The sequence below is a fragment of the Rhinopithecus roxellana genome, chromosome 6 (assembly GCF_007565055.1).
Source record: "Rhinopithecus roxellana isolate Shanxi Qingling chromosome 6, ASM756505v1, whole genome shotgun sequence".
Classification (NCBI taxonomy): Eukaryota; Metazoa; Chordata; class Mammalia; order Primates; family Cercopithecidae; genus Rhinopithecus; species Rhinopithecus roxellana.
Window position 1 is genome coordinate 12,232,040 of NC_044554.1, and position 72,089 is coordinate 12,304,128.

At 38.1% G+C, this 72,089-nt stretch overlaps 1 pseudogene across 1 annotated transcript; it reads right to left on the minus strand.

Moving 5' to 3' along the window:
- Window positions 1-25,353: 25,353 nt before the first annotated feature.
- On the minus strand, window positions 25,354-27,217 carry LOC104677401 (annotated as a pseudogene). Its single transcript, XR_004058093.1, has one exon. The product of XR_004058093.1 is annotated as a ubiquitin-conjugating enzyme E2 variant 1 pseudogene (transcript).
- Between the last annotated feature and the right edge of the window lie 44,872 nt (window positions 27,218-72,089).

The following is a 72,089-nucleotide window of genomic DNA, read 5'->3' on the forward strand; positions in this document are numbered from 1 at the left end:
GTTTCCAACTCATGGCTTCTAGTAGCAGGTATACATCAAAATCACCACTGTGAATATTTGAAATTTTTTAAAAGAATAGATGCCTTCTGTGAATAGCTCCAGAGTGGGGCTTGGGAGTGTGTCTTTCTAAAAAACAACAACAACAACAACAAAACCAAAACAAAACAAAAAACAAAAACCTACAGGGAAAACAGTTTGGAGATTTCTCAGAGAATTAAAAATTGAATTACCATTTGACCCAGTGATCTCGTTACTGAGTATGCACCCAAAGGAAAATAAATTATTTTCCCAAAAAGACACATGCACTCATATGTTCATGCAGCACTATTCACAGTAACAAAGTCACAGAATCAATCTATGCGTCCGTAAGCAGTGGATTGGATAAAGAAAATGTGGTATGTATATACCATGGAATACAACACAGCCATAAGGAAGAAAAAAATCGTGTCCTTTGCAGCAGCATGGATGCAGCCAGAGGCCATTATCCTAAGTGAATGAACACAGAAACAGAAAACCAAACATCACATATTCTCACTTATAAGTTGGAGCTAAATATTGGATACACACGGCCATAAAGATGGGCACAATTAACTCTGAGGTCTCCAAAAGCAGGAAGGGAGGGAGGGGGTCAGGGTTGAAAAATTACCTTTTGAGTACTGTGTTCTCTCTTTGGGTGACAGGATCAATAGAAGCCCAAGGCTTAGCATCATGCAATATACCCATGTAATGAACCTGTGCATGCGCCCCTGAATCTAAATAAAAAATTAATGAAAAACCCTCAGGGAATTCTGATGACATGTTTACAGTTGGGAATCAACTTGTTTGAAAGGAATCAGTTGTTGAAAGGACAATCCAACATTTGTCCTTTCCCTGACTTGGCCTTCAGAGCTACTCTGCTCCATTGACTCTCACCCTCTTAGAGTCTCTTAGAGCCGCTGCAATTACAGGGGCAGGTAGAAGAAGATAATATTTAGTTAAAATTAGGGATAGTATCTTTTCATCACATGACCCTTCCACCATTATAACTAGTCTCCGGAGCTGAGCACTAGTGACCCTGGGACAGGTGGGTCACAGAGAACAAAAGGCAGATTTGTGGCTCTCGATTTCTAAAATAGATGCTTGAAATTTATGCCACAGACAGTAGACTGGAAGGTCAAAGAATTCAATAGCAAGGGTCTGCCCTTTTGGGAGTCTATTCAGATCCATAAAGATAAGGACTCAGTTCATAAAGTTTATGCCATAAACAAAAGAGCTGGGAAAATTCCTTGATGAAGGAAGAGCCAGTGTTTCCACCTAAAAGGAGCTAACGTTAGTTCAGCAATAAGGGAAGGAGAAGATGTAGTCACTGCATCTTCAAGAAGGGATCTTGTACTGCATCCCTGACATAGCACAGCCACGGGAGGGGACCTAAGAGAAACCTGAGATAGGTTTAGGTCAATATCCCAGTGGGGCCAGGCTTCCCAGAGAAGCCCTCTGCTTCAGCAAGGTGCAGCAGCCTGTGAGCGAGGTGTGTCAACAAAGAGGACACACGCCAGTCTGAGTCTCCCTTAGACCCAGAGGGCAGAAGACTTCCCACACTTCCCCCATTCCTCCGGGAAGGTTGCAAAAGCAGCAGAAAGAGGGATGATGGAGAAGGGACTCTGAGGCCACAAGGAGAGGATGCTATCACAGGGAGTGGCCTGAGTGATACAGACTGGAGTTCACAGTTGGACACCTGGCCTCTGCAGCACAGCAGATGCTACTGACTAAAGATCAGGCAAGACCAGGCGCAGTGGCTCATGCCTGTAATCCCAGCACTTTGGGAGGCTGAGGTGGGCGGATCACTTGATGTTAAGAGTTCAAGACCAGCCTGGCCAACATGGAGAAACCCCATCTCTACTAAAAACACAAAAATTAGCCAGGCATGGTGGCACATGCCTGTAATCCCAGCTACTTGGGAGGCCAAAGCAGGAGAATTGCTTGAACCTGGGAGGTGGAGGTTTCATTGAGTTGAGATCATGCCACTGTACTCCAACCTGGGCACCAGAGTGAGACTCTGCCTCAGAAAAAAAAAAAAAAAAATTAAAGACGAGGAAGACAAATCACATCTCAGCAGAGACTGGAGTGGACAGAGAACCATAGGATGTGATGCCCCCTTCACACAGGTGCTTAGCTCCTTTCTTCACTCACCTCCTTATATGGGCAGAACTCCAGGGGGAAGAGGAAACATGGCTCCCTGGACTAACTGAGAAATATCTAAAGTAATTGAATCTGATTGGAAATGACGAGGTCACTTTTTTGCCATCAGCAGAAATGGGGGCTTGAGATAAGATTAAGTTTATTAATTGGGGGGTGGGTGGGAGTTATGGGCCTGAGATCGATGAACTGCAGTCATTCTTAGTTGATACACCAGAATCTAAAAGTAACAGTGAATCTCATACATGCATTAATGATGAGATGATTCTTAATTGTATACACCACACTATGATGGACCCCTTGGAGATGCCATGGTAAATGTGCTGACAGAGGTCGTCTGGGCAAGTCTAAGTCCCAAAGGAAGGTAAGAGCTGTTGCAAATTTATGTAAGTTTACAGAAGGCTGTCTTAGTAATAGAGAGAGCAACTTAATCAGGGATCCTAAGGTTTATTTCTGTGTGAAGCCCAGTCATGTACAGAGATGTAATTAGTGCTGATAGATTACTTTTTTCACTTTTTTATTGTATGTATTTAAGGTGTATAACATGATGTTTTGATGCACGTATACATAGTGAAATGATTACTACAGCCAAGCAAACTAACTTATCCATCACCTTTCATAGTTACTTTGTGTGCATGTTTGGGTGTGTGTGTGTGTGTGTGTGTGTGTGTGTAAGACCACCTAAACTCTACTGACAAAGCACATTTTCATTTCAAATACAATATTTTTAACTGTAGTCCTTATGCTGTCCATAGATCTCCAGACTTATTCATTCTACATAACTGCAAGCTTGTGCCCTTTGACCCATTTCTCCCTTTCACCATCCCTGGTAACCACCCGTCTAACTCTCTGTTTCTACATATTCAACATTTTTTTAAGATTCCACATACGAGATCATGTAGTATTTTTCTTTTTATGTCTGCCTTATTTCACTTAGCATAATGTCCTCTAGGTTCATCTATGTTGTTGCAAATGACATTGCCTTCTTTTTAAAGACTGAGCATATTTCTTTATAAATAGATTTAAAAAATTGTGGTATAAATAGAGCTATGCCACAGTTCTTTTTATCCATTCATCTGTCAATGGGCATTTAGGTTTTTCCCATATCTTGGCTCTCATGAATAGTACTGCAATGAACATGGCAGTACAGTTACATCTACAGCATGCTGATTTCATTTCCCTTGGGTATACAGGGGGACTGCTGAATCCTATGGCAGTTCTATCTGTAAGTTTTTCAGAAACTTTTGTACTGTTTTCCATGATGGCTGTACTAATTTACATTTCCACCAACAATTCATAGGGTTCCAATTTCCTCACATTCTCACCAACACTTGTTATTTTCTGTTTTTTAAAAACCAGCAATCCTAGTGGGTAAGAGATATCTCATTGTAGCTTTAATTTGCATTTCCTTAATGATTAGTGATATTGAGTACCTTTTCATATGTTTGGCCATTTGCATATCTTCTTTGGAGAAAAATCTATTCAAGACCTTTGCCCATTTTAAAATCAAGGTTTTGTTGTTGTTGTTGAGTTACATGAGTTTTAAAAACATATTCTGGATATTAATTCCTTATCAGACACATGATTTGTAAATATTTTCTCCTATTCTGTAGGTTACTTTTTCACTCTGTTGATTGTGTCCTTTGATGCACAGAAGTAAATTTTGAAATAGTCCAATTCATCTATTTCCACTTATATTGCCTGTGCTTTTGGTATCATAGCTAAGAAATCATTGCCAAATACAATGACATAGAGATTTTCTACTATGTTTTCTTCTAAGAATTTTAGAGTTTAACATATTATGTTTAGGTCTTTGATCCATTTTTGAGTATGATGTAAGGTTAGGGTCCCATTGCTTTCTTTTGGATATGAATATCCAATTTTCCCAGCACCATTTGTTGAAAGGGCTGTCCTTTCCCCATTGAATCATCTTGGCATCTTTGCCAAATATCAGTTAACTATATATATGAGGGTTCATATATGGATTTTAAAAACAGCTTTATTGGGATATAATTCATGTGCCATATGTCGAAAGACAAAATCATAACAAAGTTAGTTTGAAGATCTTCATTGCCTTTTATTTGTGACTCTAGAATTGGGCCAGAGCTTCTTGTATAAAATAGATTAAGTGTTCCAGTGAGCTGAGTAGAGGAGTTTGGCTTCATAGACAGAAAAGGGAGGAGGAAAGCAAAAGCAGAGAACAAAAAGTGTGTTGGTTGTTTCAAAGCTACTTTCCTTGTAAATGTTAAAGCAGAGGGGACTTCCTTCTCATGCCAGCTAAAAATAGTCTGTTTGGGGATTTGGCTATTATTTCTGTCTCTCTCTTGATTTTTTTTAAAGGTCAGATAAACAACTTAGTTTTGGCTCAGTTCAAACTAATGGCCTCCTATTTTTTTTTTTTTTTTTTTTTTTTTTGAGAGGAGATCCTGCTCTATCACCCAGATTGGAGTGCAGTAGTGCAGTGGTGCCCTCATAGCTCACTGTAACAACTGTTAACTCAAGGTTGGCCTAAAGCTGCCTCCTTACATATTTTAAGTTCACTCTAAAGGTTTCTCTGTACATCGTGAACTATAACCTCAATGGAACTGTAAACAGACTGTAGCCTACTCTTGTGCCAGTCACTGAGTTTTGGCCAATCAAAGGTGGCCAGCTGTTCAAACTGTGTTCAAATAAGGCAGATGCCAACCTGTAGCCAATCAAGCTGTTTCTGTTCCTCACATTCATTTTCTGTACGTCATTTTCCTTTTTCTGTCCATAAATCTTCTTCCACAATGTGGTTGCGCTGGAGTCTCTGAGCCTACTCTGACTCGGGAGGCTGCCTGAGGCTGCCTGATTCACAAGTCGAATTGTTCTTTGTTCAGTTAACGCTTTTAAATGGAATTCGGCTAAAGTTTTATTTTTAAAACCTTGAACTCCTAGGCTCAAGTGATCCTCCTGCCTCATGTTCCTGAGTTGTTGGGGTTACAAGCATGAGCCGCTGCACCCAGCCAAATTTTATTTAACACATATAATTGACCCATTTAAAGTGTGCAATTCAACGAGTTTTCAGTATATTCACAGATTTATGCATTCATTGCCACAATCAATTTTAGAATACTTGTATCACCCAAAAAGAAACCCCATACCCCTTAACTGTAAACTTCCCACTGCCTTCAACACCCTCTACCAGCCTTAGGCAAGCATAAATATACTTTCTGTTTCTACAGATTTATCTATCCTGGACATTTCGTAGAAATAGAATCATACAATAATGTGGCCCTTGTGACTGGCTTCTTTCATTTACCACAATGTTTTCAAGATTCACTCACACTGGAACATGTATTAGTACTTCATTCCCTTTTGTGGCTGAATAATATTCCATAATATGGATACATCACATTTTGTTTATCCATTCATCTGCTGATGGACATTTGGTTTGCTTTCACCTTTTGGCTATTGTGAATAACATTGCTATAAATATCTGTATAGTGTATCATTTTTTGTGTGGACAAACATTCTCATGATTATTGGGGTATACAGTGAAATTGCTGGGTCATATAGGAACTATGCTTCTTATGTGGATTTTGAATATGAGAACTGGTTTCCAGGAAAAGGAGAATAATCCGGTGAAGAAGAAAGAAAAATTTGGGTTTCAGAAGGTCAAAAATGACTGAAATTAAGTAGAACCACAAATTAGTAACTATTTTAAAATTTACATAAAATTATTCATAAACTATTTTAAAATTTACATCCACAAGTATTAGTTTATCAGGTTCACATTCCTTGGACATAGTATCAACAAAGAGTATAGGCTAGAGTTGATACAGTAGGAGAATTTCAGTAAGAAAAGAAATAACTGATGTGGTATATCCCATGATAAAAATAAGGGAATAAGTGAAAAGGAATTGGTCAGTGGCAGTCCTTTGATTTCCTTTAGAGTCAAGGATTGTAAACTCTCCAATCCTGAAGGTTTTACATAGTCAGAAGAAATAATAATTTAGAGGGGCCAGGTGTGGTGCTTCATGCCTGTATCCTAGTATTTTGGGAGGCTGAGGTGGGCGGATCGATTGAGCTCAGGAGTTTGAGACCAGCCTGTGCAATGTGGAGAAACCCCATCTCTACAAAAAATACAAAAAATTAACCAGGTGTGGTGGCACACCTGTAGCCCCAGCTGCTTGGGGGGCTGAGGTGGGAGGATCACTTGAGCCCAGGAAGTTGAGGCTGCAGTGAGCTGAGATCGTACCACTGCACTCCAGCCTGGACAAAGTGAGATCCTCTCTCTTAAAAAAAAAAAAAAAAAGAAAAAGAAAAAAGAATTTAGGTTGATTCACAAACTCAAATGCCCATGGGGTCAGGAAAGTAATAGGGAGTGGTGGGCAATGTGGTGGTCTGGGGACACATACTTATCTAAAACAATTGAACTTCAAACTTTTAAAAAATACTCTGAGAGCCAATCAAAACATGCCTGCAGGTGAACCCAGCCTTCAGAAACTAGTTGTAATCCCTAAAATAAAGGAGGGGAGGGATATGGCACAATTAGGAATGTTTTCCCTTTCTAGGCCAGGCCATTCTTGGAGTCTTATAAATATAATACAATATTTCAGGATATCAAGAGGGAGGAGCCAAAGGGGTCACTGTTCCCAGCAGCCAAGTGTGGCCAATAGGATGTGATCCTTAGTAACATGCAACTTTCGGGTTATGCCTTTCAAAGGAAGAATGTTCTCTCCCTTTCTTTCCCTTCTCTTTGGCTCACCAGACACAGTGGTGAGCTATTTTGGATGATGCAGACAAGAGTAACAGCCTAGGGATGTCACAGCAAAAAAATAGAAATGGCCTCAACTTTGTAGTGCAGACTAGCAGTACCCGCACAGGCATTTATTTTAGAGAGAAATAAAGTTCTAACTTTTTAAAGCTACTGCTATTTTGGGTCTAGCAGATGCAACCAATCCTATATCATAAGTAGAATATAATCACATGGCTAATTTCATTTATTATATTAGTTAAGGTTCAGTTACAGAGAACAGATTTAGGAAGATTATGACAAGGAATTAAATGGTTTGTAGGAATGTTGTGAAGAGCAGATGCTAGAGTGAGCTTTTGGAAATGACTCTGAAAACCACACCACAAAATGGTGTCACCATGGCAGCTGCTATGTCTTCCATGTCAGAAAGCCACTGCTACAGAAAAATGCGGGTCTGGCAAGGATGCCACAACAAACAGCGAAGTGTCATTACTGCTGTGGGCTCTAGAACCACAGCCTCTGCTATCATCTGCTCCTGGTGCCTTGTGCCTGTGCGTGACATCCACAAAACTAAAGAGTGCACCAGGACCTCTGCTAATTTAGCTGGAGAGAAATTAGTCACTTCCAACTGTGCCTGCCAGCAGAAGCAGCAGAAGCTCTGCCTCTGCCGTTTTTTTGGTCTTCCTAAAACTTGCAGGAATGCGTCTGATTGGATAAATCTAAATCTCCTTTAAAATTCTGTCTGCTTGGGAATCTGGGGAATGTAGTTTTCAACTTTCTAGGCTCTGCAGTTCAATAAGGCACACTAGAAAAGCAGAACAATGAATGTTACAGTACCAATCTACCATACATACACAGTATCCCCTCATAAGAATGGTGCCTGCCAGAACTTCTGAGATACACCAAGACTGTAGTCAAAGGAAAACTCATACCCTTATATGCTCTAATTAGTAACCAGAAAGAGAAAATAAATGAACTAAACATGTAACTCAAGGAGCAGGAAACAGAACAACAAGCTTAACTTAAAAAACACAGATACATTATTTTTAGATAAAATCTTAAACTATTTTTAAAGCAGAATAACTAGTAAATTAAAAGCCTGTTACAAACACAACAAAATGTCTCTAGAAGACTAATCTAGAAAAAAACAAAAACACACATAACATTCAGAATGGCAGAAGGGATAACCCATATATACAGAGGGAAAAGTTTTAGACATTTCAGTTTTTTTTTTTTTTTTTTTTTTTTGAGACAGAATCTCGCTCTGTCGCCCAGGCTGGAGTGCAGTGGTGTGATCTCTACTCACTGCAAGCTCCACCCCCCGGGTTCACGCCATGCTCCTCCCTCAGCCTCCCGAGTAGCTGGGACTACAGGCGCCCGCCACCACGCCCGGCTAATTTTTTTGTATTTTTGGTAGAGACGGGGTTTCACAATGTTAGCCAGGATGGTCTCGATCTCCTGACCTCGTGATTCACCTGCCTCGGCCTCCCAAAGTGCTGGGATTACAGGCGCGAGCCACTGTGCCCGGACTAGACATTTCAGTATTTAAAACAGGACGATGAACTCCTATGTACCCATCAGGCAACTTCAACAGTTATCAACACATTGCCGTTCTTGATATTTATCTTCTCTCCTTTCTCCCTCCCTCTTTCCCTAACTTTCCCCAACTTACTTTTCCCTTGGAGTATTTTAAGGAAATTCATACAATATAGTATTTTACTCACAAGTACTTCAGTATATATCACAAATTAGGACTTTAACAATTTGAACCTTAACCATAAAATAGCATTACACTGAACAAAAGTAATAGTAATTTCTTTATTTCATCTAATACTCAGTCTGTGTTCAGCTTTACCTGAAGGTCTCAAACTCTTTTAACAACTGTTTTGTTCAAATCCATGTGCAAACAAGGTCTACGCACTGCAGTTAGTTAATTTGTTATTCAGTCTTCAAGTCTAGAATAACTATCCTGCCCATTTTTCCCATAGGCCATTTTTTTGTTAAAGATACATAGTCATATACACTGAATTTTCTTCATTCTCAATTTGACTGATTGCATCCTTATAAAAAAAGATAATTTTTAAAGGACAGCTGGACGTGGGGACTCATGCCTATAATCCCAGCACTTTGGGAAGCTGAGATGGGAGGATTGCTTCAGCCCAGGAGTTAGTTCGAGACCAGCCTGTGTGACATAGTGAGACCTCGTCTCTATTAAAAAAAAAAAAAGAAAAAAAAAGGAGAGAGAGAGAAAATATTAGATATAATTCTATGATGATAAATTTAAGTACCTTAGGAAAATGAGGGATTTTCTAAGAAAATAAAAAGTTCCAAAATTTACGTAAAAACAGGTGGAAATAATAAATAAGGCATTGGAAAAAAAATTAAAGAATTATCAAAAAAAAGTCCCCATACCTAGAAGGTTTTATAGGTAAGTTCTTTCAAATATTCAAGGAGCAAATAATTTGTTTTTATTTTTAAGATCTTTAAGGCATGGAGAGAATATAGGAATCTTCCCAAATCATTTTACAAGATTACCCAGAAAATGATTCAAAAGTTTGAGGAAAACAGCATAAAGATGAAAACTACAAACTAATATCTTATAAATATATATATATATATTTGGAAAAGAGAATAATAGCAAAATATTAAAAGAACCATGCACTATAAGCAAATAAGTTTTATCCTAATGATTTAGAGATGATTCAGTATTAAGAAAATTTATTAAATAATTTAACACATTAATAGATTAAAGGAGAAAAACCACAAGAACATCAAAATAGAGGTTAAAATGGCATTTAATAGAATTGCACATTCATTTATCATGAAAAACAAGTTTGGCAGACTAGGCATGAAAATGTAATAACAAATTTCAATCTTAAATGAAAAGTTGATGCCATACTACTCTGAACCTGTGATCGTCACTATTATTTAACATTTTCCTTGGAGGGCTAGCAATTATAAAGCAAGAAAATGAAGTAAACTGTGTAAGCTTGAGAAAAATATAAAATTATTATGTTTATAGATAACACATTTATCTCCTTGAAAAAATACAAGAGAATCAACCAAGAACCATGTAGAACTAAGACAAAAGATTCATTTGTTTTCCTCTATATCATTTATCTCAGAAAGTGTAATAGAAAAAAAATCTCACACACAATAGCAAAAAATAATACAATGCAAGGGAACAAATATAGCAAGAAATATATGTGTCCCCAAATGAAGAACACTGCGAAACATTATGAAGTGTTTAAAAAGACAGTCATCGGGCACAATTGAAAAATTAGCCGGACATGATTGTGTACGCCTGCAGTCCCAGCTACATGGGAGGCTGAGGCAGGAGGATCACTTGAGCCCAGCAGGTTGAGACTGCAGTGAGCTGTATTTGTGCCACTGCCCTCTAGCCTGGGTTACAGAGAGAGACCCTGTCTAAATAAATAAATAAATAAAACGAATATATGGAGACATATTCATGTTCCTGAATCAGAAAATGATGTGGTAAAGATGCAACTTCTCCCTCAAAATAATCTGTCAGTTTTAGCAGAAGGATAAAGGACACAGACATTAGCAGAGGACATGGTATCCAAGCAAATTGAGCTGCAATTCATTTTTTTGTTTGTTTGCTTTTACCATCACTGCTTAAAACTTTTACATTAAATATTTTTAGATGGAGCATGCACTATTTTATTCTGGCATTTCCTTTTGTTTTAAATCCCATGGCTCCACACATTTAGGATACTTATGTGACTGCTGATTTAATGCCATCCCTACTCAAATCCAAGCATGGTATTTTCTGGATAATAACAGTATGATGCTTCACTTTTACTGAAAGAAGAAACAATACAGACTGGTCAGGGCTGGCTACACAATTTTCAGGGCCCAGTGCAGAATGAGATTGTGGAGCCCCTGGTACAGAAAGAAGAGAAAAAGTGCTGTTACAGTTATTAAAATACAAAACCCATTCCTTTCTTTTCTTCAATGGTCTCTTTCTCAACTAGTCATGATGTTTTAAATTGGCTATTTAATGTTGTTCTAGGTAAAGAAAATTGGAATTTTAAATTATTAGTATGAAATTTTCTGTTCATCTTTTTTTATGTTATGTTGTTATGTTATGTTATGTTATGTTATGTTATGTTATGTTATGTTATGTTATGTTACATTATTGAGACAGAGTCTGACTCTGTAGCCCAGGCTGGAGTGCAGTGCCATGATCTCGGCTCACTGCAATCCTCTGCCTCCTGGTTTCAAGTGATTCTAGTGCCTCAGCCTCCCGAGTAGCCTGGAATTACAGGTGCCTGCCACCGCACTCGGCTTTTTTTTTTTTTTTTTTCTTTCTTTTGTATTTTCAGTGGAGACAGGGTTTCGCCATGTTGGCCAGGCTGGTATCGAACTCCTGACCTCAAGCGATCCACCCACCTCGGCCTCCCACAGTGCTGGAATTACAGGTGTGAGTCACTGTGCCCAGCCTTCTGTTCATCTTTATATTATGCAATGCCAATTTTAAATGCAAATGTAATAGTATTTTACTCATATGTGGCATCACCAAAAATACACAATTTATATTTTGTAACTTGCACATGCATGTTTTAACTGTTACACAGCAGTTGAAATGCTGCGTAAAACATATTTAATTCTTTTTATTTCACCTCTTTATATCACTTCATGAACATTCTACCAACACACTGTACCCTCAGCTTACTGATGAGTAAAGAAGGACTGAAAGGACATAGAACGTGGGTTGCCCTATCTTTCTGTTTCCTTCAATGTCATCATTTTTAGCATAAGTGACTAGCTAATACAGGAAAATAATATAAGTAAGAAAGGATACGAGAGAGTTACTTGGTTATTTGCATTATTAGAATGCCTTCTTTCCGCATTTGAAGAATGAAAAGCATTACCTCCTGTAACACATCTACTTTGTACTTGCTTTGAGTCTCACTGAACTACTATGTATCATGGTCCCACCAGAATTCTGTGCTCGTGGGGAACTGTGAATGTTATATACAAATGGGACAGCAAGGAATGATGGGCATATGCATGTGAATATCTTTTCAGCTCACATGCATGCACTTTTGTCCCATTGGACTTCACTTATAAAACAAAGTAGAAAAATAAATTTATTAAGAATGTCAAGGCTGGGTGTAGTGGCTCACACATGTAACCTCAGCATTTTAGGGGGCCAAGGCTAGAGGATCACTTGAAGCCACAAGTTTGAGACCGCAGTGAGCTATGATTGTGCCATTGCACTGTAGCTTAGGTGACAGAGAGAGACCTTGTCTCTAAAAATTAAAGAAAAAAACATAATAAAAATAAATAGATAAAAGAATTTCAAGACAGTGACAGCAGAGCATTAAAAACCACTGATGGGGCCCGTATGAGCCCTGTGCCCTGTTAGACTGCATAGATCACATGCCCATGAAGCAGGGTCTGAAACTAGCTCACCATTTTTAGGAAGGAAGAGTAATGATAGAAGGGACTTGCTTTACATAATTTTAAATAATGCTATGTAGTAAAGGATTTGGTTCTACCGAAGTGAGGTCTGGCCTTTGCCCTTGGCTTCTAGGAGGTAGTCTATGACAAAAGTGTCTTTGTTTTTAGGGTGCGAACTGACCACTCCTAATTTTAGAGTGGGGCTGGCCATGCCAGAAAGATCAACCATGTGATTTAGGGTGGAGGCCTTGGTCACCTGGTATCGGTCCACCTTGAGACTGAGTTCAACCACATGGGGAATCAATCAGTCAATCATACCTATATAACAAAGACCCAATAAAAATTTTAGACATTGAAGGTTGGATGATCTTTCCCCGTTGGCAATACTCCATGCATACTGTCACACATTGATGCCAGGAGGGTCATGTGTCCTGACTCCACAGTGAGGACAATGGAAATTTTCCTATTGGAACACTCAGATTCTACCCTGTGTCTCTCTTCCATTGTCTAATTTTAATCTGTATTCTTTCTGTGTAATAAACTATAACTGTGAATATAATAGCTTTCAGTGAGTTCTGTAAATAACTCTAGAGAATTATTAAATTTTAGGGTCATTTTCCAAACCCTTCAAATTTGCAGTCAGTGTCAGAGGTGAGGGTAGTTTTGGAGACTGTGCCGTTAAACTTAGCAGTTTGGCTGACTCCAGGTAAATACTATAGAGCAAAAATAATGAAAATGGTACACTGTTGGTGCAAGAGTAAATGAATGAATAGCATAATGCAGAAAATGCAGAAACATTCAACCCTACATAAAAAATTAGTAGATGATGAAATAGCATTTATTTTTAATTTTTTTACATGAATAAGTTCTTTAACAGTGATTTCTGAGATTCTGGTTCACCCATCACCCGAGTGGTGTACACTGTACCCAATGTGTAGTCTTTTATCCCTCACCCTCCTCCCCCACAAAGTCCCAAAAGTCCATTGTGTCATTCTTATGCCTTTGCATCCTCATAGCTTAGCTCCCACTTATGTGTAAGAACGTACGATGTTTGGTTTTCCATCCCTGAGTTACTTCACTAAGAATAGTGGTCTCCAATTCCATCCAGATTGCTGCAAATGCCATTATTTTGTTCCTTTTTATGGCTGAGTATATAATATTTTCAGTATTCCATGTATACACCATATTTTCTTTATCTGCTCATTCACTGATGGGCATTTGGGCTGGTTCTGTATTTTTGCAATTATGACAAAGTAGCATTTTAAATCCATGAGGACAGGAAGGGACTTTCAATAAATGATGCTGTAACAATTGGCTTATAATTTATAAAAGTTTTCTGCTTTAGAACATGCAACTCCACATGAATTAAGAATATAAATGTGAACAATAAAAATATAGAAAAGATATCATCTGTGTAAAGAAGTTACTTCTATGCTTAATGGCAAAATTTAAAAAAAATGAGAGATTTGATGATTTAAAATGAAAGCATTTCTGATCAGCAGATAATCTACACAAACAAAATAAAAAGTCAAATGAAAAACTGGAATAATACATTTGGAATACATAATACAGAAGAAGGATTAATATATTCTATACACACACAAACATTTTATGTGTATATATTATATATATATATATATATATAGAGAGAGAGAGAGAGAGAGAGAGAGAGAGAGACAGGGTCTCACTCTGTCACCCAGGCTGAAGTGCAGTGGCACAATCTCGGCTCCCTGCAGCCTTGACCTCCTGGGCTCAAGTGATCCACCTTGGTCTCCCAAAGTGTTGGCATTACAGGCATGAGCCACCACACCTAGTATATTCAATATATTCTTTAAGGCCCTTAAAAATCAACAATGTAAAAAAACTTGAAGGGAAACTGAGGGAATTCACCCATACAAATAAACATAAATATCCAGTAAACACTCACAAATGAATTCAACCTTAAATGACAAAAAAATACAAATTAAAACAATTAGAAGATATGAAATTTTTACTTATAGCAAATATTGTTTAAATGATAATACCCAGTTTTGATAAATATTCAGAGAAATAAAACTTTCTCACTGGACCAATGGGGTGGATATTAGTGCAGCTTTTTTGGAGGACAGTGTGATAATGTGTATCAAATGTCTTTAAAACATTCATGTCCTCTGGATACATAGAAATTTACTTCTAATGAACAATTATGATTTATTTGTCTATGAGAATATTAATAATAGCACACTAGGAAACAACCAAATGTCTAGTAATATGGGAACAGTTAAATAAATACAGCTACCCATGTAGCCATGAAAAATGATAATGTTGGAGAATAACAGCATAGAAGAATGATGTCCACAAGATGGCAGAATAGAAAGTCCCAGCCTTCATTCTTCCACAGAAACACAGATTTAATAATGGTATAAGTAACAAAATACCTTTATGAGAAGTCTAATTCTAACTAAGAACTTGCAGTACCCTTAGGCACAAAACCAAAGATCAGTGTGCTGAAACAGATAACAAAATGAATTTCACTTTATCTACATCAGCCCCTTGCCCAAATCAGCGCAGTTCAGTGACTCCTCCATTGTGGGGAGTGGGGGAGAGTGGGGAAAATCTCCAATGGTTCCCAGCCTTTCAAGATGCTCCCTGAGGGCTGGTTTATCTCACACACAATGTTGAAAAGACTGGTATTGTTATAGGTAGCTAGATAGGCATGAGCAGGGCAGGAGAGGGCTCTTCCCCAACCCACCAGGAATGTCAGGTGTCCCTCAGGTGATGGTTTGGCTATTACTACACTGCCTCCCTAAAAATGATAATTTGGCAGCTGTTGCCAAAGGGCTGGTTTATGCTCTGCCTCACAAAGAGCACTGAAGAAACTGAAATAGTCCAGATTCCTGGGGCAGCTGTCGCTGGCATGGCTCTGAGAGATTGGGATAATGAGCATAACTGAGGCTTCTCCCTTAGGAAAGAAGGGAAAGAGTGGAGCATACCCCCAACATCCCAGCCTTTCACAGTTCTGATTGAGGGGCCAGTTTCTATCTCGCCTCACACAGATCACTGATGGAACTGACATAGTCAAACGCCAGAGGGAACAAGAGATATGGACTCCTGAAAGAAAAAGGCTGAATACCTGAAACAGCTGGGAATGAGGGCCCTGAATCTCTAGCTGAATTGATTGATAAAGGCCTTTCCTAATCAAAGCCAGTCTGTAAAGACTGGGAAAAGGGACTGTTTCTTCAGGTGTACAGACACCAGTGCAAAGCTACAAGGACATGAAGAATCATGTAACACAATTAATAGAACAAAAGAAATCTCCAGTAACTGATCATAAAGAAATGTAAATTTATGAACTGCCTGACAAAGGATTCAAATAATTGTAAAGAAGCACAGCAAGTTGCAAGAGAACACAGATAGACAACTAAAAGAAATCAGGAAAATGATACATGAACAAACTGAGTATATCAACAGAAACAGAAATTATGAAGAACCAAACAGAAATTCTGAAGCTGAATATTATAACTGACCTTAAAAATTCACTAAGTGGCTTCAATAGTGGACTTGATCAAGCAGAAAAAAGTAATCAGGAAACCAGAAGACAGGTCATTTAAAATTATCCAGTCAGAAGAGCGAAATGAAAAAGAATGAAAACAGTGAATAGAGCCTAGGGGAATTATGGGACACTATAAAGTGGAACAGTTTCTGCATTATGGGAATCCCAGAAGGAGAAGAGTAAGAAAAAAAGAAAGCCTATTTAAAGAAATAATGGCTGAAAACTTCTGAGATCTGGGGAGAGAAATAGCCAGATTCATGAAGCTTAAAAAAATCCCAAATTGGATGAACCCTATCTACAGAGACATATTGTAATCAAATTATCAAAAGCTGAGAACAAAGAAAAATTTAAAAACAAGAGAAAAGTGATTCATCATTTACGAGAAGCCCCCATAAGACTGTCAGTGAATTTCTCAGCAGGAAGCTTGTGGGTCAGAAGGGAGTGAGATAATCTATTCAAAGGGCTGAGTGGGGAAGTTGAGGGGAACAAAACCCTGCTAGCCAAAACTACATTACCTGTCAAAACTGTCCTCCAGAAATGAAGGAGAAATAAAAAATGTTCCGGACAAACAAAAAATGGAGAAATTCCATTACCACTAGACCTGTCTTACAAGAAATACTAAGGGGAGTTCTTCAAGTTGAAATGAAAGGATACTAAACAGCAATATAAAAGCACATGAAAGTATAAAACTTAGTAGTAAAAGTAAATACATTGACCAACACAGAAAACTGTGGTAATGTAATGTTGATGTATAAATTTAGCTCTAAATTTAAATGACATATAAAAGTTAAATGACAAAAGTTAAAAAAAACTATAAATACAAAAATTTATGGATACATATACAATATTAAAAGAAGATATAAGCTGGGTACAGTGGCTCACACCTATAATTCTAGCACTTTGGGAGGCTGAGGATTGCTTGAGTTCAGGAGTTGGAGACTAGCCTGGGAAACATGGCAAGTCTTAGTCTCTACAAAAGAAACAAAAAAATTAGCTGGGTGTGGTGGCACAGGCCTGTAGTCCCAGCTACTTGGGAGGCTGAAGCAAGATGATCACTTAAACCCAGGAGGTTGAGGCTGCAGTAAGCCATGTCCAACCTAGGTGACAGAGTAAGACCATGTATCAAAAAAAAAAAAAAAAAAAAAAAAAATTTAAAGTGTGACATCAATAATATAAAGTGTGTGTGTGAGAGATGTATAGTTTCTGTATACAATGGAAGCCAAGTTGTTATCAGCTTAAAATAGACTAGTGTTTTTCATGTAATCAAGGTAACCACAAGGAAAATTCCCATAGTAGACATACACAAAAAAGATAAAGGAATCAATGCAAATCACCATAAAAAGTCAATAAATCACAGAGGTAAACAGGAAAAAAGGGAAAGAGAAACAAAATAAATACAAAACAGACAGAAAGCAATGACAATAGTAAATCCTTACTTATATATAACTACTTAAACATAAATGAATTAAACTCCTAATCAAAAGACACAGAGTGACTGAGTAGATAAAAACAACAAGATCTAACAATGTGCTGATTACAAGGGACTCACTTGGCCGGGTGTGGTGGCTCAAGCCTGTAATCCCAGCACTTTGGGAGGCTGAGACAGCCGGATCACAAGGTCAGGAGATCGAGACCATCCTGGCTAACACGGTGAAACCCCATCTCTACTAAAAAAAACACAAAAAACTAGCCGGGCAAGGTGGCGGGCATCTGTAGTCCCAGCTACTCAGGAGGCTGAGGCAGGAGAATGGCGTAAACCTGGGAGGCAGAGCTTGCAATGAGCTGAGATCCGACCAACGCACTCCAGCCTGGGCGACAGAGCGAGACTCTGTCTCAAAAAAAAAAAAAAAAAAAAAAAAAATCAAAGGCACACATAGGCTGAAGGTGAAGAGATGGAAGAAGACATTCCATGCAAACCGAAAGATAGCAGGCTGGCTATACTTATATCACACAAAATAGACCTTAAGAACTATCACAACTGACAAAAAAGGCATTATATAATGATAAAAGGAATAATTCATCAGGAAGATATAACAATTATAAATGTATATGCAGTCAACATAAGTGCACCTAAATACATAAAGCAAACATCAACAGGTTTGAAAGGAGACATAGCAATACAATAATAGTGGAGGACTTCAATACCTCACTTTCAACAATAGATAGAACATTCAGGCAGAAAATAAATAAGAAAACAGTGCACTGAAACAATACTATGGACCAGATGGATCTTACAGATGTATATAGAACATTCTATCCAATAGCAGCAGAACACATTCTTCTCAAGTGTACATGGAACATTCTGCAGGATAGATCACATGTTTGGTTACAAAACAAGGCTCAACAAACTTAAGAAGACTGAAGTCATACCAGGTATCTTTTCTAACCACAATGCAATGAAACTAGAAATCAATAACATAAGGAAAAATGGAAAATTCTCAAATATGTGATTGTCCCCGGATAACTCCTGTTCATCCTACAAGGCTCAGTTTAGGAGATGCCTCTTCTGGTTACCTTTCTTCATCTGCCCATGCCCATCTTACCAGTTCTCACAGCTCTTCCTTTCAATGGAGGGAGCACTTGATAACCTGCACAGCCCTTGATCACAATGTTTATTAAACTATACTGTAATTCAGTTTACTTAGAATATAAAATCTTTGAGGGCAGGAACTGAGATGATCACTTTTGTATTTGCAGTCCCTAGCAAGTGCCAGATGCTAGAGTTCAATGAATGTTTGCCGAACAAAGGAATCATTCTCAATGTTAAATCCCACACTCCTATTTAAGAACTCCAAGTTCATCTTATTTCACTTTTAAATTCTCTCATTATTCCAAACTCAAAATTAATGTTTATGGGGGCCTGAAAGTTCATTTAAACTCGTGAATCAGGATAGTGTTGGGCCTCTGGTGAAGTAGAGTGTCCCTCTAAAGGCATTCAAATTTTAGAAGTTTTGTTTTTTTATTTTTACTTATGGTAAAAATATGTAAAATTTATCATCTTACGTTTAAGCGTACAGTTCAGTAGTGCAAAGTATGTTCCCATTCTTGTGCAATAGATCTCTAGAACGTTTTCATTTCACACAACTGAAACTTTATACATGTTAAACAATAATTCCCTATTTTCCCCCTCTTACCAGTCCCTGGCAACCACCATTCTACTTTCTGTATCCATGCATTTGACTACTTTAGATAACTCATGTGTGGAATCATACAGTATTTGTCTTTTTATGACTGTCTTAACTCACTTAGTATAATGTCTTCCAAGTCCGTCCATGGTGTAACATGTGACAGGATTTCCTTCTTTTAAAATGTGAAATAATATTTCATTTTCTGTATATAACACATTTTGTTAATCCATTTATCTGTGGATGGACATTCAGGTTGCCTCCACCTCTAGGCTACTGTGAATACTACTGCAAAGAACATGGTCATCCAAGTATATTTTTGAGATCCTGCTTTGAATTCTTTTGGAAAAATGTGTTTAAAAAAAAAGCCCATTGCAGGCCAAATAAAATATAGCTTCTAGCCAGAGGCAGACTGTAAGCTGCCAATTTACAATTCCTATTATTTTTAATGTATTTTTTATAATGGGGACAATAGAAAGCAGTGATAGCCCTGACAAAGAACAGAAAGCTCTAAGTCCAGTAGGATGAGAAGGAGTCATCCACATGAAGATGTCTAAGGGCAAGTTGATACCAGACAAAGTGAGCAGTACTAAGAAGAAAGTATGGGAGCAGACAGATGAGTGGAGATGTCTGAATCTTGGCTGAAAGCGATGACAGTGATGAGAGGCAGGATGGTGGTGTTAGTAGTTTGCAAGGTGAATATCATTGAAATTAAATGTCTTTGAGAGTATCATCACTCATATTCCAAGGTCAAAGGAGTCTTTAGGTGGGCAAAGGTGTTAAGCCAGGCATCAAAGCTCCAAAACAGCAGAGCAGAGCACAGAGCACAGACACCAGCGACAGCAGCAAGCGATTGTGGATGAAATTATCAACTAGGGAGTTTCACATGGGCATGAGGTGATAATCAAGATTTGACAACAGGGACAAAGTTTAATGTGGTCTTTGGGAGGAAGTGCTCTGAAAGAAACATTCCTGGGCAAAGCAGAGCCCTAGCGAATTGAGCTTCACTGAATCTTGTCCTGAAGAGAAGCCAAGTCTCCACAGAATACAAAGAGACACACCCTTCTGCCTCGATGGTATCTGTAGGTAGGAGGAGGGATCATGAAGGAGAAAAGATGGGGTCATAAGTGTATGGTGTGGGAGTGTTTTGGTGGCGAGTGGTGGGTGGAACCTCTTGTAGTATCCCTCAGTGGTGAGATGGACCTCCCACACAAAATTTGGTTTAGATGTTAAGACTCATGATCCCACATGTGCACAAAGATGGGATGGAAGTTTTATTGCACATGTAATGAGGTTTTCTAAGAGAACAGGGCAGGCTCCCAAGCAGATCTGAAAATGCCTTGAAAGAGCAGGGAGGGGAAATCTCCCTGCTTGGGGTTTTATAATAGTTAGAGGGTGAGGCTGGGATGTTGGTTTCCTCATGCTGGCCAAAGTTTGTATGGTTTGAATTTCCCATCAGTGCCGAAGAAGCACCGAGGTTTTTCTTTTTTATCAGCTTGCTTGGATGTGGGGCACAAAAGGCAGGGGGTGTGGCAGGGCTTGACAGCTGTCAGCTGTTAAACATCAACAATGGAGTCAGACTCCTTATTATTGAGTACTACAGAGCACTGGTGAGCCTGCACCTCAAGAGAATTAAAACCACAGGGCTGCCCATAGGACATCCACTTAATTCCTTAGAGGAAGTCGGTAACCAGTGACTGTAGAGGCCAAGACTCTACAGCATACGTGAAATTTTGGGACTTTTGTAATTTTCCATGTTTCTCATTTGTATTATTTTCTGTTTTCCGTTTGGGTTATTAGAAAAATTCACATAACAAAAAGGGCCAATAATCTTGTCATCTGGGGTCATGTGTATACATATATGCACATGTATGCATTTATGTGTGTGTGTTTGTGTGCTGGATATAGTTGATTGATAGCCATTTCCAGCTCTTTTTTTGAATGCTGGAAACCACATTTCCCTGACTCTTCTGGGTGAATTAATGAAATACACTTTGTTTTACATGTAGGAAGCAGAACTGAAACAGAAGCTACCTTCCTTCTATTGTCTGACTGTTTTTCTGTGTGTGAACAAGATCTTGGACCATTTCCAAGATCTCATGTTTTTCTGAAGTGGTGTTCTAGTGTTCAGACATTAGCTGCATAGATGTTAAGAGGCAGTTGTGGTGTGGCAGCAGTAGCTTCCTGATCCTGACTTTCCGATCCTGGGACACAGCTATGCTTGGGGGTTCATGAACTCAAAAGTTCCAGTGTTAGCCTGCTGATTGTTCACCATCCTGATTGTGGCACAGCAAGTAGCTTGCCTGGACAGTCAGTTCTGCATTGTTCTGGGAGTTATTCCTGGAGGCCCAACCTAGAGCCTGCTCCTCCAGCCATTCTACTTCACATGTAAACACCCAATTTCCTTTATTAAATTCCTTTGTGCTTAATATAACTAGACGGGTTTCTATATTTTGCTCTGAACCCTTATTATCATTGTATGCTTATGTTAGTCGAGGGGACTGGTATGGGGGCAATGAAAATGGGCGGATGATGCTCAGCTCTAAACCTTACTTTGACATAGGTGAGTATAGGGACCTCACAGGTGAGAGAACGGGGGCCTCAATGGAAAGATCAGCTGGGGCCTGAGAAGATCCTCTGGATCAGAGGGGGACTGCAAGGAAAAGGCCTTTGGGGTTCCCAGAAATCCTCCCTCTGACTCTACTGAACTTGGGGCTACAAAGAAAGTGGGTCTTAAGTGAATTTCTCGAATCAGTAGTTAAATGTGTTTAATATCTTATTTATTGTTTTGCATATGCATTGTTTTGATTCTAGATTTCTGGAAGCTGATTCTCCTAAGTAGTTTTTATACTCTTAGTGTAATCATAGCACACTTGGAAAAACCTCAATTTCTTTTTCTTTCCTTTTTTCATCCATAGATGAGAGGTATCTTGAGTATGGTCTCCACTGAAACTCATACACCTATACCTAAATTTAGTAGAAAAAGAAAGAAACTTGCCTAGGGCAAGCATGGTGACAATTTCCAAGATGATTCAAGTAACACTGAGGACTTAATGTCTCATACAGTGCTGGCAGGGGAAGTAATTCTTTCATTCAGTTCAACAAGTACTTGTGAGGTGTATTAAGCTTCGTCATTTCCTGGGCCTCCACCACCTCTCCCTCTTCTCCACCTTAGCCACTCACTTTCATGACACACCTTGGAACTTGTCATCACCTGGAACTGTACCACCTCTGCAGTCTTTACCTCTGACGTGCCATTATCTGATTATAACCTCCTTCTTGGCAGATAGATTTGCCTTCTATTTCAGCGATGAAGTGGAGGTTTCTAGTTGGGAATTTCCTCAACTTTTTGACTTCAGCCAATGACCTTATTTAAACCCATAACCTGACACCCATAACTACTTGTTTTACTCAGTCTTAAATTAATAATTTAAAATTATTTTAATAAGATATAATTCAGATAACGTACAATTTCCATATTTAAAGTGTACAATTCAATGGTTTTCAGTATTTTCACAGAGTTGTGCAACCATCACCACAATAAATTTTAAATCATTTTCATCACCACAAAGAGAAATCCCTTGGCCATCGGTCCTCATTCCCCCATTGCTCCTAGCTCTAGAAAACCACAAACCTACTTTCTTTCTCTGTGAATTTGCATATTCTGGACATTAAATATGATGGAATAATACAATATGTTATGCTTTGTGACTGTCTTTTTTCACTTAACATTTTCAAGGTTCATCCACACTGTAGCATGTATCAATTCTTCATTCCTTTTTGTGGTTGAATAATATTCAAGCGTATGCTTATACCACATTTTATTTATGCATTCATTAGTTGATGGACATTTGAGTTATATCTACCTTTTGCCTATTACTAAGAACGCTACTATGAATATTCACACACAAGGTTTTTTGTGGACATATGTTTTCATTTCTCTTAGGTATATACCTAGGAGGGGAATTGCTAAGCTATATGGTAACCCTATATTTAATTGTTTGAAAAATTGCCAGACTGTTTTCCAAAAGATGTACTATGTTACATTTCCATTAGGAGTGCATAAGATTTCCAATTTCTTTACATTTTTGCTAACTTGTTATTATCTAACTTTTTGATTAGAGCAATCATAATCTGCATGAAATAGCAGCCCATTGTAGGTTTGACTTGCATCCCCGAGGCTAATGAAGTTGATCATTTTTTTCATGTGCATATTGGCTATTTATATATCTTTCTTGGAAAAATATCTATTCAGGTTCTTTGCTTTTTTGAAAATTACGTTATTCGTCTTTTTTATTGTTGAGTTGTAAGGATTCTTTATATATTCCAGACACAAGTCCTTCATCAGATATATGATTTGCAGAAATTTTCTCCCATTCTATGGGTTGCCTTTTTAATTTCTTAATTGTGTGTTTTGAAGCACAAAAGGTTTTTTGTTAATTCTATGATATCCAATTTACCTATTTTGTTGTTGTTGTTGTTGCTGCTTATATGTTTGGTGTTGTAGCTAAGAAATCATTGCCTACTACAAGGTCATGAAGATTTACCTCTGTTTTTCTAAGAAATTTATAGTTTTAGCTTTTACACTTAGTTATTGGATCCTATTTGAGTTCATTTTTGTACAGATGTGAGGTAGGATCTAACTTCTTTTTTTTCAGATCGTGTCAGCACCATTTATGGAAAAGACTTTGTTAGATTTGTTAGATTTGTTAGATTGATTTCCCTTGTTAGAAATCAATTCAATGGAAAAAAATTTCCCTTGTTGGAAATCAATTCACTATAAGTGTGAGGGTTTACTTATAGACTTTCAATTTCTTTCTGTTAATCTGTATGTCTTACCTTATGCCAATACCACACTGTCTTGATTACTGTAGATATTGTAATAAGTTTTGAAATGGGGAAGTGTGAATCCTCCAACTTTGTTGTTTGTTTTCAAGATTGTTTTAGCTCTTCTGTGTCTTTTGCATTTTCATATAAATTTTAGGATCAGATTATTGATCCAGAATTTTGATGGGAATTGTGTTGAATTTGTAAATCATTTTGGGGAGAATTGACATCTTAACAATATTAAATTTTCCAATCCATGAACCTGAGATGACTTTCCATTTACTCAGGTGTTCTTTAATTTCTTTCAGCAATGTTTTATATTTTTCAGAGTATAATTTTTGCACTTCTTTTGTTAAATTCATTCCTAATTATTTTATTCTTTTTGATGCTATTGCAAACAGAATTTGTTTTCTTAATTTCATTTGCAGTGTATTCATCGCAAGTGTATAGAAACACAGTTGATTTTTGTATATTGATCTTTTCATCCCTTTTCACCCTCACCTTTGATGTAAATTGATCTTTTATCCTGCAACTTTGCTGAACTCGTTTATTAGTTCTAATTGTGTTTTTAGTGGATTCCTTAACATTTTCTATGTACAAGATTATGTCATTTGCAAATAGAGACAGTTTAACCTATTCACCTTTCAAAGCAAAAAAGAATTAAAATGCACTTATTATGTCTCAGGCACTATGCTCTGTTCTTTATTTACATTAACTCTGATCTTAGAGTAGCAGGGAAATTCAGAAGCTCTCCTGGCCCCCAACAGTTTCCCCCACAACGAGTTTAATTGAAACATGCGTAGAGCTGACTCCATTTCATCTGAATGACAAAGAGATCAACCAATGAAGACTGACACAATTTTTTCTGTGGTGTAGTTTGGCTCAAACAAGACAGAAAATGTGTCTATTGTTCCAGAAAGGAGAAAGGCAACACCATGCTGATAGGAGAATGACTGTTTTCTCAGCACAACATTAGACCTTGTCTGGCTCATCTTGGTAGGGAGTATTTCTGTCATAGGCACTGGATAAGTCACAGTTCTCTCTAGTGGAAACTCCAAACTGGGCTTAGAGCTCTTGTGTTCACTCTTGCTCACAGTTTGAACCCAACCTCTTCTATTCTGCACCTTCAGAGGCCAGTGGTGATTGACAGAGGAGAGGCTTGATAAGCATCTGACTGCTTAGTTGTGAGGCTTTGTGTGTAATAGCAAACATGGGATGCCTCTAGGGGTGGCACAGCCTCCTACAGGAGAACATGGGTTTTTCAGAAGGAGGTGAGTTGAGTCATCAAACGGAGATCCTTTTTTTTTTTTTTTTTAACGCACACTTTTTTTTTTTATTATATTAAAATCAGGCAATGGTCTGACAATAAAAAGGCTGCTTATGGAATACTGTTATGTTAAACTTCACTTACAGGATGTTAAATCCTTAGAACTAAGGTTTTCCCTCCGGAAGAAGATTAATGGAAACATCAATTGCTTTTCAGACTTGATAGTTGTTGCTTCAAAAGGTGGTTTTACACAAATACTAAATTAAAAAAAAAAAAAACCTTTAGTACACAATGAATTGCTTTTATTTCGGTATGCATCCATATTTCAGCATTTAGTGGTCCTGAACAGCAAGTGGAAAGATGCAGCAATTTGCTAGGAGGTCAAGCCCACCAATTTCGGGGATCTGCTGTGCACACCGGGTTCTTTCTTAATCCCTGCTGAGGATCTTGGGAAGCAGCAGCAGCACCAAAACCAAGGCATGCACCGGATTCAAGGTTCTTTTTGTTCCAGTTGTCAGATTCCAAACTAGACCCCAATGGATTGCAAGGATGACCAAATGAAAGCCCTGTTTAAAACTTCTTCAATTTTTAAAAGCAAAACAATTATAGGAAAGTAAAGCAATTCAGAGGGATCATGTGTGCTTACAAGTGTCTTCATGTGGTCTTTCTCCAAGTTCAACCACCAAGGACTCCAAGAGCTGGCAGGTCTGAGTAACCCTGGTGACTATTCTTTTCACCTTATCAAAACCTGAGCTAAAAACAATGCATCAGCTGATGACAGCAGAGGGTGGCAGGGCTGAGGACCCATTATTCATTTCCCAGGCTGGTGGACAGTGAGTGAGTACGGTTCCAAAACTAAACAAGGGAGGTCAGAGACTCTTTCCAACCTTACCTGATGGCTTCTGGCCAAAGCAAGGAAGTGTCATGGAAGGTGTTGAGTGGTGATGGTGCAAAAAGGAACTTGAGGAGGAGGGAGAAAAAGCAGCACCCCTCGATAAAGGTGGGGGAGAGAAGATACGGGGAAAGCCCTGAATTCCTCACCGAAGGCCAATCTCAGAGGGGAGCAGAGGGGTTACAATCTATGCTTCGGCCAAGGGTAGGAGTGGAGGAGCACGGGAATAGGATGATGGCTTGGAAGGGGCATCATTTAAGACTTAAAGAAACCAGGGGTGCAGGCGAAGCACCCCACACACCTAGCAGTAGTCCTACAGGCTGCGACCTGAAACCTTCACATCTACTCTAACAAGCCCCCCAGGCTAGAGGGCTGTTGTTGCAGGGAGGGTGGGAGGCGGGAGGGTAAGGGGAGAAGGCAGAGACCCCAGGCCGTGGAATCAGCAGCAAGGTGATTGTGTGATGTGTCTTTTCACAGTTGAGTTAGATGTGCCCCACCAGTTATGATGGGAATCAATTTAAATAGACTTTCTTGATCCCAGAAGTTCAACTACGTGGACAGTGGTTACACTTGACAGGATGATTTGTTATAGCACAACTTATATATTTCAAATGGACAAAAAATTAGTATCATTTACAGTATCTTAAGATAAATTTCCTTTGAATGGGAGCTTCCTTTCCAGTACTTTGAGGTCTACAAGACGTATCTAGAAAATTTACTAGTGTGGAAAATGAAGACTGCTTAAATCGAATGGGGGGGAAGGGGAAGGGCCTGTGGTTTTTCTTTTTGATTAATTGCTGTAACACTGTCCTTCGGGCGGCTGAGGGAGTTTCATATTTTCTTTAGACATCATTAGGCGCCAAAACTCTTGCAGGACAACTTTGATGCTATATGAATTCTGCCATTTTGCTAGCACTGATATGGCTCTTGGGTCCGCCACTCCATTAGAACTATTTACTCCATTCATATTAATTTTTGTTACAAATCTTACAAAGGGGGGTGCTTCTGGGTATTTAGGCCCACATTCTATTTTAAGGCTGTATATTCGGTTTTCATAAATTGTTCTTGGAGGCCCAATTATCATCCCTGTCCATCTTGTAAGTGTCATGTCTTCGTCATCTTCTAGACCCCAGCTAACTGTGCCATCTCCTACTCCTTTCTGGCCTTCTTCGAGTTCTTCCAACAGTCGGAAATTGTGAGGGACTTTTACTCCCGAGCCCGTGGTGGCTGCCATCTTGCGTCGCTGTTGCTTGAAGCCAAATGGAGAGTCTTAAAGGGGAGACTGGGTACTGGGAGATCTGAAATCAAACTGGGGCAGAGAAGTCAGCAGAGAGGAGGCAGCTTCCTTATAAAAGCTAGTCTCGGCTGGGCACAGTGGCTCATGCCTGTAATCCCAACACTGGGGGAGTCCAAGGCAGACAGATCATGAGGTCAGGAGATTGAGACCATCCCAGCTAACATGGTGAAACCCTGTCTCTACTAAAAATATAAAAAATTAGCCAGCTACTCGGGAGGCTGAGGCAGGAAAATCGCTTGAACACAGGAGGCGGAGGTTGCATTGAGCTGAGGTCGTGCCACTGTACTCTAGCCTGGGCGACAGAGTGAGACACCATCTAAAAAAAATAAAAATAAAAAAAAAAATTAAAAAAAAAAAGCTACTCTAGAAGGCTTCTCTGGGGAGGTAAAAGGAAACAGCCATGTTCACCATGAATTTATTCTTTATTTGCACCACAGTGTTGTTGTAGATGGGATTGTCTGGAAGTTGATACCGAGATAGAGTTTAGGATGTCAAATATTTCTTAGAGATCAGCATCTGTAAAAGGAAGGGAAGAGAAGCAGGATGAGGGTAAAGGTGAATTCAGTCCAAAAAAGCCTCAGCAAACCTGAATGGAAGCTCCAGAACAAATATTTCACAACAGAGTTGTCTCACATCTGACTAAAACGGGCAGAATTGTATATCCTGGTGTCGATTAGTCACTAGATGCAGGCTGCTTGGGAATGTGTGAGGTCGGGTCTGAAAGCTCTCTGGCGTTTAGGCAAATGCTGAAAAATAAGTCAGCTGGAGACTGTTGTTTGCACTCATGGCTGCTTGGCAGGAAGTCCTTCCTTGGAGGAGAATCTGGGTATCCATATCTCTATATCTACTATAACTGTATCGTGCTTGAAGAACTGAATCTACTTATTAGTCTGAAGTGTTTGGTATGGCGAAGGCTGTTGGGTCTGGCTACTTCCCCATTCTTCCTCCTGTGAGCGTTTGTGGCAAATGAAGACCTAGTCATGTTCCCCTTCCACCATGCATGGATTTTGATGTATAAGCCATCTTGTTTGTGGGCCATGAGAGACATGATCAACCCTTAGGTTGGGAGAACCCCTCTCTTCCTCTCTATGGTTTCTGGAAGTGCTTTAACAGTCTTGAGGAATTATCACAAAGGACATATCCATTTTTCTCTTCATTCCTTTCTTGGCCCCTCCTCTTGTTTTCCTGCCAGATGGGGTCACTGTATATATATGGCCTTAACTCTTGGTTCTGGCTCTCCTGCTACTTGCCTCAAAAATGGGTAATGACTGGAACCTTTCTCATATCTTATCTGCAGTGTGGTAAGTAGACTGGGCCCAGTAGCCCCTCCAGGTCCTCTGCCTGGCTGGGAATGCACATTCAGTACAAAGGAAAGACATTTTGACCTCAAGCCCAAACTATTTTCTTCATTCCAGCTTTACCATGAATAAAGCTGATACTTTGATATCCATTGGTCACATGAGTCTGTTCTCAATTTGGAAGAAGCTGGAAGCAATGAAGTGGTGGATGACTAGGTTGTCCCAAATTCCAACACCCAGGAGATGCTTGGGGAGATCCTAGGTAGAAAAGTGAGGTTAATTCTCTTGATTTCCATTGTAGTGGTGAATGCCTGGCCATAACAGGTTGCACATAAGACAAACATACAAGGTGTGCATAAATCCATATTAACAGATGAAGAAAACTCAGGTCCTGAGAGATTACTTCACACTTAAGAGGAAGATAAACTCCTTGAAATCAGTTTATCCTTCCCAGTCACTTTTTAACCCATTTCAAGCAAGCATCCTTCATAACCACTTCACTGAAATTGCTCTTGCCAAGACCACCAAAGGATCTTGTTTTTGCTAACTCTATCAGGTACTCTTTAGATTAGCAGTCGGCAACATTTTTGGCATCAGGGACTGGTTTCCCAGAAGACAATTCTTCCATGGGAAGGGGTGGGAGGTTGGTGGGGGATGGTTTTACGATGAAACTGTTCCACCTCAGATCATCAGGCATTTGTTAGAGTCTCATAAGGTAAACACAACCCAGATCCCTCACATGCACAGTTCACAATAGGGCTCCTGCTCCTATGAGAATCTAATGCCCCTATTATCTGAAGGAAGTGGAGCTCAGGCAGTAATACAAGCAATGGGGAGCTGCTGTAAATACAGATCAAACTTTGCTTGCTCGCCAGCCACTCACCTCCTGCTATGCCTCTCAGTTCCTAACAGGTCATGGATGGACCCCTGCTTTAGAAATTATCCTGCTGTTTAAATAAACACTCACTTCTTTTTTTTTTTTTTTTTTTTGAATATTTTATTTTATTTATTTATTTATTTTTATTATTATTATACTTTAAGTTCTAGGGTACGTGTGCATAACGTGCAGGTTTGTTACATAAGTATACTTGGCCATGTTGGTGTGCTGCACCCATCAACTCGTCAGCACCCATCAACTCGTCATTTACATCAGGTATAACTCCCAATGCAATCCCTCCCTCCTCCCCCATCCCCATGATAGGCCCCAGTGTGTGATGTTCCCCTTCCCGAGTCCAAGTGATCTCATTGTTCAGTTCCCACCTATGAGTGAGAACATGTGGTGTTTGGTTTTCTGTTCTTGCGATAGTTTGCTGAGAATGATGGTTTCCACTCATCCTTTTTTATGGCTGCATAGTATTCCATGGTGTATATGTGCCACATTTTCTTAATCCAGTCTGTCACTGATGGACATTTGGGTTGATTCCAAGTCTTTGCTATTGTGAATAGTGCCGCAATAAACATACGTGTGTGTGTGTCTTTATAGCAGCATGATTTATAATCCTTTGGGTATATACCCAGTAATGGGATGGCTGGGTCATATGGTACTTCTAGTTCTAGAGCCTTGAGGAATCGCCATACTGTTTTCCATAATGGTTGAACTAGTTTACAATCCCACCAATAGTGTAAAAGTGTTCCTATTTCTCCACATCCTCTCCAGCACCTGCTGTTTCCTGACTTTATAATGATTGCCATTCTAACTGGTGTGAGATGGTATCTTATTGTGGTTTTGATTTGCATTTCTCTGATGGCCAGTGATGATGAGCATTTTTTCATGTGTCTGTTGGCTATATGAATGTCTCCTTTTGAGAAATGTCTGTTCATATCCTTTGCCCACTTTTTGATGGGGTTGTTTGTTTTTTTTCTTGTAAATTTGTTTGAGTTCTTTGTAGGTTCTGGATATTAGCTCTTTGTCAGATGAGTAGATTGCAAAAATTTTCTCCCATTCTGTAGGTTGCCTGTTCACTCTGATGGTAGTTTCTTTTGCTGTGCAGAAACTCTTTAGTTTAATTAGATCCCATTTGTCAGTTTGCAGCTTCTGACACTGACCTTTCTTCACTCCTTGCTGCTTCTGGTGCTGCTTTTTTCTTCCACTGCTGCTTTCTTCTTCCGCTGCTGCTTTCTTCTTCCGCTTTCTTTCCACTGGCTTCCATGCTGTACACTCACTGTGGTGCTCACCTCTCTGGCCATACCTTCTTTGTCTCCCTACTAACTTCTCACACTTTCAGTGTCCATGTTCCCCCCAGTGTTCTGCTTTTGGTCTTCATGGTAGGTAATAGGGTCTGGCTCACTCACCACACATTTCAGTTCGGCTTCCTTGTACTATGTAGAAGACAGAAAGCTCAACACACAAAACCAAAGCAAAACAAAGTAAGCCATTCTTCAAATGGCCCAGAGTTCTGGATATAATTTACCTTCTGACAATCAGACAGATACATTGTATGAGACTTAGATTTGCCATTAATGTGGGAGGAGAGAGTTAAGGGACAGGGTCATATTTTTGCTGGTGGAGATTTTAGTGAATGTGATGTGGTTTTGAAGCAGGTAGTGTTGGTAGTTTCTGATAAGGCAAACAGTTTGCTAATTTTACAGATCCTTGATCATTTTTAAGGCAGCAGCTCCTTCAGCTAACCAGTTCTGTTGTGTGGCTTTCAGAATTGTTTCTAGAACCTTTATAGAGTCTTTTTTATTAGCCTTTTAAAGTAAGCCATTTAATATGCTGTAACAAACCCCTTTCCTCTTACACCAGCTACAGTGGATTCTGTTCCTTGTTACTGAATACTGACAATACAGTACTGGTTAGTTTGGGGGTTTTTATGTTTTTCTTTAAAAAAAATTCAGTGGGCCATTGATGGGCAATATTACCCAGTACCACACAGGAAAGTCTTCTAATTTTGTATCTGCAGACTAGACAACTCTACTAAGCTCCAGATGTATATATCCAACTGCCTACTGGACATCTCTATCTGGTTGTCAAATAAAATGTCAAATAAAGTGTATCCAAAACTAAACAAATATTTTCCCTTAATCTTTTATTTGCTTCCCATCCAGATAGATATATGACCTAGAAATTGTATAGCTCTCCTCTACTTTGTCACCATCTTTCTCAACTTCCCATAAGTTCCAAGACCTGATGATTCTGGTTACTATATATGCCTTGTGTCCAACCCCTTCTCTCTCTCTCTCTCTCTCTCTCTCTCTCTCTCTCTCTCTCTGCTACTAGTACCTTAGTTCTTACCTGGATTATTAGTTCTTACCTGCCTTGTGTCCAACCCCTTCTCTCTCTCTCTCTCTCTCTCTCTCTGCTACTAGTACCTTAGTTCTTACCTGGATTATTAGAACAGTTTTCTCTTGTTCTTCTCCTTTTCCTCATATTCCTCCTTCTCTTCTTCTAGGTTTAAAAATATGTCTTGAAGATAATTCTATTTTTTGTTTTTACACATTAACATGCCTAAAATTGGGCTGCGTCTTATAATCAATGGTGTCTTGCACTTGCTGTCAGCCAAGAAGTTGTTCTAACGTAGTGATTATTATCTACTTGTACAAACTTGGTATTTAGGATGATATGAGTAGACCACAGCAATTTCTTGATATTTTATTCAACAATCATTAAAGGACCATTTGAGGAAGGAATATGGTCCTGATTCTTGTATAATAAACTTTTATTGACACTTTCTGGTAAAGTCAAGATTTGAGAGCGCAAAAGCTACAGAATGGGTGCCGGTAGCCTGGGAGGAAACCTCAAAGACAGTATTGGAGCACTCTTTTAATAGATACTGCACTCACTAATATTCTGGATAGAACAGGGATCAATATCAGGTGATTTTAGGCTGTGGAGTGGTGAGATGGAGTGGAGGAACAATTTTTAAAGTGAGCAAAAAAAATCTTTTCTCTCAGAAAGATTACATGTATCCACACCCAAAGTATGTATTTTTTCTTTTTTGAGCTGGAGTCTCAGTCTGTCACCCAGACTGTAGTGCAGTGGTGCAATCTAGGCTTGCTGCAACCCCAGCCTCCCAGATTCAAATGATTCTCCTGCCTCAGCCTCCTGAGTAGTTGGGATTACAGGCACTCGCCACCATGCCCGGCTAATTTTTATATTTTTCGTGGAGACAGGATTTTGCCATGTTGCTGAGGCTGGTCTTGAACTCCTGAGCTCAAGTAATATGCCCATCTCGGCCTCCCAAAGTGCTGGGATTACAGGCATGAAAGATCCTTAAGACCTAAATTTTTATCTTGAGTTAGCTGTGGCTTCTGTTTATATGTGGTAAAATTGTTTTAAAAGAATTCTCAAGTATTCTGGAAGACAGGTATCTCCAAATTGATGAACATTTTTTTCTTCGAGAAGTTTTCAATACTGATGATTTTGTTTCCTTCATCTCCAGTAGGCAGCCATGGCAACTTGTTAACTGGAGTCACATATCTGAAAAAGGATAATGAAATGGTAGTATACCTTGCACAATAAAGACAGTGGCCATTAAATATTTTTAAATGGTGCAAAAGTATTTATCACCAGTTGCCAGTAGTCATGCTCAGTAATTTCCTCCCTGGCTTTGCTCTGCCCAGATATCTTTAACAGAATGTTGTTAATGTCACAACTCATTATGAAGCTGAACATATTACAGCATAAAAAAACAAATGCTACTTTTCTAACCATGGTAAAAAGTTGTTTAATACAATTCTTTTAGACATTTGCTTATCTTCTTTCATCTTCTATCCTGTTCTGTACCCTTCCCCCATACATGACTATTAACTAAGTCACAATGAATGCTCCTATTGCCTCCTACTCAGCTGAATCAACATTTCCGGAGACCGTGACTAATAAAAGCCACAGCCCATGGTATACTTGACTTTTGAAAATCCTGATTAGCTTTAAGGGCATAATTATGTGTACCTCTACTTATAGAATGAGGAAGTTGATTTGAGCTATGTTTCTAAATTACACTAAAAACTACAAAAAAAGTTAACTTCATTAAGATTATTAACCTATTTGGCTTTTAAAAAATGTATTGACTGATTACTTAGGTATTATGAGATCATCATGGTGCAAACTAAAGCATTTGGCTAATAGGATACTTAATGGTCCTTTGCTTTGCTATTCATGGCTCAAAATAAAGGGAAATGTAGAAAAGGAAAGATCTAATCTCTGAAAAGCAATCTAACAGATACTATATCTCTGAACATAATTTTGTTGGTTAATTACCATGGAGATCAATTAATCCAAGAAAAAGGAGAGTGCTTCATAACTCCAAAAACAAATGAGTCTCTTCCAGTAGTGTCACTGTGTATTTGTCATCGAACTGTGAGTAGACTTTTAATTTCTCCCAGAAAGAGGATCCACTAAGAAAAAGCAAATTGTGCATTACTTTGGGTGCTCCCCTTTGATTGACAGCTGTGCCCATAAGGTAGACTTCCCTTGGCTTAGGGCCCATTCCTGTCCAATGAGCAGGGCAAGATCACTGTATACTAGCCACTCAGAGGAGACCATGGGCCTAGCAGAAGTGATGGGTAGCATTAAATAATTTACTTATCTTCTTCCAATCACAGCCAAGTGCTTTGAAAATGTAGCATTCAATTTTCTGTCTTCAGTTTCCCATATCTCCTTAGATTTTCAGCTCCTTGTACTCTGCTTCTGTCCCCAACACTCAACTGAACTTCTCAAAACAACTCTTACTGATGCCCTAATTGCCAAATACAGTAGACTGTTCTCCGTCCTTATGTTTCTTGAAGTTATTTAAACGGTTGGCATAGTTGACAATCCTTAGATTTATCTGGATCTTTCCCTTCTGATGCTTCCGTTACTTCTTAGCTTTTTTTCTCTTCCATTTTTTTTCAATCTATTATCATTGGCTTTTTCTCCATAGCCTTTTACCATGCTACAGGTTCTACCACATTAAAGGAAGTTCTTTCCCCTAACTTTGTAATTCTTCTTAGAGATCGCCCTATATTTTTCCAACTTCATTATTAACCCCCCAAAAGAATATAAACCATTCTCTGCACTTTGTCATTGCTCATTTACTCTAAAGCTCTCCGTAATGAGGCTTACATCCCATCAAACTAGTAAAGTGGCTTCTGCAAAGTTATTAAAGATTTTCTAACTATTTAAAATCCTCATCTTATTTAACTTCTTTTTACAGCACTTGACGATATTGATCACTTCGTTCACAAAATTCTCCTTGGTTTCCATTACATTGCTCTTTGCTCATTCTCTTCTTGCCTTTCTGGACCTTCTTTTTCAGGGTTTCCACCTGTTAAACACTGATGCTTCCCATCATCTTGGCCCTTTTCTCCCCTCACCCTCTAAGCAATCCTCGCATAAGCTCACTCTTTTTCATGACTTTACCCACCCCACACATGCTGATGACCTGTATGTATGCTACAGAAGTTGGTGTCTTGTACTTTTGCTTCTGCTGTACAGTGTTGCTTTTGACTGCGGGTCTTCTGCCAGCTTTGGAGTACTTCTCTGGGAGAGATATAGAGATGTCTCTTATAGCAGCCCTCTTTGTCAGTGCAGAATTTGCCCCAGGCAAGCCTTTTTTTCTGCTCTCAAAGACCAAGACACTATGTTTATCTCCTCTCTCAACTCCCAGGGCCCCTTTGGAAATATGATTCTGGTGGTCCTATGAATTAAGCTTTGAAAACAAAATCCTTTAACTGTTTTCTAAGGTAAACAAATATCAGACCTCCAGGACACACTGCTTGGTTTCTGGATGTTCTACCACTACTTCAAATATAACACGTCTGCCAGGCCCCAGTGCTGGGTGCCATCTTGTGCTCCTCATCCTCCTCGTCTCCTGTGTTCAGCCAAACCTGTTGATTCTGTTGTCTAAAGGTCCTTAAAAACCACTCTCTCAGCATGTTCTTGGTGGCATTACCTCTATTTGAGCCCTACTTACCTCCTTCCCTTGCTGTCTCCTCCAGTATTCCTTCCTCCAATTTGTTTTCCATACTGTTTTTAAAGGGATCATTTAGCTATAGATCTGGTTACATTTATGTCTTACTTATAAAATATTTTTATGGCTAGCTTTCCAGTGATTTTATGAGATGCTCAACCTTCTCAGTGTTGGGCAAGGCTTTTGAGACTCCTCCTTGTGTTCTCTCTTGATTTGTCTCTTGCTATCCTGTGTACCTACCATACATATTTTCTCTAGTTTGTGTGTCTACTTGTACATGTTGGTCTCTCTGTCTATAATGGCTCTTCATCCATCTACCCTTTCCTACCTATTGCCTTCACCAACATCTACTCATCAGGGAAATGCAAATTAAAACACAATGAGATATCATGACCTATCTATCAGAATGGCTAAAATTACAAAGACATACAATAGCAAGTGTTGGCCAGGATGTGGAATAGCTAGAACTCTCATACATTGCAGGTAAGTTAATATATTGGCTCAAATACTTTGGAAAGCTGTTATCTATGAAAGTTAAACACATTTAAAACCACTTAACAATCATCAGCTCCTGTTAGAAGTAGTGGGCTCCAAATCCGTGTTCTCATAGCATTTTACCATGGCAATATCACACTTGCTTATTTTCTTATTTGTTTTTCTCACTAGACTGTGGCATCTTTCAGAAGCAAGAGCTGTTTTTTGTTTTTTTGTTTTTTTCTTTTTTTAAATTATACTTTAAGTTCTAGAGTACATGTGAACAACGTGCAGGTTTGTTACATATGTATACATGTGCCATGTTGGTGTACTGCACCCATTAACTCGTCCTTTACATTAGGTCTTTCTCCTAATGCTATCCTTCCCCACTCCCCCCACCACACGACAGACCCCAGTGTGTGATGTTCCCCACATTGTGTCCAAGTGTTCTCATTGTTCAATTCCCACCTATGAGTGAGAACATGCAGTGTTTGGTTTTCTGTCCTTGCAATAGTTTGCTCAGAATGATAGTTTCCAGATTCATCCATGTCCCTACAAAGGACATGAGGCTCATCCATTTTTATGGCTGCATACTATTCCATGATGTATACGTGCCACATTTTCTTAATCCAGTCTATCATTGATGGACATTTGGGTTGGTTCCAAGTCTTTGCTTTTGTGAATAGTGCCACAATAAAAATACGTGTGCATGTATCTTTATAGTAGCATGATTTATAATTCTTTGGGTATATATCCAGTAATGGGATCGCTGGGTCAAATGCTACTTCTAGTTCTAGATCCTTGAGGAATTGCCACAATGTCTTCCACAATGGTTGAACTATTTTACACTCCCACCAGCAGTGTAAAAACTTTCCTATTTCTCCACATCTTCTCCAGCACCTGTTGTTTCCTGATATTTTAATGATCACCATTCTAACTGGTGTGAGATGGTATCTCATTGTGGTTTTGATTTGCATTTCTCTGATGACCAGTGATGATGTGCATTTCTTCATGTGTCTGTTGATTGCATAAATGTCTTCTTTTGAGAAGTGTCTGTTCGTATCCTTGGCCCACTTTTTGATGGGGTTGTTTGTTTTTTTTCTTGTAAATTTGATTAAGTTCTTTGTGGATTCTGGATATTAGCCCTTTGTCAGATGGATAGGTTGCAAAAATTTTCTCCCATTCTGTAGGTTGCCTGTTCACTCTGATGGTAGTTTCTTTTGCTGTGAAGAAACTCTTTAGTTTAATTAGATCCCATTTGTCTATTTGGCTTTTGTTTTCATTGCTTTTGGTGTTTTGGTCATGAAGTATTTGCCCATGCCTACGTCCTGAATGGTATTGCCTAGCTTTTCTTTCAGGGTTTTTATAGATTTAGGTCTAACATTTAAGTCTTTAAACCATCTTAAGTTAATTTTTGTATGAGGTGTAAGGGAGGGATCCAGTTTCAGCTTTCTACATATGGCTAGCCAGTTTTCCCAGCACCATTTATTAAATAGGGAATCCTTTCCCCATTTCTCATTTTTGTCAAGTTTGTCAAAAATCAGATGGTTGTAGATGTGCGGTATTATTTCTGAGGCCTCTGTTCTATTCCATTGGTCTATATCTGTTTTGGTACCAGTACCATGCTGTTTTGGTTACTGTAGCCTTGTAGTATAGTTTGAAGTCAGGTAGCGTGATGCCTCCAGCTTTGTTCTTTTTGCTTAGGATTGTCTTGGCAATGCGGGCTCTTTTTTGGTTCCATATGAACTTTAAAGTAGTTTTTTTTTTCCCAATTCTGTGAAGAAACTCATTGGTAGCTTGATGGGGATGGCATTGAATCTATAAATTACCTTGGGCAGTATGGCCATTTTCACAGTATTGATTCTTCCTATCCATGAGCATGGAATGGTCTTCCATTTGTTTGTGTCCTCTTTTATTTCACTGAGCAGTGGTTTGTAGTTCTCCTTGAAGAGGTCCTTCACATCCCTTGCAAGTCGGATTCCTAGGTATTTTAATCTCTTTGTAGGAATTGTGAATGGGAATTCACTCATGATTTGGCTCTCTGTTTGTCTGTTATTGGTTTATAGGAATGCTTGTGATTTTTGCACATTGATTTTGTATCCTGAGACTTTGTTGAAGTTGCTTATCAGCTTAAGGAAATTTTGGGCTGAGATGACAGGGTTTTCTAAATATACCATCATGTCATCTGCAAACAGGGACAATTTGACTATCTCTTTTCCTACTTGAATACCCTTTATTTCTTTCTCTTGCCTGATTGCCCTGGCCAGAACTTCCAACACTATATTGAATAGGAGTGGTGAGAGAGGGCATCCCTGTCTTGTGCCAGTTTTCAAAGAGAATGCTTCCAGTGTTTGCCCATTCAGTATGATATTGGCTGTGTGTTTGTCATAAATAACTCTTCTTATTTTGAGATACGTTCCATCAATATCTAGTTTATTGAGAGTTTTTAGCATGAAGGGCTGTTGAATTTTGTCAAATGCCTTTTCTGCATCTATTGAGATAATCATGTGGTTTTTGTCATTGGTTCTGTTTATGTGATGGATTATATTTATTGATTTGCATATGTTGAACCAGCCTTGCATCCCAGGGATGAAGCTGACTTGATCATGGTAGATAAGCATTTTGATGTGCTGCTGGATTTGGTTTGCCAGTATTTTATTGAGAATTTTCGCATCGATGTTCATCAGGAATATTGGTCTAAAATTCTCTTTTTTTTGTTGTGTCTCTGCCAGGCTTTGATATCAGGATGATGTTGGCCTCATGAAATGAGTTAGGGAGGATTCCCTCTTTTTCTGTTGTTTGGAATAGTTTCAGAAGGAATGGTACTAGCTCCTGTTTGTACCCCTGGTAGAATTAGATTGTGAATCCGTCTGGTCCTGGACTTTTTTCGGTTGGCAGGCTGTTAATTATTGCTTCAATTTCAGAGCCTGTTATTGGTCTATTCAGGGATTCAACTTCTTCCTGGTTTAGTCTTGTGAGGGTGTATGTGTCCAGAAACTTATCCATTTCTTCTAGATTTTCCAGTTTTTTTTGTGTGTGTATACAGGTGTTTATAGTATTCTCTGATGGTAGTTTGTATTTCTGTGGGATTGGTGGTGATATCTCCTTTATCATTTTTTATTGTGTCTATTTGATTCTTCTCTCTTTTCTTCTTTATTAGTCTTGCTAGTGGACTATCAATTCTGTTGATATTTTCAAAAAAACAGCTCCTGGATTCATTGATTTTTTTTGAAGAGTTTTTTGTGTCTCTATCTCCTTAAGTTCTGCTCTGATCTTAGTTATTTCTTGCCTTCTGCTAGCTTTTGAATTTGTTGGCTCTTGCTTCTCTAGTTCTTTTAGTTGTGATGTTAGGGTGTCGACTTTAGATCTTTCCTGCTTTCTCTTGTGGGCATTTAGTGCTATAAATTTCTATCTACACACTACTTTAATGTGTCCCAGAGATTCTGGTACGTTGTTTCTTTGTTCTCATTGGTTTCAAAGAACATCTTTATTCCTGCCTTCATTTCATTATTTACCCAGTAGTCATTCAGGAGCAAGTTGTTCAGTTTCCATGTAATTGAGTGATTTTGAGTGAGTTTCTTAATCCTGAGTTCTAATTTGATTGCACTGTGGTCTGAGAGACAGTTTGTTGTGATTTCTGTTCTGTTACATTTGCTGAGGAGTGCTTTACTTCCAACTATGTGGTCAGTTTTGGAATAAGTGTGATGTGGTGCTGAGAAGAATGTATATTCTATTGATTTGTGGGGGAGAGTTCTGTAGATGTCTATTAGGTCCACTTGGTGCAGAGCTGAGTTCAAGTCCTGGATATCCTTGTTAACTTTCTGTCTTGTTGATCTAATATTGACAGTGGGGCATTAAAGTCTCCCATTATTATTGTGTGGCAGTCTGTGTCTCTTTGTAGGTGTCTGAGGACTTGCTTTATGAATCTGGGTACTCCTGTATTGGGTGCATGTATATTTAGGATAATTAGCTCTTCTTGTTGAATTGATTCCTTTACCATTATATAATGGCCTTTTTTTTTTTTTTTTTTTGTCTCTTTTCATCTTTGTTGGTTTAAAGTCTGTTTTATCAGAGACTAGGATTGTAAATCCTGCTTTTTTTTTTTTTTTTTTGCTTTCCATTTGCTTGGTAGATCTTCCTCCATCCCTTTATTTTGAGACTATGTGTGTCTCTGCACGTGAGATGGCGCTCCTGAATACAGCACACTGATTGGTCTTGACTCTATCCAGTTTGCCAGTCTGTGTCTTTTAATTGGGGCAGTTAGCCCATTTCCATTTAAGGTTAATATTGTTATGTGTGAATTTGATCCTGTCATTATGATATTAGCTTGTTATTTTGCCTGTTAATTGATGCAGTTTCTTCATAGCATCGATGGTCTTTACAATTTGGCATGTTTTTGCAGTGGCTCATACTGGTTGTTCTTTTCCATGTTCAGTGCTTCCTTCAGGAGCTCTTGTAAGGGAGGCCTGGTGGTGACAAAATCTCTCAGTATTTGTTTGTCTGTAAAGGATTTTATTTCTCCTTCACTTATGAAGCTTAGTTTGGCTGGATATGAAATTCTAAGTTAAAAATTATTTTCTTTAAGAATGTTGAATATTGACTCCCACTCTTTTCTGGCTTGTAGAGTTTCTGCTGAGAGATTTGCTGTTAGTCTGATGGGCTTCCCTTTGTGGGTAACCTGACCTTTCTCTCTCTCTGGCTGCCCTTAATATTTTTTCCTTCATATCAACCTTGGAGAATGTGACAATTATGTGTCTTGGGGTTGCTCTTCTTGAGGAGTATCTTTGTGGTGTTCTCTGTATTTCCTGAATTTGAATGTTGGCCTTCCTTGCTAGGTTGGAGAAGTTCTCCTGGATAATATCCTAAAGAGTGTTTTACAGCTTGGTTCCATTCTTCCTGTCACTTTCAGGTACACCAATCAAACAGTAGATTCTTTGTTGTCACATAGTCCCATATTTCTTGGAGGCTTTGTTCGTTTCTTTTTACTCTTTTTTCTCTAAAATTCTATTCTCGCTTCGTTTCATTCATTTGATCTTCAGTCACTGATACCCTTTCTTCCACTTGATTGGATCGGCTACTGAAGCTTGTGCATGTGTCATGTAGTTCTTGTGCCATGCTTTTCAGCTCCATCAGGTCATTTAAGGTCTTCTCTACACTGTTTATTCTGGTTAGCCATTCGTCTAATCCTTTTTTCAAGGTTTTTAGCTTCCTTGCGATGGGTTTGAACGTCCTCCTTTAGCTCGGAGAAGTTTGTTATTACCAACCTTCTGAAGTCTACTTGTGTCAACTTGTCAAAGTCATTCTCCATCCAGCTCTGTTCTGTTGCTCGCGAGGAGCTGCAATCCTTTGGAGGAGAAGAGGTACTCTGGTTTTTAGAATTTTCAGCTTTTCTGCTCTGGTTTCTCCCCATCTTTGTGGTTTTATCTACCTTTGGTCTTTGATGATGGTGACCTACAGATAGAGTTTTGGTGTGAATGTCCTTTTTGTTGACGTTGATGCTATTCCTTTCTGTTCATTAGTTTTCCTTCTAACAGTCAGGTCCCTCAGCTGCAGGTCTGTTGGAGTTTGCTGGAGGTCCACTCCAGACCCTGTTTGCCTGGGTATCACCAGCGGATGCCTGTAGAACAGCAAATATTGCAGAACAGCAAATATTGCTGTCTGATCCTTCCCTGGAAGCTTCATCTCAGAGGGGCACCCAGCTGTTTGAGGTGTCAGTCAGTCCCTACTGGGGGCTATCTCCCAGTTAGGCTACACAGGGGTCAGGGACCTACTTGAGGAGACAGTCTATCCATTCTCAGAGCTCAAACACTATGCTGAGAGGACCACTGCTCTCTTCAGAGCTGTCAGACAGGGACATTTAAGTCTGCAGAAGTTGTCTGCTGCCATTTGTTCAGCCATGCCCTGCCCCCAGAGGTGGAGTCTACAGAGGCAGGTAGGTCTTGTTGAGCTGTGGTAGGCTCCAGCCAGTTTGAGCTTCCAGGCCGCTTTGTTTACCTACTCAAGCCTCAGCAATGACGGATGCCCCTCCCCCAGCCAGGCTGCCACCTCGCAGTTTGATCTGGGACTGCTGGACTAGCAGTGAGCAAGGCTCCATGGGTCTGGGACCTGCTGAGCCAGGCCTGGGATATAATCTCCTGGTGTGCTGTTTGCTAATATCATTGGAAAAGCACAGTATTTGGGTGACACTGTCCCAATTTTCCAGGTACAGTCTGTCACAGCTTCCCTTTGCTAGGAAAGGGAAATCCCCTGACCCCTTGCACTTCCTGGGTAAGGCAGTGCCCCTCCCTGCTTTGGCTTGCCTTCCATGAGCTGCACCCACTGTCCAACAAGTCCCAGTGATATGACCAGGTACCTCAGCTGGAAATGCAGAAATCACCCGTCTTCTTTGTCAGTCATGCTGGGAGCTGCAAACCGGAGCTGTTCCTATTCAGCCATCTTGGAACCATCTAAGAGCTGTTTTTATGTCAGTATTCTGAAAGACTAGTACAGGTCTGGTACATAATGGGTATTCAGTAAATGTTTGTTGAGTGAATTACACATGTACTTTGAAGAAATAGAAATAGATACTTGATGGCAGTTCTAAGTCAAATTCATTAATTTATGAATGTGTAAGATTTCTTCTGATAGGGAATGAAAACCATATAGCTTGATGTACTTCCTCTTTGGCATTTTCAGAAAACCCTACGACTTTAAAACCCAGACTTGAAAATATCAACACCAAATCATCTTTATATAAAATAAAAAAATGAAATCAAATGAAATCAGCACATCATACCACTCACCTAGCAGAAATCATCAGAGATAGTAAAGTAGCATCAAGAGCCACCTAGAGACAGGTCAGTCTGGATTAATGAAAGTTTATAGGAGCATCAAGGGAGTCAATATTTAGATTCATACCTGATGACTTCTTGCTTAAAATGTAATTGAAGTACAAATTGACACATTGGCAACCAAACACAGTAAAGATCATCTAAGGAAACAAGTGGAAGAGATACTATGAGCTACCTCAAATGAATCATCTGATATAACAGAGCGCTGGACTTAGCTCCAAAATTTCTAGAAACAAAGGCAGAAGAAAAGAAGCAATTAAATCACATAGCTTTCCATTTCTGTTGAAAGGACATTTAAATTCATATATGCAAACAAAATCAACCAGTTTGTAAGTGACTGAGCCAGAATGTGCACTTACCTGTCCCCAGAGCTAGTGTTCCCTCAGCACTCCAGGCTTTCCCCTCCTTGCAGGGGGACATTTTCTGTGCATCCATCAACACTGGTCAAGATGTCTCTAACCTAGACAGCAAGGTTGCCTCCCAGAATAGCTAGACTGGTTACATAAACTTCAGACTGTATCTGTGACAAGGAGTTTATTTTGAAAAACTTGAGAATCTCATAGACGGATAGTAAAGAATATCAAGTTTACCTAAACTCCTTCCATAATGTTTGATGAAAGAGTGGAGTCATAAAATTCATGGTTGTTTGGTGCTCTCTAACTTTTCTAAGGGCAAGTGAAAGACTGGGTAAGAGACCTTATATCATGAGTGCACTGAGAAGAACATTTCTCCCTCTAGTCAGTGCATCTGTACTCTAAAAAGAGGAAAGGAAAGAAAAAAATGGTTTGGTGAGATATGTGCTAATTATCCCATTCTTCCTTATGAAAATTATTTTCTACTTGGGTTGCTGCTGTTTTGCCCAAATCATTTCTTTGCTTCTGGAAGGTTTTTGTTAATAAGGTGGTTCAGACACTGAGACAGGTATCTTTCTTTCTATCCGATATCCACATTCTTCTTACATAGCACCCTGTACCTGATGGCAGCTGGAGCATTTCTTGATGTCACCTTAATATAACTGCAGTGAGAAAAGGATGCCAATAAGCAACCTCAAGTTCTCCCCTGATACAAAAGTGCATACAGACTGACTGCAAAGCAATCTCTACCAAATAAATGCATTAGACAACTTGTTTTCTACTTTTCTGTCATCTATATTCTCTTTCAGAAGAATATTCTGTTATGCTTGAAGCCCAAGTTATGCTTGAGAACAAAGTGTCTGTGTAATATATGTGTGGCTGAATGCCATAGGGATAGGGTAGGAAGGAAAGAAAGAATATACTCTTCTATATAATCCTACTTTTCCACTGTTGAGAATAAAACTGAATTGTCTAGTTTAATGAAATTAAACTAATTCTGTAATAAATTAGGTAAAAGTGCTATGTTGATCATCTAATACCAAATTGGATTTTAAAATATCACCAGTACAAAACATCAACCTTATTTAAGCTTCTAATCTTATTCACCCTAAATTTATTGCATGATTTTGTAATTTATGATTGGTAATTCATTTTTGAAAATCCTATAAAAATGTGGAATTACATTTAATATTTTAAAAAGCCAAGAAAACTTGATAGCTATTAATCTCTGCTAATTCCACTGAAGTATCAGTAAAGCGAATTTTTAAAGGCATAAACTTAAAAGACAAGGAGAATGGAAGAGAAGACAATTGCACCAAAATTTGGGGAGTATGAAAGCAAATGGTGAGACCAGAGAAAGACTGAGACTAATGAAGTGAGGAATGCCTAGGGGAAGATAAAATTTTTCTGCAGGACCTCTGAAAAATCCAGAAATTGTACCTGAAAGTGGTTTGGGTTGCAACTCCAAAGAAGAATCAGTTAGGCTCCTAGATTCCCTTCCCATGTTCTTTACAAGGCAACTGTCCTCTCCCAGCTGGGCAGAAGATGGAAAATGGGAGGTGATACTCTGAATCAGGAAGGCTGTGGCCTTAGAGATGCAGACACAGCTGTGGGCAGAGTACCACCTGGAAACACGGTAATGCTATCTGTTAAACAGATAGAATCCTTCCTCTCTGTAGTCTGCCTTTTCCTGCTCAGCTCCAGGAAAATGTTGACAGACAGGCTTATATATCCCAAGCAGGAGTTTGAAGGATTTCTCTTCTGGGGACTGACCAATCCAAGAGAAAAATGAACAGATACTGATTATTGAGGATTCCCAACAAATGGCTGGGTCTGTATCTATCAGTGAAGTTCAAAAGCCCCAACCACTCACCCTCTATTTTTCAGTTCTTCATCCTTACGTATGAACAAAGATCTAAGTATCACTGGATACCTGAGCATACTCTTTAACATAAAATAGAGCGTATAGAACAGAAGTAAAAAGACTTGCAGAGTACACAGATTAAGACAGGGAACAGAAAATACTAGAAAACGATAAGTAAAATTTGAGAGGTAAGAAAAGATAATGCATCTGAAAAGAAACATTCAGAGAAAAGCAACAAAAACTCTTAAAAATTAAGTATATGATAGTAAAAGTGAAAAATTTAATTGAAGAGTTAGAAGATAAAGATGAATCTTTCAGAAGGCAGAAAAATAACAGAGATGAGAAAAAGGACAAAACAGACAAGAAAATTAGACAAAGGAAAGGAGTTCCAGAAATAAAGAGGTAGGAAAACAAAAGAGAGAAAATTAACTAAGAAGTAGAACAACAACAACAACAACAAAATCCCAGAACAGAAAGACATGAGTTCTCTAATTAAGTATTCAGTACAATGATGGGAGAACAATGCAGTATGACAAATAGTTATGAATTTTCAGACTTCTGAGAACAAAGTGAAGATATTTAACCTTCCAGAAAGAAAGAAAAATAAAACAAGTCACATACAAAATTTCAGGAATCAGAACAGTATCGGGTTTCTCAACAGCAATGTTGAAGCTAAAAAAAAAAAAAAAAAAAAAAAACACAAAAACAAAAACAAACAAACAAACAAAAAACAGAAAAACAGGGTGCAGTGGCTCATGCCTGTAATCTCAGCACTTTGGGAGGCCAAGGCAGGTGGATCACTTGAGGTCAGGAGTTTCAGAGCAGCCTGGCCAACATGGTGAAACCTTGTCTGTATCAAAAATACAAAGTAACTGGGTGTGGTGGCAAGTGCCTGTGATCCTAGCTGCTTGGGAAGCTGAAGCAGGAGAATCGCCCGAACCTGAGAGGTGGAGGTTGCAGTGAGCTGAGATTGTGCCACTGCACTCCAGCCTGGGCGACAGAGCGAAACTCTGTAAAAACAACAACAGCAACAACAACGGAACAACCTCCTTGTAATTCTGTGGGCGAATGATCACCAACTCAGCATTCTATACCTACTTACACTTTTAATCAGTTGTGAAAGTCAGGTATTAAAAACTCAAAGAATTTAACTAACATGCACCTTTTTGCAAGAAACTACTGGAGGAAATATGCCACTCAATGAAAAAGTAAGCTAGGAAAGTTGGTGCCATAAGTCCCAGATACTGAAAGGCACCCAACACAGGAGCAAAACTCAGGCAGTTCCCAGAGTGGTGTTAAAGAGACAAACCAGGATGATGGCAGAGAAGCAGGTCAAGAGAAACACTAATTCAGAGATTGGCACAAGAGGGTTAAGGAGGCCAAGCAGGATGTCTTAAGAAGTAATAAAACTGACATTTTAACAGATGCATTTGACAGTTTTGAAAGAGTACTTACAGTTCTGTTTGAAAGTCAAGAGATAAATTAGATATTGACATAAAAAGCTAAACAAATAAAAAAGAAGCTGCTAATAACTCCAGGGACAGAAAAAAAAAAAAGCAAGCAAAGAAATACATTATGCCTATATGTTCAGCTACAAATGATAGTCATATAGTCATATAATGTAAACAGTGAATATTGATGTAACTATAATTATGACATTAATGGGATTAGATATTGGATTGGGGAAGTGTGTGTGTGTATGTGTATGTGTGTTTGTGTGCATGTTTTTTGAGAGAGTTAAATACTCATTTTTCATTGGGAAAAATCAATACTATTTAAGATTAATAAATTGAGACAGTATAAGCATGGTATTTAGAAATTATGGTGCTCACTATCAGAATAACCACCATGAAGTGGAAAACTAGTCTGTCTTGTCTCAAAATTAATTTAAATATTTCCTACTTTCTCCAGGGAGTGGAAATTTGGAAGGGAAGAGGTAACATTTCGAATTTTGATTTTTTACAAAAAATTATTGAATTGAGTTTTTAAACTGTGTATGATTTACAGTTTCTGGTTTAGCATGTAAGAAACTTGGAAGTTGCCACCTTGTCTAATAAGTAAAAAGCTGAACACACTGAGAAAACATCAACTTGTCTTAGATTCATAAGAGAAGTGATGTCACAGGGCAAACCTCTGCTTCCCAGACTGGAGAGACCATTAGGTGAAAACAGAAAGTCGCAACTTACTGAAGAAAACACCTCTGCAGTAACCAGTGCTGGGGGAGGGAAACCTGAATCGTGATTGAAGAATTGCTGGAGGCTTAGTGTTGGTGAGTCTAAGAAATAAAAACACCAAGGGACCCCAGGCGTCAGGGGCCCCACAGTTTTGTGAGTTTTACCTACTGGTGTTTTACCAGTTTCTCACAGTGAATGTCAGAGAAATATCTTCTTGTGCTTCCAGCAGGGGTGGGGAGTCAGGGGAAGGGACCATTTTGAAAACGCCAGAGCATTCTGTTCTTAGCAAGATCTTCTTTCAGAAGAAACTAACCAGAGCCTAACCTGCTGGGGTTTTATCGAAGCCTAACTGAGCTGAAGTCAAACTCCAGCTGACTTTAGCCATCCTGTCCTACCTCATGGTGAAAAAAACAAAACAAAACAAAAAAAAACCTGAGAACTTGTGGAGTTCATAATTTGGAGGCACAGGCTCACTAACAGACTGAAACCTAAATAATCACAGGACTATAGAATGCTTCCCCTGCCCACACAGCTTACCACCCATTACTGAAGTCCAATTTACAGCAGTTCCTTTTACCCAGTCCATCATGTCTGCCTGTCAGCAAAAACAACAAGGCATACTAAGAGGCAAAAAACAGTTTGAAGAGACAGACCAAGCATCAGAACCAGACTGAGATATGGCAGTGTTAATGGAATTATCAGACAAGGGATTTAGAACAACTATAATTAAAATACTAAGGGATAAATGAATAAACTAGACAGCATGAAAGAACAGATGGGCAAAATAAGCAAAGAGATGGAAATTCGAAGAAAGTACCAAAAAGAAATGCTAGGGGTCAAAAACACTGTAATAGAAACAAAAAATGCCTTTAAAGGAGTTATTAGTAAACTGGACACAACTCAGGGGGAATAAAAAAAAAAAAAAAAGCTTGAGGATATTTCAATAGAAACTTCCGAAACCAAAAATAAAAGAGAAAAAAAATACTGAAAAATACCAGAACAGAATATTGAAGAACTATAGGACAACTACAGAAGGTATAACGTGTGTAACGGGAATACCAGAAGGAGAAGAAAGAGAGAAGGCAAGAGAAGAAACACTTGAAACATTAATGACTTAGAATTTTCCCCCAATTAATGTCAGAAACCAAACTACAGATCCAGCAAAGTCAGAGAACACCAAGCAGAATAAATGCCAGAAAAATTGAACCTCAGCATATCATTTTCAAACAACATAAAATCAGAGATAAAGAAAATCCTGAAAGAAGCCAGAGGAAAAAATACCTTACCTATAGAGGAGCAAAGATAAGAACTACATCTGACTTTTCCTCAGAAACCATGTAAACAGGAAGAGTCAAATGAAATAGTTAAAGTTTGAGAGAAAAAAAGTCCACCTTTTTGGAATTCTGTACCCTATGAAATTATCCTTCAAAAGTGAAGGAGAAATAAAGACTTGGTGGGACAAACAAAAATTGAGAGATTTTATTGCCAGAAAGCCCACCTTACAAGAAATATTAAAAGAAGTCCTTTAGAGAGAAGGAAAATGATATCGGTCTGTAATTTATATTTACATGAGGAAAGAGAAAGCACTGGAGAATAAATAAGTGAAGGAAAAATAAACGCTGTTATTTTTCTTATTCTTAAGTGATCCAACAGGTAACAACTTGTTCAAAATAATATAAGCAACAATGTATTTGATTATGTATATTTTTATTTATATATAAGTAAAATGCATGACAGCAATAATACAAAGAATGGAAGGAAGGAATTTGGATTATTTGGTTATTATAAGGTACTGGCACTACCCTTGAAGTAGTATATTGTTATATTGTTATTTGAAAGTGAACTTGGATTTGTCATAAATGTATATTGCAGACTCTAGGGCAACCTCTAAACTAAAAAAAAAAAAAAAAAAAAAAAAGCATAACTGATATGCTAAGAAAGGAGAGAAAATAGATAATATAATATACTCAAAACCACAAAAGGCAAAAAAAAGTGAAGGAGAAAAATAGAAACAAAGAACAAGGGCAATAAATACAAAACTAACAAAATTTGGTAGATATTAATCCAACTATATCAATGATCACTTTGAATGCCAATGGTCTAAATGTACCAATTAAAAGAGTATCAAAGTAGATCAAAATACAAGATCTAAGTATGTGTTGTCTATAAGAATGCACTTTAAATATAAAGACACATGTGAATTAAAAGAAAATAGATGGAGAAAGATATATCATGCTCACATTAATCAAAAGAAAGCAGTAACAACTATATTAATTTCAGACACAACCTACTTCAGAGCAAAGAAAATTGTCAGAAACAAAGAGGGCCATCATATAATGATAAAAGGGTCACTTCTCCAAGAAGACATAACAGTTTTTAATGTGTATGCACTTAACAACAGAGCATCAAAATATGTGAGGCAAAAACCAATAGAATGGCAAAAAAATAGATTAACACATTATTGTTAGTGACTTTAGTACCCCGCCCCTCCTTCAGAAATGAACGGATTTAGCAGGCAGAACATTAGTAAGAGTGTAACTGAACTAAATAGCACCACCAATCAACTGGATATAATGGACATGGACTACTTCGTATAACAACAGAAGAATATATAATCATCCCTCAGTATCCATGGGAGATTGGTTCCAGGATCCCCCTCAAATACCAAAATCCATGAATGTGCAAGTCCCTGATATAAAGTGGTATAGCATTTGCATATAACATTTGTGCATCCCTCTGTATACTTTAAATCATCTCTAGATTACTTATACCTAGTACAATGTAAACGCTATGTAAATAGTTGTTGTTAGTATTATTGTTGTTAATAGTATTATTAGTATAATTAGTATTAGTGATTGTTAATAGTATTATTGAGGGAAACATGAAAGAAAAAAGTCTGTACGTGTTCAGTACAAACATATTTTTTTCTTTTTTTTTTTTGAGACGGAGTCTCGCTCTGTCGCCCAGGCTGGAGTGCAGTGGCCGGATCTCAGCTCACTGCAAGCTCCACCTCCCAGGTTTACGCCATTCTCTCGCCTCAGCCTCCCGAGTAGCTGGGACTACAGGTGCCCGCCACCTCGCCCGGCTAATTTTTTGTATTTTTTTAGTAGAGACGGGGTTTCACCATGTTAGCCAGGATGGTCTCGATCTCCTGACCTCGTGATCCGCCCATCTCGGCCTCCCAAAGTGCTGGGATTACAGGCTTGAGCCACCGCGCCCGGCCAAACATTTTTTTTTTTTTCCAAATATTTTCTATCTGTGGTTGATTGAATCCATGAATACAAAATCCACAGATATGAAGGACTGACTGTACATTCTGAGCTCCCATGGAACACTCACCAAGACAGAACCACATTCTGGGCCATAAAACATATTTCAACAAATTTTTTAAAACAGAAATCATATAATGTCTGCTGTTAGACTACAGTAGAATTAAACTAAAACACAGTAACAAAGATAGCTGGAAAATCCTCAAATATGAGATTAAACAATAAATTTCTAAATAAGACATGGGAGAAATAAGAAATCTCAAGATAAATTAAAAAATATTTTAAACCAAATGGAAATGAAAACATAACTTACCCAAATTTGGGGGATGCAATTAAAATGTACTGCACATGGAGGGAAATTTATGGTATTGAATGCATGCATATATTAGAAAAAAAGATCTAAACTCTACTATCTAAGCTTCCACCTTAGGAAGTTATAAAAAGAAATTAAATTACCCAAATTAAATCCAAAGTAAGCAGAAGGAAAGAAATAAAAATTAGAGCAGAAATCAAAGAAATTGAAAACATAAAATAGAGAAAATCAATGAAACGAAAAGCTGGTTCTTTGTAAGAATCAATAAAATTGATAATCCTCTACTTATTCTAAGAAAAATGAGAGAAGACATGAATTGCTAATATCAAGAATTAAAGAGGTGACATCATTGCTGATGTGGTGAACATTAAAAGGATAGTAAAGGAATACAATAAATAACTCTCTGCCCACATTTGATAACCTAGAAAAATTTACCAATTCCTTGAAAGATACAATCTTTCAAAACATACACAAGAAGAAATAAACAATGTGAATAGGCCTAGATTTATTAAATAAATTAAATAAATAATTAATAAACTTTCCATGGCAGAAAGCACCAGGTCTAGATGGGTTTATGGTAAATTCCACCAAATGTTTTATTTTATTTTAGAATTTCTTTTATCATTATTATTATTATTTTTGAGACATGTCTCACTCTGTTGCCCAGGCTGGAGTACAGTGGCAAGATCACTGCAGCCTTATCCTCCCGAGCTCAAGAGATCCTCCCACCTCAGCCTCCCAAGTAGCTGGGACTATAGGCATGTGCTACCATGTCCAGCTAATTTTTGTATTTTTTGTAGAGATAGCATTTCATCATGTTGCCCAGGCTGGTCTCAAACTCCTGAGCTCAAGCAATCTGTCCACCTCAGCCTCCCAAAGTGCTGAGATTACAGGTGTGAGCCACCATGCCTAGCCAATTCCACCAAACATTTAAGGAAGAAATTATACCAATACTCTACAATCTCTTTCAGAAAATAGGAGCAGAGACAATATTCTGACTCTAACTAATTCAATGAGGCTACTATTACTCTAATTCCAAAACTAGGCAAAGGTATTACAAAAAAAGAAAACTACAGACCAACAACTCTCATGAACATAGAAACAAAAATCCTCAACAAAGTGTTAGCCAACTGCGTCTGATTATGTATAAAAGGAATTATATACCAAAACCCAATTAGGATTAATCCCAGGTGTGCAAGGCTGTTTCAACATTTAAAAATGAATTAATGAAATCTGTCACATCGAAAGATTTAATAAGAAAAATCATATGATCATATCAATTGTTGTAGAAAAGGTATTTGACAAAATTAAAGCCTCACTCATGATAAAAACTCTCAGTAAACTAGGAATAAGGAGAATTTCCTCAACTTTATGAATAATTTCTACAAAAAACCTACAGCTAACATTATACTTAATGGCGAGGAACATAAAGCCTTCCTTCTAAGACCAGGAACAAAGGGAAGATATCCCCTCTCACCACTGCTTTTCAACATTGTACTGGAAATCTTAGTTAATGCAATAAGCAAAGGAAATAAAAGGTATACAGATTGGAAGAGAAGAAATGAATCTGTCTTTATTTGCAGATGACATGATCATCTATATATACAATCTGAAAGAATCCACAAAAAAGATCTCTGGCATTAATAAGCAATTGTAGGCCAGGTATCATGGCTCATGCCTGTAATCCCAGCACTTTGGGAGGCCAATGTGGGCAGATCACTTGAGGTCAAGTGTTTGAGAGCAGCCTGACCAACATGGTGAAACCATATCTCTACCAAAAATAAAAAAAAAATTAGCTGGGCATGGTGGTGCATGCCTGTAATCCCAGCTACTCAGGAGCCAGAGGCACAAGAATCGCTTGAACCTGGGAGGTGGAGGTTGCAGTGAGCCGAGATCATGCCACTGCACTCCAGCCTGAGTGACAGAGCAAGACTCTGTCTCAAAAGAAGAAGAAGAAGAAAGCAAAGCAATTATAGCAAGGTTTCAGGATGCAAAGTTAACACACAAAAATCAATCACTTTCCTATATATCAGCAATGAACAAGTGGGATTTGAAATTAAAACACAATATCATTTATGTTAGCATCCAAAAAGACGAAATAAAGTTGGCTCTCAGTATCTATGAGTTCTACATCTGTGCATCCAATCACCTGCAGATTAAACATACTCATTAAAAAAAAAGTAAAAATAATGAAATATAAGACAAATAGAAATACAGTGTAATATAGTATTTACCTAGCATTTACATTGTATTAAGTATTATATGTAATCTAGAGATGATTTAAAATCTACAGGAGGATGTGCATGATTATATGCAAATGCTACACCATTTTGTATTAGAAACTTGAGCATTTTTGGAGTTTAGTATCTGTGGGGGGTCCTGAAATCAACATCCCATGGATGCCAAGGGATGACTGTGCTGAGAAATAAATATAACAAAATCTGTATACAACCTTTATAAGGAAAACCAGAAAACTCTGATGAAAGAAACCAAAGAGGAACTAAATAAATGGAGAGATATTCCATATTCATGGATAGGAAGACTCAATATTGTCAAGATATTAGTTCTTCCTAGCTTGATCTGTAGATTCAATACAATCCCAGTCAAAATCTCAGCAAGTTATTGTGTGGATATTGACACACTAATTCTAAACTTTACATGGAGAAGCCAAAACAAAACAAAACAAAACAAAAAAAACAGGATAGCCAATACAATATTGAAGGAGAACAAAATTGGAGGACTGATACTATCTGAGTTTTACTTACTATTTAAGACTTACCATAAAGCTACCACAATCAAGACAAAGTGGTATTGGTGAAAAATAGACAAGCAGATCAAAGGGTGAGAATAGAGGGCCCAGAAATGACCCAACATAAATATAGTAAGCTGATATTTAACAAAGGAACAAAAGCAATATAATGGAACTAGAAATCTTTTGAACAAATAGTGCTGAGACAACTGAACACCCACATGCAAAAGTAAGAATTTTTACAGACCTTACATCCTTCACAGAAATTTAACTCAAAAATGGATCATTGACCTAAATGAAAAACTATAAAACTCTTGAAAGAAAACATAGGAGAAAATCTAGATAATCTTCAGTTTGATGATGACTTTTTAGATATAAAACTGAAGGCACGACTCATTAATGGAAGAACTGATAAGCTGAACTTAATTAAAATTTAAAATTCCTGTACTACGAAAGACACTGTCAAGAGAATGAAAAGACAAGCCACAGACTGAAAGAACATTTTTGACAAGGGACTGTTATCTGAAATACACAAAGAATTCTTAAAACTCAACAATAAGAAAACAATCAGATTAAAAAATGGACCAAAGACCTTAACAGATATCTTACCAAAGAAGATATACAAAATGGCAAATAAGCACATGGAAAGATGTTCATTTCATATGTCATCAAGGAAATGCAAATGGAAACAATGAGATCCCATTACTTACCTATTACTATGGCCAAAATCCAGAATACTTACACCACCAAATGCTGGCAAGGATGTGGAGCAACAGGAACTCATTCATTGCTTGGTAGCAATGCAAAATTTAACAGCCACTTTGGAAGACAGTTTTGTGGTCTCTTACAAAATGAAATATATGATTCAGTAGTTGTACTTGGTATTTACCCAAAGCAATTAAAATTTGATGTCCACACAAAAACCTGCACACATATGTTTATAGCGGCTTTGTTCATAATTTCCCAAACTTGGAAGAAACCAAGGTGCTTGTATACATTCAATAGGTGAAAGTATACATAAACTGTGGTATATTTAGATAGTGGAATATTATTCAGCCCTAAAAAGAAATGAGCTATCAAACCATGAAAAGACATGGAGGAAACTTAGATGCATACTACTAAGTGAAAGAAGCCAATCTGAAAAGGCTATATGCTGTATGAGTCCAACTATATAACATTCTGGAAAAGGTACTGCTGTGGAGACAGTAAAAAGCTCAGTGGTTACCAGGGTTTAAGGAGAAGGGAGGGATGAATAGGCAGAGACAGAGAATTTTTAGGGCAGTGACACTACTCTGTAGGATACTATAACGGTGGATACAGGTCATTATCCATTTATCTAAACCCACAGAATGTAGAACACCAAGAGTGAACCCTAATGTAAACTATGGACACTGGATCATAAGGATGAATCAAAATAGGTCATCAGTGGTAACAAATGTACAACTGTGGTGGGGGATACTGATAGTGGGGGAGGTCATACATATGCAGAGGCAGGGAGTATATGGGAAATCTCTGCACCTGAACCTAAAATCACTCTTTAAAAAAATCTATATACAAGCATAGCTGTCACAAATTAACTGAAAATCATACAGAAATTAGAAAATTTGACAACTGTATGATCTTTGTATTGGAAAAGATGTTACTAGATCATTCAGTGACTTTCAAACTTTTTGGACTACTGCTCACCATTAGAATATATGTCACATAACAACCTAGGACACACACACACACAGAGACACACACACACTTTGCACCTACAAAATCATAATATATATTTCATGAAAAAATGCTTAGGTTTACTCTTTGTAATCTGCTGATATTTTTAATACTATTTTTCTCTATATTTTAAGAAAACGTGTTGGATTGTGACTCACTAATTAATTTCATGAACTGTGATTTGAAAAACACTAATCTAATCCAACATTTGGTGTTTTGGACCCAACCCCTCACAGAAAACTTCCTGTTTCCTACTCAGCACTGATCTTTGGCCAAGTGCACCAACAGGACTCCTGAGGTGGTTTAGGGTTGGGCAGGGTTCAGTGGGACCATTTCACATTGGAGCCGACAATCTCCTTCAAGTCCTCTGGAGCCAAGCTTGGAGGCAGGAATACGTCTCAGTGAATGCAATAGCTTTCTGGGTCCTACAGTGATATGAACATTTCAGTCAACACTTTTGCACATGGGGGTACTTAATAAATACTTGCTTTGCTGATTTGGCTTCACTTGTTAATAAAAGCCCACTAAAGCCTTATCATAAGCATGCACTTATTCTTCTTACTTTGTACTATGAACAAAGCTTAAATAGCGCTGTTGGCATGTTAAATGGTTTGCATTTGTGTTCCCATTTGACTTAGTAGATATTGACCCATTGCATCTTGAAGGGTTCAGTGTTCAGAATAATGCTGAAGCTCCATCACTGGTGTCATTCTTTTGAAGAGTGCTCATACATCATTTCTCATTCAAGTACATTCAACTTCATTCACAGGGGATGGACTGGAGCCCATGCAGGGCTTTCTTGTTAAGCACAGCAAAAGGATGCACATTTCAGACATCTCAATGGACCAGATCCTCACAAAAGGATGAAAAGTTTGAAAACAGAAACAGAATAGTGGAAGAGTTTGGTTTAGTGAAAATATAGGCCTCTGGAAACTACTGTGCTCCATTTCCTTTAATTCCTTTAATTCTTGAAGTTCAAATATGACAAATGAACTGCTAATGTTATAAAGATTAGACCCTGTCTCTGGGGAATAGGTATAGCTACAAAGACATTGAAGATTATTGGAAGCTTGTCTGGTGTGTGGTGAACTTAGGATATAATCTTTAGCTGACTTAATATTTTGTCACCTATGAATTTTCTTGAAAGTTTTCTAGAGGGAAACACTGATCCACAAGTTTTTAAGGTTTTTTTTTTTTTTGGGGGGGGGGGGTTGTTTGTTTTGTTTTTAAACTAAGCAGAAATTCATTAACATGTATTATAAAGTTGTCACTCATTCTAGTGGCTTTCTGTTTTTTCTTTTCAAGCTTGTGGAAATTGTACATATTTTTAATGCTTTCAAATAAAACATACATCAAAGGAAAAAGTTATTTTCCTCTGAACAATGTAAAATCCCATTAAAAAGCTTTATACAATCTTAAATTCCCATGAGAACATATCACAGAAACTGCTGGTCAAGAGGAAAGTACATGAGAGACTTGTTTTAAAACAGAAGAGTAATAGTTATATTTCTGCGCCTGTTTTTGTAACTCAGTTGAAAACCGAGCTATAACCGAAAAAAGATACTTAAAGAATGTGTGGAGACCTGGAATGTGGGAGTGAAAGATCACCGGTAGATTGCTGCTATTGATAAAGTGCATAACAAAGTGTAATTTAACTCTGATGAAGTGTTTCTCAAAGTTTTATCTGTGGCCCAGTTTCATCAGAATCACTTCAGGTGCTTGTTAACATCTGAGGTTAGCTGGCTCCTCATATCTGAGAGTAGGGTCCAGGAAGATATGTCCAACAAGTTCCCCAAGTGATGTTGATGAACACTTAAAGAAAGAACCAGTGCTCTGATGATGGGGGATTGTGTGTGGAGATTGGAGAGAGTAGGAAGTTCAGAAAGAGAGAGGGAGTGGGGCAGAGAGAAGTGGGTAGAGTGAGAGAGAGAAAGAGAACCTGGCCACTATTTATAAATGTAGCAGAAATAAATATTCTCGTGCTACTCCAGAAATCATAAAACAAACAAACAAACAAACAGTGATTGTTGCTCTAGATTTTCTAGAAAGAGGCTCGTCTGGGAGATTAACACAGTGTATCTGAAACCCTTCTTGGAATCATGGAATTCTCTAAAAGCTGCTGAAATTCTCTCCTCCTTTTTCTTATTGTCAGACCCCACGTGTGTGCCATTTTCTTTGTTTCCTTCTTTGTCCTGTGTATCATGTTACTCACATGACTATTTTCAGTCCATGTTCTGAAACATTGACCCTTTTGTACTATGAACAAAGCCTTTCAGAAGTGCAATTCTTTTTAAAAACTATTTTAATCTGTTATATACAAATCATGTAGGTTATATAATGTTAAACAATGACATTATATATCAGAAAGGGGAGCAGATCAAATACTTTGCAGATTGTGAATTATCCAAATCTACTGATACTGCACAGATGCTCTTTTACCCTAAAAGTGAGGAACTAGTGTTTTTTGAGTAAGATCTTACACCAAGCACTCCACTTTGTGACTCACAGTGTCGTTTGCAGACCAGCAGAATTGCCATCACCTGGGACATCATTAGGAATGCAGAATCCTGAGTTCTCCCCAGACATACTTAATACAATTCTACATTCTAAAAATATCCCCAGGTGATCTGTATGCACTCTCAAGTTCCAGAAGCACTGTTTACCATTCAGTTCATTTGCAAACGATGAGAAGTTCTGTTACTGAACAACAGTACACATTTCTCCTGAGTAATGGTACAGTTTTTATACATGTGGAGTTTTGCTCTAGCCATCTGAAATGTAGAGCTGGAAAAGATGATATAATCTCAAATTTGCAAATTCATGGCCCTGGGCCTTTTGCAAGCTCAAGTAAAAACTTTGCAGAAACTTTCAAAAGCTGTTAAAACCACAGGAAGTGTAATTCTTCCTCCACTTTGACTGCTTTTCTTCAGAGCAGCAGTCTTCTGGAATTCCGGTGCATACATTTCTCTACATTGCTATAGAAGCAGGCTTTGGACATGCGACCCACATGTAGAACCTTCCCAGTCTTACAGGAAACTGATTGTGTCTGTCCACACACACTGGTCATTGTTATAATACAAATTGAGCTGGCATATTTCATGTCTAATCACTATAATAGGTGAACAAAGTAGCAGGAAGGCCCTGGTGGCATTAGTAAGAAATAGTGTCAGCCATTTAAATGGGAAATCTGGGTGACCTGTGAAAAACAGCTTTTTGTTTTCCCCAAGACATTTAAGGTAATTATGTTGGAGTTTCAGAGTTACATGGTTAGAGGGTGGAAGAGGCTTGTTTGGGTCACACTCGCTGTTTCTTGCACCTGGTAGGACCTCATCTAGAACAGGCAGATTGTCTTGTCGTGAGCTGAAGTCTCTGTAAGACACAAGAAATCACACAGCAACTGTGGTGTTCTTGGTTAAGAATCTACCTTTCATGAATATTGAAGTACATTGTAACTTCTGTCAACTATATGGGCGAGAATGTGCATTTTGCCAAGCCTGAGACCTAGACTGCACTGGGATGACTTTGGTAGTCTTTAGAGGATGCCAAGTAAAAAAAAAACAAAAAAACCCTTCATTTATTCTCTCAAGATGGTAGAGAAAACACACACACACATTCTCTCTAACACATGGACTTGAAACTAAGGGAGAGATCGATCATTTAGATTGTTTTAGAATCCAAATTTTAAAAGTTTGAACATTTAGTAATGAGTAGTAATGAGTAATTTAATAATTTAGTAATGAGTAGTAGTACTAGAACACGAATGGTAATGTGATTACCCCAAAAGTTGCCTGCTGTATAATTAGTGAATTGATATATTCTTTCAAAAAATATTTGCTGAACACCTAAATGCTAAGTACTTTGTTAAGAGCTGGGGATTTGAAGGAAATTGGAGTTGATTCATGACTTCAAGACTTTTAGAAAAGAGAAATGTAGAAGCAAGAACAAAATAATGTGATAAGTGCTAAAATGCTAAAATGCAGGTATGCATTTAAAATTACATAACTGCCAGCTGCTGTGGTTCATGCCTGTATTCCCAGTATGTTGGGAGGCTGACATGGTAGAAGCCCAGGAGTTCGAGACTGGCCTGTGCAACAGAGTGAGACCTCATCTTTACAAATTCTTTTTTTAATTACCTAAGAAGTAGTGCCAGTTGTCTTAACTGAACAAGATGAGAGAGATCCTTTTTTTACTGTAAATCTACCTACTTCAGATAGGTGGTAATGCTTAATTTCTCTATAATATTTAAAATTTATTTAAAAATGACATCAACTCATTAGTATTCAAATTGTTCATTGTAGACATTTTGATTTAAAGTTTGGACAAGAGGCATTGACACACTATTATTACTATGAGTCTATGTTGGGTCAGTGGTTTTCAAAGTGAGGCCTGAGTGTCTTTGGTAATTTACAAAGGTCCTCAGGGAATTCAGGAAAATTATGTCCTGTGGTTTTAATCCTGTAATGTAGTTATACTTTTTCTAGCATCAATTCTTCATTTATTTAAAATATTCCTCATTGGTATCCCATCAAAAAAATGTTTTGTTCATTGAGTTTGTTTTACCTTTTTAAGGGAATAGATGGCCTGTAGGGACTTTTGCCTCATAAATATTTTCCAAAATTTTTGCGAACAATCAAAAGCAGAAGACCAGTTTCAAGATGATAGAGCTAAATAATATGAATGTGCTAGATGCCATTATGAAAAAGATCTGTCCATTAGAGAGTATAAAAGTATTCTGTGTTTATTATGATTTCTGAATATATAACTTCTTCCTCAAAGTACCAAAATGTATCTTCAATCCCCTGAAGCTTCTCACAGTCAGATAAATACTGAAGGGGGTGGGTGTCAAACAGTACCACTAGTATTAAGGCCATGAGTTTTGCTCTGATAACCTTGAAATTTCATGGAGTCTGAGGATTGCACATTCAAATATATTACTGAGCACACAGGTTACAAAAAACCTTGTGATCATGTTTGATTGAGGACCCAGTAAGGACAGACATAAGAACTTTGCAAAAACAGCCAGAAATTTCTTGTAACCTTTCAGGATTATTAAAATTCTGTGGAGCTCAAACAAAGCATTTCTATGGCTTTGCAACTCCTAGTCATGGCTACAAATCTATATCAAAGCAGAAATTCCTCTGAGAGAAAATCTGAGAAAGTTCATATTTTTTCTCTGAAGACCAACCCTACAGCTCAAACTCAGGAAAGTTTTTGGATTGTTTTTTCCTTGATTTTCATGGCATATTACTTAAATTAATGTAATAAAACATCCTACTCAGAGGCTAGCACTCTGCTGAACAAAAGATAACACCTTTACTCCTCCTCCATGTTATACTATGAGAGAAATTGATGGGCTAAATTAAGGTACTTTCAAGTGAAAGAGGACCCGTCAGAATAAAGTGAAATAATAATTATAATATAAAATCTCAGAATAATAGTTATCACAAAGGTGATGCTAATGCTGCAGGTCAAAATATTTTTTAAAGTTTAAATAAAGGCCCTGGTTGATGCTGGTATATATCTTAGTTACATACATTTTACCTGGTGTTCTACGTAGAACCCTGTTTCCTGCTCTGCTCCAAGTTCTGTCTGAACATTATGTAGCCTCTGATGTAACAAAAAATCATGCGTTTGTCTGGATATATATGGCATCTCAGTAGGTAGAATAAAAATATCTTGAATCTAGATTAAACTTTATCTCAATCTTTGTCACCTTGGAAAAGACCAAACCATCATATACTAATAGTGTGACATGTGTGTGCAAAATCCACACATTGAGGATGACAGAATGCCCTTTGGAAGCCTAAAGCACTGGAAAGGGTTTGGTGCTCCTCCTCTTCTTTGCTAATCTCTATAACCTAAATTGCTAAATAAGAGGAAAGAAGTCAAATAAAGTTCTGTTTTTTCCCCATAGTGACTACTTTGATGCTCCGTTGGGAAATATTAGATGCCACATTCCTTCACAATACACATTCCCATTATTATGTGCCTTGCTCTGCATTGCCATAAGCAGGTGCCCAGTCCATAATGTTATTTGGATGTGCCTCACTTTAATATTACATGTCCCTAAAAATTGTGGCTGAACTGAAATGTAAATTATGTAGAATAATGTCATCATGGTGAATTACTTTATCAAAAATGATTTTATAATATTTCTCAGTTTTCCATTTTTAAAGTTTGAATTTTAGTATACCAAATATTCTCAAAGTGGATCTCACCTACATTTTATTTTGAGATTGACAGAATCGACCAATCAATGGATACATATAGTCATGGGTTGGCACTGTGATGAAAACCAGGAAATTCAAAATAGAAGACGCAGCCTTTCCCAGTGAAATGATGAGACAGGTGTGTGTTCACACACACCCCTAACAAAACACAGTCACACACAGTAAGTGCCAAATGATTAATGCAGTCACTAAATAATTTGTAGTAGAAAGTAGAAAGTGATCACTTGATGGAGAGGATTCAGACAGATAGAAAGGAAGTGTAAGAACAATGTAGGGCAGGGTGCAGTGGCTCAAGCCTGTAATCCCAACACTTTGGGAGGCCGAGGCAGGTGAATCATGAGGTCAGGAGTTCAAGACTAGCCTGGCCAACATGGTGAAATCCCCATCTCTACTAAAAATACAAAAAAATTAGCTGGATGTGGTGGCAAGTGCCTGTAATCCCAGCTACTCAGGAGGCTGAGGCAGAAGAATCACTTGAACCCTGGGGGGTGGAGGTTGCAGTGAGCCGAGAGTGTGCCACTGCACTCCAACCCTGGGTGACAGTGTGACTCTGTCACAAAAAAAAAAAAAAAAAAAAATGTAAACATAGATTGAGAAGGCAATTGACACCAAGACATCTACAGGGAATTGACTGGGAATCTAGAAGAGTGATTCATTCATTAATCCATTGTTCACTGAGTTGTTGGATGTCTAGTCTTTACCAGGCACTGTCTTTGATTTTAGGGACACAAGGTTAAATATGATATAGTCCTTCCAAGGACAGGTTAGAATATAAGAGGTGGATGAAGCCATGGGTTTAGATAGATCATAAAACTATAAAATTTGCTAATTTATTTAATCCACTCTCATCCAATGCAAAAATCCTCTATGATAGATTCTTAAAAGCAGTAATCAACATCTGTTTGAATACTTTTATTGACATTCAGTCATTCAAAAAGCATTTAGAGATTACCTCACAAATGCAAGCATTGTACAAGATACTGGAGATATAAAGATAAATAAAACATCTGTCTTCCAGGTATATTCAGTTTTCAGAAGCTCACTAACTTACAAGACACTTTTCCACTTTTGGATGACATTAACTGTTAGAAAAGTTGCTTTATTTACATAATCATAGCAATGTAAATGCCAAATACAGACTTAGCAAAAATAAGTGATAAAAATATATTAGGAGGTAGAGCAAAGGAGAATCCTCACCTTTCATAATAAGAAATACATACATATAATATTTAAAATTGAAGAATCAAAAAATAGCCGTATAAGTATGTTATTAGACAAATGAGCAGAAGAAATGCTAGAAGAGTTGAAAGTGGTTGCTTCTGGGAAATGAAAATTGGGAAGTGAGATACGGTGGGAAGGGACTGTTATTTTTTTGTTTAAGCCTTATGTAACTTAATGAGTTTAAAACTCTGTAAGTATCATCTTTTGATTAAAATTTTCTTTAAAATGAAATAAAATAAATTGGAAGCACAGAGAGAAGCAGAGATGGGAAATGGAGATCATAGACTTCTAGGGTGCTTACCATGCTTGGCCTTGCTGTTGGTCTTTTCTGAGGATTGGGTTCTCAGAGATCCCAAGCTACCCATCCAATATCCTGTTTCTGCTCAAATGCAACCAAATGAGTTTCTGTTATTTACAAGCAGAAGCATTCTAATATATAAATACTCTAATAGTGTCAGATGATTGAAGGGCAAACAAATAGTGCAATAATTGAGAAGATAAAAATTTTTTTCCAAAATTTGCTTTTAAAAAAATAGGCACTCACCCTTCAGAACCCTAAGTGCCACTCCAAATCCTGATGTTTGTCAGTAGATTATTAAAAGCATTATAGAGCAGAGGTTGGCAAACTTTTTCTGTGAAGGGGTAGGCAGTAAATATTTTAGGCTTTGTGGGCCACATAGCCACTATTCATCTCTGCCATTGTAGCAGGAAAGCAAACTGGACAGTATGGATGAGTGTGACTGCATTGCAACAAGATTTTATTTACAAAACAAGTGGTAGTCTGGATTTGGTCTTTGGCCGTAGTTTATTGACCCATTTTAGAGCTAAGGCCACTGCATACAGTTGAACCATTTGTGCCTCAAAGTGAGTGACCAAGGGGATAAATGGGGACTGAAATGCAGCCACACTTTCCTTGCTATGCTTTGCTCCTAAGTGTGACACTCTGCCTGCCCAGAGAAGAAGGAACCTTTCTCAACTCATCTGCCCAACGGAGATGCTTTTTTCTTATTATACAATGGCTCCATGGCTGGTTGCTTCTCTGCCTAGAACCTCAGAGAAAAAGCAAAGATTAAAATGCTTACAGGTCATTAATGACATCCTACATGAGACTTCTATTCTCCAGGCAAAATATCCCCAGACATCTATCCATTCTTTCCATGACCTACTGTTGAGTCACTTTATTTTCCTGGTTGTTCCCTTGGGAATAGGCTCCAGTGTCCCAAAACTATACTCCATACTCCAGGAATGGTCAAAAGAGTACAGAACGGATCTATTATTAATAAGGTAGCTGTCGAATCACAATAGTTTTTGAGCAGTGAATACCTACAAAATGGAAGGTCCCTTTATCCTTTAAACATCACTGCTATTAAGATGTAGATTTTATAGTTTTAGGTTGGTACAAAAGTAATTGTGGTTTTTGCCATATAGTCGTTGGTTTTGTTTGTTTGTTTTACTTTTTTTTTCTCTAGGTAATTTTCCATTCAGGTAGTAGGGGTTTTTTTGTGTGTTGTTTTGTTTTTGCTTTTGTTTCTGTTGTTGTTGTTTTTTTTTTTTAAGGGACAGAGTCTCATTCTGTTGCCCACGCTGGAGTGCAGTGGTGCGATCATAGCTCACTGTAACCTTGAACTCGGGCTTAAGTGATCCTCCCACCTCAGCCTCCTGAGAAGCTGGGACTACAAGAGCACGCCATCACACCCAGCTTCTAAAATACAGCTCTTTTATGGTATACTTCCACAGTTGTTTCTGGACCCTACTTTTAGATTTTATACTTGTTTCTGTGAGATTACATTTTGTAGAATTGGTTCATTGTTTCAGGTAGTTTAGAAGGAGATATTAGCTCTCCCTTATTGCTCCATGGGAACTCTAAATCTGATAACCCTACCAGGCATGGTGGCTCACGCCTGTAATTGCAATGTATTGGGAGGTCAAGGCAGGTGGATCGCTTGTGCCCAGGAGTTCAAGAGCAGCTTGGGCAATATGATGAAACCCTGTCTTTACAAAACATATAAAAATTAGCTGGTTGTGACGGCACACACCTGTAGTCCCAGCTACTGGGGAGGCTGAAACGGGAGGATTGCTTGAGCCTGGGAGGTCAAGGCTGCAGTGAGCCATGATCACGCTGCTACACTCCAGCCTGGGTAACAGAGAGAGACCATGTCTCTAAATAAATAAACAAATAAGTCTGTCAACTATCATCTAAATTACTGATTAAAATGTCAAAAAATGGTAGAAACCATAGGAGGGGTAAGAGATCATGAAAAGATAATGCAAATAGGTGAAGGTCAAGATATAGAAAATCAAATGCTTACTCTCACTAATAATAGAATAAATGCAAACTAAACTAATAGTTAATAAAGACAGGAAAAAATGCTTAAAATATATAAAACAGAGCTGGAAAGGTTGGGGTGAGACATATACTCATTGCTGGAAGTATTGTAACTCAATGTAATCTGCTTAAAAATCAACATGGCAATATGTATTGAGAAGTTTCAGATTTCTTCTTACTTCTCAACCCAGGAAATTTATCTTAGAGACATAGTGAAAAGAAGAAAAATAAAAGTTCAAAAGACACATTATTATAATCCATATTTATATGAATAAATTATTTATAATCTATAAAAGCTGAAAACAATGTCCTAATATCCTCAATGTCTCACAAATATTGTATTTGAGCAGGCTGATGGGAGAAATATGGTATTATGATGAAGAGCCAGAATTAAAAGCATTGATTATGTAAGTGAAAAAATTATATGACAATATAAAATTGACAAAAGCAAGAAAAGAACTAAAGAAATATAAAAATAGATATTTGAACATTGATACTACAAGTGTATTTTTTATTTTAAATTTTTATTAATGTTACTATAGTCTTCATAAGAAATGCATTTTATATTAAAATTTACTACCTTATAAAATATATTGTGCTATCTGATTATATTTTGAAAAATCTTTATGAGAGGAAAATGCAAAAAAAAGCTGGGAAAATGATTTGGGAGAGGATCCTTGATCCTCTTCATTTATATAGAAAAGAAAAAAGTCATTAAAATACAGCTTAGTTACTCGACAAAGAGTGGGAGATGGTTGATGAGACAGTAGAAATGACTTCCTGGGCACAATTTGGGGAAAACAGTTCCAGTAAATCTAGATACAAATCTTTGAAAATAAGAGTTAAGCAATTTACACAAAAATATCGTGTAAGTGACAGAACCCTTTGGTCTCTTTGGTCTTTTCTTCTCCAACATATTTTCCATATTATTCACGTATTTATTACTTGAGGCAGTGATTGTTATGTTTCTACCTGAATGTGGAAGAATTTCTCAAGAAAGTAATTTCCATATATTTTGAAATCTAAAACAGTTCTGGGAAATCTCTAACACTGGCAGTCAGTGGGGTCATGGTAGGGTCGGGGACATCCTCGAAGGGGCGAAGTGTGTGTCACAACTTCCTGGGGGTCTGTATCAGTATGAGTACAGCTGCAAGTAACAGCTGACATCAGGACATTTAAGGACATTTACTGATTCGTTAACTAGATGTCTGAGCTGGACAGTCCTAGGGTTGATTTGACGGTTTAACAATGTTGCTGAGGACCTGGAGTCTTTCTAACCCTCCCCACCATCCTCTGCTTAGATTTTATCCCCAGGATTTTGCATCAGTTGCAAGAGGCTACACACAGTCTAAGCATCGTGATCTCTCATTCTCAAGTCCAAAGCAGGAAAGAACAGGTAGTGTATCATATCCCTCAGATGTTGATTTGAGTTGGAGAAAATGTTGATTGTAATGGTGAGGTAGTAAAGATAAGGCTCTTAGCAAAGTCTACTGTGGCCCTATCTCTTTGTCTATGGCCAGTAAAAAGCTCCTCTAAAAGAGGAAGTAAGTTTGGCTAAGAAGGAGCAAGTTCTTGTGTGGGGTAGGGTTTGAGAGGAGTAAATGCTTTCTCTTTTTTGGTAGGAGAAGTTCACCATCAACTAACAGGCATATACTCAATGCCTGACCCAGCATAAACTTGAGCTTATACCTAAAATTGTTTGGTAGCTCTTATGGAGGACCATGAACTGGGATGTAAACTAACTTACCTCTTTCTTTCTTTTCCCCAATCATACCAAATGTGATTCCCTGAGAATTCCTTACAAATTGTGTGCCCAGGCCGGGATGTGGTAGCTGCTGCCTGAAGGAAGCCAGTGCTGTGGGAGCCCTCGCCCTAGCTGGGAGGTGTTTTGTGTTCACTTGGGCTGCCATATCCCTCACTGGACACATCTATGAGGGACCCCTGGTCACAGACCCTGGGCCACTACATCAGCTCCATAGTCTTGGTTTCCCAGCTGGTTGAGAACCACTAAACTTTACTTTCTATGTCTTCTCATCTTTTAAAAATATTTATTTTATACCTCTTTTGTTCAAAGAATTTAAGAGCTTGATGATATCTTAATAGATGATCTAGTTTGTTCTGTCAATCAGGACTTAAATTAGAAAAAGATAAACATGGAAAGGGTGAAGTTTTACAGATAGCCAAAGAAGATTCTATAATGTTCAACATTAAAATATTTGTTTTGAAACAATTGTTGAGTGCTTTTACTATGAGCAAGGAGAAACAGGGCTGAAAAGAGTACTGGTCTGTTTATTACTACTATTATTTTACTTTAAGTTCTAGGGTACATGTGCACAACGTACAGGTTTATTACATAGGTATACATGTGCCATGTTGGTTTGCTGCACCCATCAACTTGTCATTTACATTAGGTATTTCTCCTGATGCTATCCCTCCCCCCAAGCCCCCACCCCACCAACAGGCCCCAGTGTGTGATGTTCCCCGCCCTGTGTCCAGGTGTTCTCCTTGTTCAATTCCCACCTATGAGTGAGAACATGTGGTGTTTGGTTTTCTTTGTGATAGTTTGCTGAGAATGATGGTTTCCAACTTCATCCATGTCCCTGCAAAGGACGTGAACTCATCATTTTTAATGGCTGCATAGTATTCCATGGTGTATACCTGCCACATTGTCTTAATCCAGTCTATCATTGATGGACATTTGGGTTGGTTCCAAGTCTTTGCTATTGTGAATAGTGCCGCAATAAACATACGCGTGCATGTGTCTTTACAGTAGCATGATTTATAATCCTTTGGGTATATACCCAGTAATGGGATCACTGGGTCAAATGGTACTTCTAGTTCTAGATCATTGAGGAATCACCACACTGTCTTCCACAATGGTTGAACAGGTTTACACTCCCACCAACAGTGTAAAAGCATTCCTATTTCTCCACATCCTCTCCAGCACCTGTTTTCCTGACTTTTTAATGACTGCCATTCTAACTGGTGGGAGATGGTATCTCATTGTGGTTTTGATTTGCATTTCTCTGATGGCCAGTGATGATGAGCATTTTTTCATGCATAAATGTCTTCTTTGAGAAGTGTCTGTTCATATCGTGTGCCCACTTTTTGATGGGATTGTTTTTTTTCTTGTAAATTTATTTAAGTTCTTTGTAGATTCTGGATATTATTAGCCCTTTGTCAGATGGGTAGGTTGCAAAAATTTTCTCCCACTCTGTAGGTTGCCTGTTCACTCTGATGGTAGTTTCTTTTGCCATGCAGAAACTCTTTCGTTTAATTAGATCCCATTTGTCTATTTTGGCTTTTGTTGCCATTGCTTTTGGTGTTTTAGTCATGAAGTCCTTGCCCATGCCTATGTCCTGAATAGTATTGCCTAGGTTTTCTTCTAGGGTAATTATGGTTTTAGGTCTAACATTTAAGTTTTTAATCCATCTTGAATTAATTTTTATATAAGGTGTAAGGAAGGGATCCAGTTTCAGTTTTCTACACATGGCTAGCCAGTTTTCCTAGCACCATTTATTAAATAGGGAATCCTTTCCCCATTTCTTGTTTTTGTCAGGTTTGTCAAAGATCAGATGGTTGTAGATGTGGGGTGTTATTTCTGAGGCCTCTGTTCTGTTCCATTGGTCTATATCTCTGTTTTGGTACCAGTACCATGTTGTTTTGGTTACTGTAGCCTAGAAGTATAGTTTGAAGTCAGGTAGCATGATGCCTCCACCTTTGTTCTTTTTGCTTAGGATTGTCTTGGCAATGTGGGCTGTTTTTTGGTTCCATATGAACTTTAAAGTAGTTTTTTTCCAGTTTTGTGAAGAAAGTCAATGGTAGCCTGATGGGGATAGCATTGAATCTGTAAACTACTTTGGGCAGTATGGCCATTTTCCTGATATTGATTCTTCCTATCCATGAGCATGGAATGGTCCTCCATTTGTTTGTGTCCTCTTTTATTTTGTTGTGCAGTGGTTTGTAGTTCTCCTTGAAGAGGTCCTTCACGTCTCTTGTAAGTTGGATTCCTCAGTATTTTGTTCTCTTTGTAGCAATTGTGACTGGGAGTTTACTCATAATTTGGCTCTCAGTTTGTCTTTTATTGGTGTATAGGAATGCTTGTGATTTTTGCACATTGATTTTGTATCCTGAGGCTTTGCTGAAGTTGCCTATCAGCTTAAGGAGATTTTGGGTTGAGATGACAGGGTTTTCTAAATATACCATCATGTCATCTGCAAACAGGGACAATTTGACTTCCTCTTTTCCTACTCGAACACCCTTTATTTCTTTCTCTTGCCTGATTGCCCTGGCCAGAACTTCCAACACTGTGTTGGATAGGAGTGGTGAGTGAGGGCATCCTTGTCTTGTGCCGGTTTTCAAAGGGAATGCTTCCAGTTTTTGGCCATTCAGTATGATATTGGCTGTGGGTTTGTCATAAATAGCTCTTATTATTTTGAGATACATTCTATCAATATCTAGTTAATTGAGAGTTTTTAGCATGAAGGGGTGTTGAATTTTGTCGAATGCCTTTTCTGCATCTATTGAGATAATCATGTGGTTTTTGTTGTTGGTTCTGTTTATGTGATGGATTACATTTATTGATTTGCACATGTTGAACAAGCCTTGCATCCCAGGGATGAAGCTGACTTAATCATGGTAGAAAAGCTTTTGGATGTGCTGCTAGATTTTGTTTTCTAGTATTTTATTGAGGATGTTTGCACTGATGTTCATAAGGGATATTTGCCTAAAATTCTCTTTTTTTATTGTGCCTCTGCCAGACTTCAGTATCAGGATGATGTTGGCCTCATAAAATGAGTTAGGGAGGATTCCCTTTTTTTCTATTGATTGGAATCAGTTTCAGAAGGAATGGTACCAGCTCCTTTTTGTACCTCTGGTAGAATCCAGCTGTGAATACATCTGTTCCTGGACTTTTTTTGTTGGGTAGGCTATTAATTATTGCCTCAATTTTAGAGCCTGTTATTGGTCTATTCAGAGATTCAACTTCTTTATGGTTTAGTCTTGGGAGGGTGTATGTGTCCAGGAATTTATCCATTTTTTCTAGATTTTCTAGTTTATTTGCATAGAGGTGTTTATAGTATTCTCTGATGGTAGTTTATATTTCTGTGGGATTGGTGGTGATGTTTCCTTCATCATTTTTTTATCGTGTCTATTTGATTCTTCTCTCTTTTCTTCTTTATTAGACTTGCTAGAGGTCTATCAATTTTGTTGATCATTTCAAAAAACCAGCTCCTGGATTCATTGATTTTTTGAAGGGTTTTTTGTGTCTCTGTCTCCTTCAGTTCTGCTCTGATCTTAGTTATTTCTTGCCTTCTGCTAGCTTTTGAATTTGTTGGCTCTTGCTTCTCTAGTTCTTTTGATTGTGAAGTTAGGGTGTTGATTTTAGATTTTTCCTGCTTTCTCTTGTGGGCATTTAGTGCTATAAATTTCCCTCTACACACTACTTTAAATATGTCCCAGAGATTCTGGTTCATTGTGTCTTTGTTCTCATTGGTTTCAAAGAACATCTTTATTTCTGCCTTCTTTTCATTATTTACCTGGTAGTCATTCAGGAGCAGGTTGTTCAGTTTCCATGTAGTTCAGCAGTTTTGAGTGAGTTCTTAATCAAGTTCTAATTTGATTGTACTGTGGTCTGAGAGACAGTTTGTTGTGATTTCTGTTCTTTTACATTTGCTGAGGGTACTTTACTTCCAATTATGTGGTCAATTTTAGAATAAGTGCGATGTGGTGCTGAGAAGAATGTATATTCTATCGATTTGGGGTGGAGAATTCTGTAAGTGTCTACTAGGTCAGCTTGGTGCAGAGCTGAGTTCAAGTCCTGGATATCCTTGTTAACTTTCTGTCTCACTGATCTGTCTAATATTGACAGTGGGGTGTTAAAGTATCCCATTATTATTGTGTGGGAGTCCAAGTATCTTTGTAGGTCTCTGAGGACTTGCTTTATGAATCTGGGTGCTCCTGTATTGGGTGCATATATATTTAGGATAGTTAGCTCTTCTTGTTGAATTGATCCTTTAACCATTAGGTAATGGCCTTCTTGGTCTCTTTTTATCTTTATTGGTTTAAAGTCTGTTTTGTCAGAGACTAGGATTGCAACCCCTGCTTTTGTGTGCTTTCCATTTGCTTGGTAGATCTTCCTCCATCCCTTTATTTTGAGCCTATGTGTGTCTCTGCACATGAGATGGCTCTCCTGAATACAGCACACTGATGGGTCTTGACTCTTTATCCAATTTGCCAGTCTGTGTCTTTTAATTGGGGCATTTAGTACATTTACATTTAAAGTTAATATTGTTATGTGTGAATTTGATCCTGTCATTATGATGTTAGCTTGTTATTTTGCCTTGTTAATTGATGTAGTTTCTTCATAGCATCGATGGTTTTTACATTTTGGCATGTTTTTGCAGTGGCTGGTACTGGTTGTTCCTTTCCATGTTTAGTGCTTCCTTCAGGAGCTCTTGTAAGGGAGGCCTGGTGGTGATAAAATCTCTCAGCATTCGCTTGTCTGTAAAGGATTTTATTTCTCCTTCACGTATGAAGCTTAGTTTGGCTGGATATGAAATTCTGGGTTGAAAATTCTTTTCTTTAAGAATGTTGAATATTGGCCCCCACTCTATTCTGGCTTATGTGGTTTCTGCTGAGAGATCTGCTATTAGTCTGATGGGCTTCTCTTTGTGGGTAACCTGACCTTTCTCTCTGGCTGCCCTTAACATTTTTTCCTTCATATCAACCGTGGTGAATCTGACAATTATGTGTCCTGGGGTTGCTCTTCTCAAGGAGTATCTTTGTGGTGTTCTCTGTATTTCCTGAATTTGAATGTTGGCCTGCCTTGCTAGGTTGGGGAAGTTCTCCTGGATAATATCCTGAAGAGTGTTTTCCAGCTTGGTTCCATTCTCCCCATCACTTTCAGGTACACCAATCAAATGTAGATTTGGTCTTTTCACATAGTCCCATATTTCTTGGAGGCTTTGTTTGTTTCTTTTTACTCTTTTTTCTCTAACCTTGTCTTCTCACTTTATTTCATTAATTTGATCTTCAGTCACTGATGTCCTTTCTTCCACTTGATCGAATCGTCTATTGAAGCTTGTACATATGTCATGAAGTTCTCATGCCATGGTTTTCA